Below are 62,748 nucleotides of genomic sequence, written 5' to 3' on the forward strand. Positions count from 1 at the left end.
TAATAAAAAAACACTATATTCGTTATTTTATCAATAAAAAAACCTTGTACTAAAGGCAGGGACATTTTCAAAGAGCCAAAATTTTAATTTTTGTGGACATGATTTACATGCACGCCAATATTAAAGAGTTTATCCCCTGAAAAATAAAATAAAAAAACAGTGCCCAAAAATATCATTCCGTTGGTTGTAACAGATCTCTCTCTCTCTCTGCGTTTTTTTTTTTTTTTTTTTTATTACAACAGATCTTTTGTTTTATCAATGATTGATATTTCTAAAATTATAATTGTAATATTTCTTCTAATCGAATGAAATTGTTGTCTTTATTAAAGAAAGACCTAAAAAAACTCATTTGTAATTGTTTTTTTTGTTGCTTGAAACACATTAACAGCAGTAATTATTAGTGATGTTTTATGTTTTTCTTCACAATGCCTTAGAAAAGGACGACGCCTTCTAATTTCTAATAGTAAATCCCATACATATAATTAAAAGATTTTATTTACTAATGGTCGCATTAGTGGTATATCCATATCTCTACCTATAATGTTGAGGTCATGAATTGAAATCCTCCCTTATCCAAAATTGTTTACTAATGGTCGCATTATTAGTGATGTTATATATATATATTTTCCTTCTTTTCCATCTTCCTAAATATGCACGTGAAGACTTCAATCGGGTAAATTATGTTTGGTAAGAAAAGTTGTGAGGTTATTGCAGTTAGATTTTTTTGACATTTAATGCAATGAATTAAGACTGTTAAAGTCCTCGGCATTTCTTTTTCTTTAGAAGTTCTTTTGATTTAAATATTTTCACTGCCTTCTAAAATAAGTTGGGCTCATCTTACTTTGTAGTTTATTGTAAATGGGGAATTTTATTAAGAGGTAAACAATTTTCTCTCTTTCTTTTTCACTCTGCTTGTGTCTCCCATCATGTTTGTAAATGGCGTGGTGTATGTTTTTTAGTTAGAGTTCTCTCTATGTCGTGATGTGATTTTCCCTGTTGCGCGGAGTTTGGTCTTGGTCGATTAGGCTACTTTTTGGTGATGTTTAAAGAGTAATGATCAAGCTCGAATTTATGTGTCTAGCGGGTGGTCTTTCCCCATTTAAGTCTTGGTGCTTGTATTCACCTTTGTGTTATTTTTGTCTTTATTGACGGATCTAGTCATTCGTTCGGGTTTGAATTCCTTTGTATTTGGGGCCATTCGTGTCTTGTATAATTTGTTTCTTGTGAAATGAAATTTCTCATTTAAGAAAAAAAGGAAGAATTTTATTTACACCCTAAGTTGACACCCCTAAAATGTTTAAAATTTAAAATTATTTTCCTTTTAATATTAAAATCTAATATAATTACAAAATTACCCTTATATAAATCCATGCTTAAACCAATTTGTTGAAAATATTTTATTTTTCTTTTTATTGTTAGAGCTAAAATGTCACTATACTTAAAACATTTTTATTGTTAGAACTAAAACAGTTTGAAATTTAAGTATAGTGACATTTTATTTTATTTTATTATCATTATTATTTTTTTGAGAAAGTGGTTTATGAGCTTTAACTTTTGGCATTTTTTTTCATATTTTAATTCTAACAATAAAATTGATGACTAATTTATGAAATTTAACAAAGATGATTTTGTGCCCTTCGCATAGCAACTTAAAACTTTAAATGTCATGTGCAACATTTTCTCTTCGTTACTATTAATTAAAAGTTGTTGAAAACTATAACATTTTACAGTTATTATAATTATTTATGTGAAGTTTTTCTTTACTATGTGATAAAGATGTGATTATTTACATTAAATTTTAGAAATCATTCATCAATTTTAGTGTCAGAGACCGAAGCTCTCAAAACCTGAAAGTTTAAGGATTAATATTCTAAATTAAAAGTTTAGAAACCAAAATATCATTATGCTCAAAGTTTAAGTGCTAATAAGCCTAAAAGTTATTTTACCATGTTGATATAATAGCTGTTTTTTTTTTTTTTTTTAATAAAAACTCTTAAATTAAAAACTGTAGTGGATCAAATGATGGTTTAGTTTAGAATTAAAAAAATTTAAATTCGATTTTGTTTGATCTAAAGTGATCATATTATGGCGTTCAAAGTTCTATTAATTTGGATAAGTTTTTCTTTGGTAAAGATAATTTGGATAAGATCACACTTCAAGAAAGTGCGAATTAGATTTTACTACACATAATACACCGGTTGTGATAGTAACTTGGTATTAGCATTATGGAAAATATTATTAGGTCATGGGTCAAAAAGTGAGTGCTGCTTCCTATCTATATCAAATAAGTTTGAATAATCATATTTAAGAAAAATGTTTTCCCACCTATGCAAAATAACGGATGGGGGAAGACACTATTGTGCGATGTTTCCAAAAAAATCACATACAAACAGTGGCGGAACCAGGACTTATTAGTAAAAGGGGTCAATTTTTTATTATCATGATTATACTAATACTTATTCAATTAATAAAATTGAATATTTTATTTTTTAAAATCTAAATGGTTAGCCTAATAAAATGTACATAATTATTAATTTATAAGGAGACGAGTTTAATTTATACACATATCTATTATATTAAAATTAAAATAATTATATTAAAAAAAAGAAAAAAAAAGCTATGGGGGCATGGCCCCCCGCCCCCTAACTCCGTCATTACATGCAAACGATACTTAACTAACCCATTTTGTTTTAAAATAACGTACGAGCGAAGACGACACCTAAATTTATAAACGCCGTTTATCTATCTATATCTATAAGTTTTAATTATTATCTATTGCTTATATCTATATATATATATATTTATATCTATAATCTATAATCTATAATTATATAGAAGTGAGCCGCAATCTCCTTTTTTTTTCCCTTCCCTTTTTTCTTTTTCCATGTTTCTTCTTTTAATTTTCCCCTTCCCTTTTTGTTTTTTTTTTCTCTATTACTTTTGTTTTCTTTTTCCTCCAAAAATCCTATATATATATATGTGTGTTTTTAAAGTTGATTACAAATATATATATATATATATATATATATATATATATTTCCTCTTACTTGTCCTTGTTGAGATAATTTTTCCCTAAACTATGCTCCACTTATTTTTAATCCTAAACTAAACTCTTAAGAGGCTTTTCATATATTATTTTTTCACATGTACTTCCTAATTTAATTTTTATCTGATTTATTTCTTCACACATATTTTTGTTCGTCTAAACGTGAAAAATATTCAACGAAAACGCACGTCTCGATTGTAACGTGCATTTTCATTTGATTGTGTCTTTTTTTATAATCTCTTTTCTAATTCTTTTAGGAAGAAATGGATTAATCTTATAGAATCTCTTTTCTATAAGATTCGTGATATCACAAATGATATTACCTTTCAGAGACTGTGGAGAGCAATCTTGAATGGCGCATACTACATTGATCGCATCCGTTTTCAGGGACCAGTCTGAAAATCCACACAACCTTGCAAGCTCACAGCAAAACATTCAGCCAAATGAACATCTAACAGTCCCGGGATTTTCTTAGGCCTCGTTCACTTCGCGGATTTGAGTTTTCAATTCGAACTGAGATGTGATATTTTATGAGAACTTTTTATTATAACAAAAAAAGTTAAATGTGATATTTTCTGAGAGCTTTTTACTGTAAAAACTTAAAACTAAAAACTCGAATACGCGAAGTGGCTATTTAGCAATGCCGCTTTTAACAATGACAAGTTGACATTTTTCGTCACCAAATGTTGTCGTCTGAATTATTGAAGAGGCCTTTGAGATTGAACAGTGGGCCCCACTAGTCGTCGCTAATAGAGGAATGACATAAGCAAATTTTTATGCTGTACTTGTTTGCCCAAAAAAGATGCTAAAAGTTTTTGTCGCTAAATCTAGTGAAATTGGAATTTTCACTGAAAGATAGGTGCTGAAATTTTGCTCGTGGAAGATATTTTTGGGACTTTTAGCGAAGACATTTAGGGGTTGTTCTTTTATATTTTTGAGTTAAAGTGACACGAGTGATGATTTTGAATTGAGTTTGAATTATAACTTAAGTTAAAGTTGTAATTTGAGTTTGTGTTTAGATATGCACATTTGAGTTATGATTTGAATTGAGAATCTATTTGAGTTTGTGTTTGGGTGGATCAAAACTTAAATTGTATTTAGATAGTATTTTAATAAAAACTCAATGGTGATAAAAAGTTGTAATAGGGTATATGGGTGAGGTTTTATTCGTCTTTTCGTTGTGAATGCATAGAAAAAAAATCATCTCAATCAGAATTAAAATGAAAAAATTATGACGTTTTTAATAATAGAAAAAATATTATTTATTAATTTGAGTTTGAGTTTGAGTTTATACCTCCGAATTGAAGAAGAACCTTGAACTTGAGTTTAGTCTTAAACTCGAGTTCAAACTCAAATTTTATAAAAGAACATAAACTTAAAAAAAATTATAACTCGAGCTCAAATTTTTTCTAAGTTTTGTTACAAAACATACCCTTTAAAGTTTTGTAGTCGCTAAATAATTAGGTTTTAATATTTTTATTAAACGTCGTCGTGTTGTCATCATATAGCGATGACTATTTATTTTTATCTCGACAGTTGTTGTCGCTAAAAATCATATTAAAACAACCCAGCCCCGATTCTTTCCTCATTTTTCCTCATTTTTCCTCATCCTCTCTCTTCTGCTCTGTTCTCTCTCTCCCTCCCTCTGGCGAACTCTTCTCCGGCCAACCCATCCACCATCGCCAGTCGTATCTCCAGCCGGCCACCGTTCTCCCCAACTCTCCCTCTATTTTTGGCTCTCACTCTCTATCACGACTCTCTCTCTCTAAAAAAACCCAAAAATCACCTCTCCCTTTGTTGATCTGGCCGCCGCTCCACCGCCGCCGGTTCCGCCCACCACCGTCATAAATGTCATCCGTTAAGATCACCCCGGTTTTGTGATGATTTAATGCGAGTAATTTTTGAGTTTTAATTTTTTTTGTTAATTTTGTTTGGTTTAATTGAAAATGTTGTTGAATATGTTGTTTGATTTGGTTGATGATGTTGTTGAATATGTTGTTTGGTTTTAGAAAAATATTGATAATTGGTTTGATTAAATATGTTGTCGGTAGAAATTTGAATATGAATATGGTTTTTTTTTTTGTTTGAATAAGTTTGGGATTGTTGAATATGTGGGTGTGATTTTGAAGTTGATTTGAGTTTATGGAGCTTATGTTAGTTTAGTTGATTATTATTAGTTATGTTGTTAGTTTGTGTAACATGGTTATTAAGTTAGTACATGGTTTAGGAAAAATTAAGTAGTTAGTAAGTGAATTTTCCAGGTAGAAATTTTGAAGAAACGATAAAATTTGTAATAAGAGTGTATAATTGAGTTTATGGAAAAATTAAAGAAGTAAAAAATTAAATAAGTTGTAGTAATATCAATAAATTAATAATTATATGTTTAAATTCTACCAAGAAAGAATTAAATGTTTAAATATAAAGTAAAAATGTTGATTTTAATAATTTCATAATTAATTAATTTAAATATTTAAAATAATTTGTTAATGTAATTAATAACCAAATTAATATGATGTAAGTAGAGATATGTAATAAATTATAATAATTGTAAAATAATAAATAATCAATAAGAATAGGAGTATAATGTTAATAATGTCATCATTTTATTAAGTAAGTAAAGCAATTAATATTTAAAGTAAATTAAGAATTATTTTATGAAATTAAGAATTGTAATAATAATATCAAGTTACAAAAGTGAGAAATTCTAATTTTGATAATGTCATTAATTTAAGAATTAATAAAATATGTTAATAATTACCAACAAATAAGAATGAATAAAACTTCCTTTAAACAAATGAAGTGGATCCATAATGGGGAACCAGAGGAGATTTTGCCAAACACAATTAATGATGTTCCTGAACCGATTGATGAGAAGCATGGAATATCAGATGATGTAGTCGGTCATGTGCAAAACGATAACCAGAGAAGTACATGAAACACTGGAATCTCCGGATAGACAATATACAGATCTTTATTTAGAACTTGAGTTGGAGTTGTTACCTGGCGTTTCTAAGTCATCAGTGTTGAACTTCTTAGTTAAACTAATGCATTTGAAGGTGGATAACAAGTGGACGAACAAGTCTTTCGATTAGATGTTGAAGTTATGGAAAGACAATCTTTCAGGAATTTAACTGCCCAATTCGCATTATGAGGCAAAGAAGAAACCTAAGAAACTTGGTTTATGGTACGAAACGATTCATGTGTCCAAGTACGACTGTGTTGTTTTGGAAAGAGAATGCTAATCTCGAAGCATGCCCTGTACGTTACGAAAGTCGATGGGTGAATAAAACCGCAAAGGGGAAGAAAATTCCCCACAAAGTTTTGAGATACTTCCCTCTCGAGGACCGTTTGGAGCGATTGTATGCTTCGTGTCATACCCTGAAGGACATGACATGGCACCATCGAGGTCAATCAACTGAGGAAGGGTTGATGCGACATCCTGTTGACGGTAAAGCTTGGAAGGACTTTGATACAAAGTACCCAGAATTTGCAAGTGACCCACGGAATGTGAGATTGGGCGTAGCTGCTGACGGATTTAAACCGTTTGGTAATTTGAGCACCCCGTATAGCATGTGGTCCGTTGTTTTGACCGCGTACAATCTACCTCTCTGGTTGTGTATGAAGCCTTTGTATTTAATGTTGAGTCCCCTAATTCCTTATCCAAAATCCCCTGGAAAGGATATGAATGTATTCTTGAGACCTTTAGTTGATGAGTTACAAGACCTATGGGCAAATCTAATTCTTCCTTCAAAATGTAGGCTGCTTTAATGTGGACTGTCAATGACTTCCCTGCTCGTAGTAGTTTATCTGGTTGGGTGGGTCAGGATTATCAAGCTTGTCTGAAATGTAATGCGGAAATACCGTTAAGGTGTTACATCACTAAGGTTTGCTATGTTGGTCATCGAAAGTAGCTTTCACTTGATCATAAAATGAGAAGCTGCAAACAGTTTGACGGTAAGATTGAAAATGTTCAACCCCCCGCCCAAAGACCAGTATAAAAATATTGAACCATCTTAGATATGTTCACGTCAGGTTATCGGGTAAACACACAAAATTCCGAGGTATGAGAAGGAAGCGCAACCCAAATGAGTTAATTTGGTCGAAGGTGAGTATCTTCTGGGAGTTGCCGTATTAGTCATCAATGTTATTGCAACACAATCTCAATGTTATGCACATTGAGAAGAATGTATGTGACAGTTTAGTCAGAACTCTGTTGAACATAGAGGGAAAGGCCAAGGATACAGACAATGCACGAAGGGATTTGAAGGAGATGGGCGTCAGAAAGGAGTTGCATTTATTCAAGCATGGTGATCGATGGTTGAAACCGCATGCTAAATATACCTTAACGCCCGGGAGTGTGACCTAAAATGACTCAGCGACGTTCATCTCTTGCTTCTTCCTCCTCTGGAACACAGTCCGGGATGCCTACCGCAGGTTTAGCTCTAGATATGCAACAGTGGCTTTCGGTTTTACACACCAGTCATATGGAGTTGGTCAAGAAAATGATGGAGCTACGATGTGGAGTTGAGTGAACTGTCATTTCACCCCACCAGGAATTGTGCTTCTTAGGATCGATGAGGAAGATGATGAGGAAAATGTTAACTTAGGAGATTAGGATCTTATTACAGTATCTTATCAAACTTGTACTGTTTTTATTTATTGTTAAACATTTAGATGTGTGTTTTATCTATTTGTTCTCTTATCTCACTATATGTTATTATTAGTACTATTATTATCCATCTAATTAAATTTCAATCTATTATTTAACGATTACATTTTATTTCATAATACCTATTATTATCCACTTAATAAGTAAGCTAAAAACAAAAAAAAACAAAAGCAAAAACAAAACAAAATACAAAAAATTAAAACTTCACAAAAAAAGTAAAAAAAAAAAAAAAACAAAATAGCGACGACAATTTTGTCAATATTTTTCAGTGCGGATAACTTTTAGCTAGCGACGAAATGTTGTCGCTAAAAGTGTTCCCCAATTTTTAAAATCGGACAAATTATAAACTTTATGTGACGACTTTTTGAAAAAGTCAAAAAGTCGTTGATAGTTGTTCTGTCACTTCCGATCAGAAACTTTGATTTGGAAATAATGACGACTTGTCGTTGTTAAAAAAGTATTAGCGACGACTGGTTAGCAACGACAAGTAGAGAGAATGTTTGGTTAGGGTTTGAGATTTTGGAATCGATTGGAGAAAAGATAAAATTAGAAATAAAGGTCTCATTTAGTTGTCCAATTCGAGTTCGAATCGGAGAACTGAACGAAGGGTAAAGTTAGCCTTGACAATCAAATTGAAAAATATTTATTTAAAAGTAAAATGAGAATATGGTGTAATTTACTATCATTTAAAAAAAATGCTATTTACTCTAATATAGCTATGAAATATACTATATAGTTTATTTTATCTATCTCTTTTTTTTTTTTTTCATTTTCTCTCTCTGTTTCTTTTTTTCCTCTAACTTTAGTGAATGAAATTGGATCTCAAATCTTCTATGTCTGGGACCTTAATATATTTGATTAAACTTATTACTAAGGCACAATTACTTATATTACTAAGGCACAATTAGTTCTTCTAGATAAAGACAACCAAAAACAACTAATATTATAAAATATCCAATATTGCATTTTTTAAAAGAATATTCAATATTAAAATTTTTTTATTATAAAGAATATCAAATATTACTTGTAACGCATTTGTGGCCTCCATTCATTGTTGAGATTTATAAATATGTTGACAAAAATACTTATAAACATGTTGGCTACAAGTTGGCCGCCAAAGTAACTTTCATGTAAGCACCGATAAGTTGTAACAAAAGTTGCTGCGCAACGTCACTTGATTTTCTAGCAAGTTGCACATGCATTTTCATATTTCATATTTCGTATTTCTTGACATGGGACTTGAATCCTTGATGATGTGATCTTAGTGGGACATTACGCGCGGGAATTTTGACTTTCCTATTAGATGTAAATTTTTGAAAAACTTTGAGAGAGTTTCTCAAATAAGTCGTAAAAGATAAATTAACAGTAATTCTCAATTTTCAATTGTCAGAATTAGTCAAAATTACATCAATTTAAAAAAATATGCAAGATAAATAATTTTTATTATAGATCTGACGTGACGTCTTGGAACAGAAAATCATCAGTAGTTCATTATTTTTAGACCTACTAGAGAAACTATTAAATTTTTATTATGTCTCACTTAAGCACAAGAGTTTTTTTTTTTTTTTTTTTTTTTTTTTGGTAGATTTAGAAAAAATGAATTACCGAAAAGTTTATATTTTCAGCTATCAGGTCTATATAAAAAATTATTTATTCTGCATGTTTTTTTTTTTTTTTTTTAGAATTTTAATCATATTTCACTCGTACATTTGCGTTTTATATTGTGTCTCCACTGAAAACTTTCTACATGAATGTCTTTCTCTCTTGTTCATGTGTTGGTACTCGTTATGGTATTCTCAGAAAGTGAAACTTCCATGTTTTTAATTGCGATTAGTACCTAAAGCTCCTATGTATTTTTAATTAAGAGCTCGTTTGGTTCATGGATTAGAATCATGAGATTAGAACGATTTTTGATTTATGTGTATTTTTTGTGAGAGAAAATACTGTAGCGAACTATGAATCATGATTTGAATCAGAAAACGAATCCTCCAACCAAACGGGCTCTAAATGTCATGTTTTACCTGGTATTTTTATAAATGATATGACCACCTCCTGTGTTTTTTTTTTTTTTTTAATTTCATGTTAGAAACCTCAACTTTGAGCAAAAATCAATCGTACTTAAATGTGAAAAAGGCGATTTTAACAGACTTCAACACCTTAAATTTAACTAATTCAACCCAATCTTGTGATTAAAATGATCTTTCCGTACCTTACCTTCGATCAAAAGTGGAGTTTTTAATATGAAACTAAAAACACAAGATTTGGTCACGAAGCAGTAAATGACGTGGCATTTCGATAAAAAAAATAGAGAGTTTATAGACTCATCCCTTTTTAATTAATATTGACAGTCCAAGTGTCCAACACATAATTTGAAGTTTTATGAAGATTATTGCATATTTTTAAGAACATTGCATATTTGTATTTGCAATATTGCTCTTAATGAGAACATTAATTTATAATTGGGACTTTTCAGTATTGGCAGTCTGCGTAAAATTTTTATTTTAATCAAACTTGCCATTATATAAAAAAATTCTTTTAATTGCACTTATTTTATTACCGAATCAGTACGTAATGCCATGCATCAAACGTAATAAAGCAATTACAGCACTAATAAGTAGTAATTGGATTAAAGTAACTTTCTAATGACCAGCATGAAATGTACTTGTCTGTGGCAAAGAGAATTATACATGCAAGTTTGAATAAGAAATCAATTTTTTTACATTTTTGAGTTAGGGTGACTTGAGTGATGATCTTGAGTTGAGTTGGAGTTATTACTTGAGTTGAAGTTGTAACTTGAGAGTTTGTGTTTAGATGTGCACATTTACGTTATGATTTGAATTGAGAATCTATTTGAGTTTTTGTTTAGTGGGTCAAAATTTAAATTTAAATTTAGATAGTATTTTAATAAAAACTCAATGGTGATGAAAAATTTTAGTAGGGTATATGGGTGGGGTGTTATTCGTCTTTTCGTTATGAATGCATAGAAAAAAAATCATCTCAATCAGAATTAAAACGAAAAAGTTATAGTATTTTTAATAATAAAAAAAAATAATGTTCATTAATTTGAGTTCGAGTTTATGAACTCGAGTTGAAGGGAAAACTTGAATTCGAGTTGAAGGGAAAACTTGAACTCGAGTTTAAATTTGAGTTCAAACTCGAATTTAAACTCATTTTACAAAAGAACGTGAACTGAAATAAAATTATAACTTGAGTTTAATTTTTTTTTAAATTTTATTGTAAAAGAACAACCCAAAAAGATGTTGCCCTTTGCCTTTGTTCTACTAATAATACTTCTTTATACTACCTTTAGTTCACAACGATTTCTTTGAAAACCGCCGTCAAAAGCCTCACCAAAAAACTATGCTATTGAATTTTTTTTTTTTGTTTTTTGTTTTTTTAGAAAACATAATAAAAGTGGCAGATTCTATGCTAGCTTTCCGAACACTGCCGTAAAAATGTCAAGATTTTCCCCAGAGAGAGAGTATTTTTTCCTTCCACCAGTTGTATTTTGAATTTTCTCTTAAGTCTGATTAAATCTTTCTCTTCCTCATTGCACAGCCCGATCACCATCAACGTCATCCAACATCCCTAAACGTTATCGTTGTCCCTCCTGGGCATATTACATAAAAATTTATAAAATGTTTAGCTCATGAGTTCAGAATCATAATTCATAATTTTAATTTTTAAAATTTAAATTATTTATGAGAAAAAAATACCGTAGAGAATCAAGAATTATAATTCAGAACCCAAAACGAACTCTTAAAACAAACATGCCATTAAATTTTTATTCAAATCTAAGAAGTAAATGGATTATAAATCTCCACCGTTCTTGACAAAAAAAAAAAAAAAAAAAAAAAAAAAAAAAAAAACCCTTGCCTTCATTGTGAGCCCGCCATCTAGGATTCGAGGTTAGCGTTTTCCATACAAGAAATTAAAGAAAAGGAACCTTTTGCACAACCAGAACAAAGAATTGGACCCTTCTTGCAAAAAATAAATTTCATCCCTCGAGTACTTGACGAGTAAAAATCAAGTTTCAAATGCGTTAAACTCCATCAAGTATATCAGATAGCATTATCCTTGGTTGCTTGGAAGGCTATAAAAAGAGTTGCTTATTTTCAACAAACTAGTTGGTAAAATCACACTCTAAACTATCACAATTTACAGTATACATTTTGTGGAAACCCTTGAAGTACTTTAAGAGTAGTGCATAAACGAAAAAGAAACTGAAGTCGGAACATAAAAGATACATTGATGATTAAACTACTCGAAGACATATAGACGGTTTGGCGATCAATACAATTCGCAATATATAATCTCTAGTTCCTACTCTGCCAATAGTCGGAATCTGGATTGAGCGGGTAGAGATCATGAGCCGATGAAGAAGAACCAGTCCACGGTCCTTCAATTGACATACTGTGTGTCTGACTGTCAGCATGATTTCCTTCTTGAATGATTTGATTATGTTTCCTCATCACGGAAATATCATGAATTGAGACACTCGTATCCTGGATCAGCTCCTGAATGGCCGTTTTGCCTTCGAGTATGCTCACCACAGACGACATGGTAGGCCTAGCGGCTGCAGAGACATTAGCGCAGAGGAGGGCCACATTGATGGTCAACAATACTTCTTCTTTGTCATAGTCCGAGCCTAACCTCGGATCAACTAGCTTGATTAAATTCCCTTCCTCTTTTAGAAGAAGTGCCTAGAAAGCAGAAATGACAAACAATTTAGTTGTAATAAAAATCCAGCCTCACCACACAATGAATCTTTCAATTTAATTAGGACTGCCAAAGACTCAAAATGCAGTTTTAAAGTTTAAACATTGTCAGAGGAAGAGCAAAATACATGTCTAAGGTAGTTATATGAACAGAATTAAATCAAATTCTATCAATCAAGAAGAATTGAATAGCACTAGGAAGCAAATTTACCCAATCAAGAAGATAAAAGCAGTCGTCCTTTAAACGGTAAGTAGTGTTGCCTTTTCCACTAATAATTTCCAAGACAACAATTCCGTAACTGTATACATCTGCCTTATCGGTTAAGTAGCCGCGCATTGCATATTCAGGTGCCATATATCCACTGCAAAACCATGGGTAACCATTAGATATGCTGATAGAATTAGCAAGAATTTCATTAGTACTGTGATTATTTTCAGACTCATGCTTCAACTGAAAAACAGAACAGCTCCCACATTTGAAGAGAGAATCAGATCTCTTTTGCACAAGACTAAATTACTTAACTCTTTTCAAAAAGTTGTTTTCTAAAACACTCATATGGTTGAGTAAAATTGGTCAAGATTTCCCATGGGATGGAGATTAAGTGTGGAAAACAAGAAACAAAATTAACAAACAGGGACTTACTAAGTTCCAGCAATTCGGGTGCTTATGTGGGAATTCTCCTCTTCATCAAGCTTGGCCAAACCAAAGTCAGATATCTTAGGATTAAGATCTTTATCAAGAAGGACATTAGTAGACTTGATATCTCTATGAACAATCTTCAATCTTGATTCTTCATGGAGATAAGCCAAACCTCTTGCAATACCAACACATATCTTTCGCCTTGCTGGCCAATCTAGTTGTAACTGACTCTCCTCAGGACCTATAACGTTTCAAACCAATGCAAGTAGAAAAATATGAACATTTATTGGGTGCGAAACAAGTTATCCTAATAGGGAAAACCAAAAACCACTGAATATACACAGGCCATTTTACCGAATAAAGCACGTGCAACGTTGTTATTTTTCATGTACTCGTACACAAGCAGCAATTGGTCGCCTTCGATACAGCACCCATAGAGCTTAACAAGATGAGGGTGTTGCACAGCTGAGATCATGCCTATCTCATTCAAAAATTCACGATTCCCTTGCTTTGATTTGGAAGAAAGCTGCTTAACTGCAATTATGGCGCCATCATATAGAACACCCTGCATTTGAGAACACATCCAAAGTTCCTTCATTTGAAGAAAAAACAAAATCTTAAGGAAGAGACACAAATTGTAATTAGCTCCAATCGATAATGAGCTCCAATTGATAAATGTAATTAGGATCCTAAATGCCAAAATAAAAAAAGTTCAAGGTCCAAATTGTCAACCAACAAAAAGTTTACAATGCATTTTGTGCAAAAATTGTTGGACATTATGTCCACCAATTGATGTCCGTTTTCTATCGGACGTTCATTAATAAAAGATGTCAATTAATTAATGAAAATTTGTAACGACCCACACCCCCACTTAGTATGATACTGTCTGCTTTGGGCCTGAGCCCGCACGGTTTTACTTTTACGCCTCACCCTAAAATGTCTCATACTATTAGTAGGTGGTGTCATTCCTTATAAACTAGGACCTATCTTCATCCCCAGACGATGTGAGACTATACAACTTACCCTTTCTTGGCCTTGTGCCTCAAGGGATTGATGACTGTCACAATCACCCCTCCTTATGGGGGCCCAACATCCTCGTTGGCCACATTTTCGGCTGGATAGAGTCTCTGATACTATATGTAATGACCCACACCCCCACCTGGTATGATATTGTCCGCTTTGGGCTTGAGTCCGCACGGTTTTACTTTTGGGCCTCACCCCAAAAGGCCTCATACCATTGGTAGGTGGTGTCATTTCTTATAAACCAGAACCTATCTTCATCCCCAGGTGATGTGAGACTGCACAACTTACCCTTTCTTGGCCTTGTGCCTCAAGGGATTGATGGTTGTCACAATCACCCCTCCTTATGGGGGCCCAACGTCCTCGTTGGCCACATTTCCGGCTGGGTAGAGTCTCTGATACCATATGTTACGACCCACACCCCCACTTGGTAAGATATTGTCCGCTTTGGGCCTGAGCCCGCACGGTTTTGCTTTTGGGTCTCACCCCAAAAGGACTCAAACCATTGGTAGGTGGTGTCATTCCTTATAAACCAAGACCTATCTTCATCCCCAGGCGATGTGAGACGGACAATATTATACCAAGTGGGGGTGCAGGTAATTACATATGGTATCAGAGATTCTACCCTACCGGAAATGTGGCCAACGAGGACGTTGGGCCCCCGTGAGGGGTGATTGTGACAACCATCAATCTCTTGAGGCACAAGACCAAGAAAGGGCAAGTCGTTCAGTCTCACATCGCCTGGGGATGAAGATATGTCCTGGTTTATAAGGAATGACACCACCTACCAATAGTATGAGGCCTTTTGGGGTGAGGCCGAAAAGCAAAACCGTGAGGGCTCAGGCCCAAAGCGGACAATATCATGCCAAGTGGGGGTGCGGGTCGTTACAAAATTAGAGCCCCAAATGCAAAAATCGTAAAGTTCAAGGTTCAACTTGTTAGCCAACAATATGTTTGAGATGTATTTTGTGCAAAAATTGTGGGGGCGTTATGTCTACCAATTGACGTTTGTTTGCTATTGGACCATAATTGCAATGGATTCTTAAATTTAGGATACCATTTGTCAAAATTGAGAGTTTGGGGTCTAAGGTACAAAACACTAATAAGTTCAGGGTGCATGGATGCAAAAATCTCACGAAATAAAACATCCAATGCTTGTGAGGAATACCTTGTAAACAGGACCAAAACCACCTTCTCCAATCTTATTGGCTACATCAAAATTGTTTGTAGCAGCTTTGATTTGCCTCAGGGTAAATTTACCAGTTTTCAAGTCCACACCCTTTAGATCTGTACAAGAAGTAAACTGCTTATAAATAAAATATTTACTAAAAGCCTTGGCATTCTTGACCTTTTGTTGCAAATCTAAAGACCGGCGATGCAGAAAATACTACTATATCCATCTTGATTAGATAAGATACTAGCATGTATATGATTATCCATACTAATGTTGATGTATGCAAGATGACAGCCACAGTTACTTGACAATACTTGACAAAATTCTATTACTGTCGTCAAAATTACCTTGCTCCAAAGTAGTTTTCCGCCTTTGGCAGCATTTCCTCCAAAGGACACCGATTATGAGCAATACAACAAGCAATGATCCAACGACGATTCCGACTATTGCACCTACAGATATGCTACTTCCAGTTTCTGTTGATGTGGATGGAGGTTGAAAGTCTGCCAAAGGAAGATAATAGTCATATTTAACATTGGAAGCTGCAGCATTATGTGAGGAAAATGTATTTCAAAATTTAACAACATTCCCATATTTTTTTTTCGTTCCAAAAAAAATTGACTTTAATTATCTCTAAAACAAAATGGTCACTTCTGGATGTTATTGCATTGAACTTGAGATATAATCACTCTACAAAGTAAGACATTAGGAAAATACATGACAGTGAAAATTGAGGAATAGTAGCAAAAACAAGAAGCTAAATATGGCAATGCAACATACCAGAATTCACAGAAATTGCTGATATGAGAGGACCGTAGACTCCTCTATTGGGGATAGCAGTCGTCCCTTTCCCGGCCCAATAGAAGCGGATATCCAGGGTGCTACTAGTGACAACGGCAGTGAAGTTTTTTATGACTGCTTTACCAGCTTGACCAGCTTCATCTGCGATATTGAAATCCTTGAGCACTAGCTTTCCCTGCAATATACTTAGCTGTTACTTGGCATTTCATTATGTCTATAAGGTTCAAATCTTAAGCATTTCAGAGCAGTTGACAGTATGACAAGAATCTGTCAAATGTTTTCCTCCATAAAAACATCTACGAAAGTAATATCAACCCTTAGGTTTATAGGTCTGTTTGGCAGCGCTTCCTGGAAGATGTTTTTGTCGTCGGTACTCCAAAAGAGCTTCCAATAAAAGTCATAAAGTGTGGCGTCTCAAAAAAAAAAAAAAAAAAAAAAAAAAAAAATCTAAGACTTTTAAATTCATCCCAGAGTTTTAACAAGATTTTAGAAACTTCGCTCTAGCATTTTTTATATTCTCTATAGAAAATTTAAATATCATTTTTATACCAGTATGCACTTTCAAAATTGTTCCAATTTTCCAAACACTAATTTCTCTTCCTCTAGTGCCTAAAAGCATAAGTAAAACAATGCCAAACAAGCTCTATATCAGTTTGAATAAGTTTGATAAGCTACCTGAATGTAGACATCAAACAGACGCCTTCCAAGGCTACTGTATGTTGTGTCATTTGTGAACATTATCTCAGCAAAATGGAGTTTTACTGTGTAGTTTCCGTTTCCCAAACAGAAAGCATAATAAGTTAGGGAAATGGGAGAAAGACGTGCATTCATGTACAGTTCCGGATTTGCCACAGTTAGGCTAGATAAATTTCCTGTAGTATAGGAGTCTTTAGGACTGTCATTATCTGCAAAGTAACCGGTTGTGCTGACTGCCCAATTTGTTTTACTTACGAACAAATTTGAAGGTCCAGCTGAATCGGTATCGGATTCAAATGTGGTGCCATTGACAGTAACTTCTTTTCCACCACAATTAATATGAAGAGAGTACCAATCTGAGACAGACGCAACAATAATTAGCAAATAGATTCTCTGGTAATATCAAAATTTTCCATCGCTATCTAAATTTTAATATCTAATGTAGCATAACTGCTGATTTAATATTTCTCCATAGTCTAGGGGGAAAATTGTTAAAATCTAAAGTTTATGTGGAGACTCCACTCATGCCTAAAAGTTTAGGCGGGTATTTATAGCTATTCTAAAAAGGAACTACGAAATAAGTAAAAATTTTACTTGTTTTTTGGCATCGAATAGAGAAAAATTTTGACTTACTTCCATAACATGTCAAACATGAAACAATTTTGCTGCAAGAGAAAAAAAAATTCCATAACATGTCAGAAACTACTATTGAGTACTCTATTTGGTACTTCATAATAAGGAGAAAAACAAGGCAAGCTTAGTATCAACAACTTTAGGGTGGTAGTTTTAAGAAGATAAGTATGAAACTTACGAGTTATTGCCCTGCGAAGAGCTTGCAAACAAGTTCCTGAAGAAAACAACAGAAAGTGAAAAATCAAAATTTGTTTTCATAAATATCAAGCACTAAGGGAAAATGTACACTTACACATTCCTCTGCTGACAGCTCGAGTTGTTAACCGTGAAGTTGTTGTATGAAAGATCACTGCTCAAAAGAAGTTGTCACATAATCTATCAAACCAAAAGTGCAGTGGATAAAAATAAACTCGATAGAGCAGAACATCACATATACTATTGTTTGAAATATCTGAGGAAGAAATGGTAATCCTTTAAAAAAATAATAAAAAAAAAAAAAAAAAAAACAATTCTTAGGATCCAATTCTCTGTAATCCAGGAAATAAGACTAGCAGACAGACTTGAGACTTAATATCGATAATTCACTTCAAGCTTCCTGTTGGACGTTCCTATTATTTGGACTTTCCTTTATTTGTCCAATTTTAACCGCCTATGATGGTGCATGGTTAAACTAGTTAAGGAAATATTTTATTTAGAATAAAATCACAAGGAAGAGGAAAGTATCACAAGGAAAGGGAAAGTATCTTGACTGATAGAGCAATTGTGTTAATTACTCTCTCTCAATTAATGAGTAACTTTCCCATTTTTAATCAAGAGACGAGCCCATAAATATGTGCATAGGAATGCACATAAGAGATACAAGTCATTCGTTCTCTCTCTTTCTCTCTCTCTAGAATTCCATAGTGTTCTTGAGTTGTGAAAATATTGTGAGGGTTCTAGGCCTCGTTCACTTCGCGGATTCAAGTTTTCAATTCGAGCTGAGATGTGACATTTTCTGAGAGCTTTTCACTGTAGCAGAAAAAGTTAGATGTGATATTTTTTGAGAGTTTTTTTACTGCAGAAATTTAAAACTGAAAACTCGAATCGGTGAAATAAACGAGGCCTAGTAATTCTCACACACCGTCGGCGTTCAGAGTTTTGCTTCCTGGAGTATCGTAAGGCTTCTCGTCGCGATCCTTGATCTGTGCCCATTTGGAGATTCGACCCAGCACTACCGCACACGCTACCGTCACTTCCTTTTATCAATTTCAGGTGCTTATAAAATCATATTCCAGAATAACAAGTGCCTTTCAAGATACAAAGCCTTTCTCATCCACGTTGAGCAATAAAAACAAGCAGTATTATTTGAGTTTATCTGGGAAGGATGCAGAAATGTAATGGATACACACCAACAACTTTTAAGAAAAACTTCCTGAAAACCTTGAGGCTATAAAATAATCTGAAAAAAGTATTTGGTGCATGTTTGATGTTGCATTGGTAAGTCTAAAATGCAGATAACAATCCGCAAAATTAGAGAGAGAGAGAGAGAGAGAGAGAATGCACGACAAAACTTGATAGTAATGCTTTATCAACTAATGGATAATAGAGATTGAAACTAGTTTTCATAGTTGAAGATCATATAGGTGTCATATGGAATAGAAGCTTACATGCTCTCCCCCTTTGTAAGCAACCACTCAGCCACTTCTCCAGAAAGCAAGTTTCCAGTCAAGAATCTAAACAGAATCAATAAGAAATATTTCAGCACAAGTATACAGTTTTCTCAGAGCGGATACTAAAGTCTAAAGATACCGATTGTCGAAAATCAAACGAAAAAGATATTGACATCTTAAACTACTGAGAACAAAGAACTAAAAACTGGGATAAATGCATGTTTCTAATGAGAGAAGTAGCCAACTTCTGTTATCACAAGGAAATCAAGTTCTTTAGAAGCATTTAAGGCCTTCGACCTCCTACGGTTCAACAGTCAAGTTCTCAATCTAATGCGTTTATGCACATGACTTAAGTGCTTGACATCTTCCAAGTTCTCCATGGAAGAACACCCAGTCAGTAACATTCAAACTCTTTTCCTCGGCCGGGACAACGTGACTGTAGCCATTTTTGAATAAGAAACTTCATACCTAGAATCCAAATTGCTTACATGTAATCCACATTCGATAGACTGGCAAGGCTGTTAGGAACATTTCCACTTAGCTTGTTGAAGCTGAGATCCCTGCAAGAATATTTTTAAGCATTCGAACTTAGAAAATGTTGTCAGTGGAGATAAATCTTAAAACAACTTTATTTTCTCTGAAATGCATAATTATAAGATAATAATTCACATACGCACGCATAATTCTCGCTCAGTACTTAAACTCGACCAATCTAAGAGTCACTGCTAGGACAACTTCCGGAATAGAAATTATAATGTTAATTTCTTACAAGATGTGTACTGCTAAGAAAAAAAATGAGTACGCATTTCTTTAATCAAGCTTAAATTGTGAAACTATCAACAGAGAACTGGTTGTTTTGCTACATTCCATTATTCACAGACTTCCTCTGAGACATGTTCTTGCTTGAACTATTATTTGATTCTTAAATCAACGTTCAAAATCTCAATCTATAAGTACAAATATATAAAAGAGAGTGAAAGATATCTATACTAACAAAGTTTTCAAACTTGACATTTCACCGAGGTAATCAGGTATGGTTCCATTAAGATTGCAATTTCTCAGGATCCTGCCATAGAAAAATAAATAGATATAAATTGAGTGATAACCTTTCAAGTATAGTAGACTTTTTCCAACACATAAAAAGAAAACTCACAAGGTCTTCATTTTTGTCATATTATTAAGTGGTGGAAACGTTGCTTCTGATCCGCTCAAGTCGCTAATTCTCCTACATTCAGAAAATTAACAATTTTAAATAAAGATAAAATATGAATTCTGGTATATCTGAAAAGACTAGCAGATGCTTTATGAATGCTACTACTAACAAGTCGGATAATTTTTCCAAGAGAGCAATGCTGGAAGGAATCGGCCCACTCAAACCGCTCGCTTGAATCGCTCTGTTGTTGCCAATAATGATTAAACCATTGATAAACACAAAAGTTGTTTAATTTGAGAGTTAAAAACATTATATACAATATCTCCCACAGTTTCTGAAGTTTGGTCCATTTCTGTATAAAACTTGGTATTTTCCCAGAAAAGCTATTGTCTCCAATCCGACTGCATTACAATAGAAGGAAAAAAAAAAAAAAAAACATTGCACTGATAAGCATTATTATACAATAAGCAGCATCTATTTTGTTCAATGAAAAGCTTATATGACTAAAAGAATTAAAAGCTTACAAATCCTTCAATGTTGTCAGCTTTCCAAGTGTTTCAGGCAATTCTCCAGTAAAATTGTTTGATGTAACAAGACTACATAAACACAAACAATGTTATAAAACAGTTGATCTATCATCACCAATATTCTTAATTAATGTTTACAGATTCAAGAAGTTCTCACAATCTCTCTATGTTGGACAGATTCCCAAGCTCCGGAGGTAGATTTCCTGAAAGACGGTTAATCTCGAGGACCCTAAGAATTTCGAACAATTTCATTAAAAAATTGTCACAAAAGAGCTTTCATAGTTCAAAATGAGGAGTGATCAACAAATAGGTAGTGATCTACTCACAAACTTTTCAGAGTGGTGATGTTTGCAAGTTCTTTGGGGATAGAACCCGTTAACCTGTTTCCTAGAAGGGAACTGCAAACACAAACCATATCTTAGTTTCATACAAAAATAACAATGATAACAATTAGTAACAGACTAATTAAAAAGAAAAAAAGCAAATGCTAAGTACCCATTTTGTGAAATAAATAGCTGGGAGTACTAGAGTGAATTACATAGAATCAATTAAAAAAAAAAAAAAAGAACAATAGAATTCAAAGAGGCAAAACAAAGAGAAGTGAGAGATAAGTACATATTGACAAGCTGGGATGAGCCCCATTCTGGAGGAATGGTACCGTTAAGGTAGTTGCGTGAGAGGTCACTGAGTGAAACAAAAAAAAAAAAGTATTAGAATTCAGAATCGGCCTCGTTCACTTTGCAGATTCGAGTTTTCAATTCGAGTTGAGATGTGACATTTTCTGAGAGCTTTTCACTGTAGTAGAAAAAATTAGATGTGACATTTTCTGAGAGTTTTTTACTGTAAAAACCTAAAACTGAAAACTCGAATCGGTGAAATGAACGAGAACTTACACTCGTTCACTTCATCGTGATTCGAATTTTTAATTTTTAATTTTTATATTTAAAATTTTTAAAAAAATATTATCACATATATTTTTTTATTACAATTAAATATTTTAAAAAAATATCATATATTAACTCAAATTAAAAATTTAAATCTACAAAATGAATGAGGCAACGAGAAGAGAATGAAAAGCAAAAGAAGAGAATGATAAAGAATGAGACTTACAATTCTTGAAGATAGGGAAGCTTCAGAAGATCCTTAGGGAGAGTACCCGGGAGACTCTGAGCCTTCAGAACTCTGTGTTTCAGCGCAAATTAATTGTCATCTTTTTATTTGGTAATAAAAAGCAAGAACAAATTTTAAATTTTAAGACTTGTAATGATGTGTCCGGAATTTTAAAATGCAATATCTTTTCTCCTTCAAATTGTCATAAATTTGATCATTCGATAAATTTTATGGATGAAATTGCTATACGTCAATACGTGAAATAAGAAAATAAATAAATGACATGAAATGACAATATATCTTATAAAAGAATTAAATTTGAGTTTGGATTAATTGTTACAGAAAATTTACAAATAAGTTAACAAGTGAAAATATTAAGATATTTCTAACACTTTTTTTTTTCTTTCTTCGAAGGGTTTACTCGTTGTGTAGAACTTTACGCCTTTAAAATCAGAGGAGATTAATATTACATTTTATGATTTTATAATTGAGGGGGTATTATCAACATGTATTATGAATTTTCAATGTTTTCCCTAAAAGCTATGATGTGAAAGACCAAACAATTCTCAAATTTGAAACTCAAGCACTTTCATAGGGTTTATGGCAATTTGGATCATATTCGACTTAAATTTTCTTGTTGTCGTGTTCGAGTCGACTCATGTGTCATCTGTTTAGTAGAAACGTCAATTAAATTTGTACTGTCATAATTAATATAAACAATTTCAGTACTAATTTATTTAGTCTATTTATCTGCATTTTACATTGTTAATATAGGTCACAAATGTTACACTTTTCATATTATTCAAATGAAATCTATTTTAAAAAAATTTTGCTAAAAAATATTTTCTTTCTATATTTGTATATATTTTTTAAAAAAATTATAAATCGAGTCAAATTTCGTATCAATCGTGTCTTTATGTTTGTATCATATCGCGTGCCGCAACCCATATTACTATTCTGTTTACCTGTTGTTATATGCGTAGGCTTGACAATTTGGGTTAGGAGGATTTGTGCCCAATAATAATAAATGGGCTTCTCCCACAGCTAGGGTGTAAATTGGTGAATAAAAGTGTAATAATAAAAGTGTTGCAGGTGAATAATTAAATTTTAATATAGTGCCAAACCTAAGTTACACGGCAAATTACACCTACAACTACCACTTATAAATATGATTGAAAAATATGATTCCCATATAACAACAGGACTATTTGTCTAACAAAATGACGATTTTGCCCTTCGGTTATAGCACCATAGAATTAGCAAGTTTATTAAAAAAGAAAAAAATGTCTTTCCTTTTCCATTTCCTAAAATTATTATTTTTTCAATCCTTCTAGAAAAGTGGCGTATTCGGATTTTAAATACTTCTTCTAACATACTATTTCTGTATAAAGTTTACATTTTTAATTTAAACACAAAAATAGTATAGGCAAATAATTCTATTTAAAAAGTGGTGACTGAAAATGGCCCATTCCTATAAATAAACGAAGTCCAAAGTGATGACTGAAAAAGTGGTAATTGTGTTATATTCCTATAAATAGACTAAGGAAGGAAGGAAGAAATTTGTCAGATTTTATGAGAATTCTTTTTTTTTTTATTTTTATTTTTTATTTTTTAGCAAGTTGTTAGTGGTCCATTCACTTCGCTGATTCGAGTTTGTAATTCGAGTTGAAATGTGATTTTATGTTAAAGCTTTTTATTGTAACAAAAAAGTTAAATATGACTGTTTCTGAATACTTTTTACTGTAACAAAACTTAAATTTTAAATTCGAATTGGTGAAGTGAACGGGCTAACTCTCCAAACTATTACACTAGTAGATTTTTATTTTTTTTTCCCCTAGGAAAGAGGAACATCAATCTTTAGAATCTGCATATACAGTTTAAGAATAATACTAAGGACGTCAAATTTTCATTCTAATTCTTCTACCAATTAATTTTGAGTTAAAAATTGTCCCGTCAATTAGTAGTTATAACAAAAATGGCAATTCAGAATTGGTGAATGAAACCAAAATCCATGAGTTTTTTTTTTTTTTTTTTTGCTAGAAAATCCATGAGTTTGAGGTGCTGAAAAATATCTCAAATGGCGATCACAAACGTGTCGGTGGGAATACAGCCTGTAAAGAATCCGCGGCTACTTAGTCAAATTGCCGCGTTACATATGTATACATGGGCCCACGTCTCGTGGGCATTAAAAAAAGAAAAATAATACAAAATAAATCCATATGAAAAGTTTAAAAAAATATATAAATTAATTTTTAGTTATAAAAATTAATAAGTCATAATTTATTAAGTTAAAGTTAATAATTAGATAAATTATGAATAATTATGGATAATAATTTATTAAATTATGATTAATAATTAAATAAATTATAGACGAAAATAATAATTTAATATATTTATTAACTTATATAAATTATTAACCTATTAATTTTAATTCATCTCAAATCTTAACCTATTTTTCTCTACTTTCCTTAAAAAAACATGAAAAAAAAAGCCCGTAATAAAGATGAAAGATGAGTTTTTGCAATTATTTGCAACTTGGCCCGACATGATATTACTCTCCTTTTATCTTTTCGGCTTTTTGATATTTTCTCATATTCCTCCTACACTCCTTTCCATTTTATTGGACGAAATTATGGACCCTGGAATTAATATTCCGGGACCAAATTATTTCCATTTGTCCCATTATATTTGTACGCATTGGAGCAAGAACGATATCTGGTCAAAAGTATGTTGACGAAAAAATCTTATTGTTCTAAAAAAAAAAAAAAAAAAAATCTTATTTATCGTCAAGGGTGAAAAAGTAACCACGTCATGAGTTTTTTTTAGTGCTGTGTTAAATGATAACAAAATATATGCAAGTAAAATGGAAACCACATATTTCATATTATATCTTAATAGTACTTAATTATTTGGGATAAAGTGATCAGGATATGTCCATAGTTTTTATTTTCAATATACCGATGTTTGGGGTAATTTAAGTCCCGTTCATTTTATCGATTCGAGTTTTATTACAGTAAAAAATTCTCAAAAACAGTCATATTTAACTTTTTTACTATAATAAAAAATTTTCACATAAAGTCACATCTAAACTCAAATTAAAAATTCAAATCATCAAATTAAATGAGCCCTTAGTATGTGTCTGTTCTAATTCCCACCAACTTATTGGTATTCTAGACTGTACAGTACACATGCATATTTAGTCAAAGTCAACATTTTGGAATATATATATAATTACGCGGATATCAACTTTTGTATGCAATTGGACATATTATATATGAAAAAAGATCCAATTAATTAGCAAAAAAACAAAATAGAAAAGTAGATTAAAAAAGGACAAGTAATTAATTGGACCACATAGACCTCCATTTTATTAACATCAAGAATGTTGAGGATTACCCATTAATAAAAAGTGAATTCTGTAAATAGTAGATAGAACCACATATAATTCATCTTCTATTGATAGTGGCCCAAAGCTTTTTTTTTATTTTTTTAATTTTTTGTACTTTTGAGTTTGGATAGTTGGTTAGATCCTACGTGATATAGTTGGATATTGATGCCTCACATTAGTTCTATATTTTAAACCATGTTAAAAAGTCAAAACCAATACTTTATAATACTATCAACTTCATCATACGTAAGATGAATATTAAGAAGAAACGGGTATTTCTTCTTTCTCTTTTTGGATTTTTTTTTTTTGTTTTTTTTTGTTTTTGGAGAAAACAGATGCATTTGGTCTTTTTTCTAATTTGTTGCCTTTTGTCCGGTTGTTGGATTTTCAGTCTCCTTATGGCTTTTTCCTATAACTTAACAATTCTTTTCTTATGCTTTTAACAAATAATTTTGCGACGTTGAAAACTTGTTGTGGGTAAGCTGCGAATTAACAAGTGCTAACCAAATTAGAATGTGCTTTCAGCCGCCAAAAGAAACCCCTAATTAGAATTGCACATGGTTAATGAGTGTTTTTAATATAAGTTGTCTTCTCTCATTCATTTCTATTATATGTTTGTAGTTTTTCAAAAAGTACCACAAAAACTCTAATTTTTCGAGTGCTTAAGATTAATCATATATGCGCGAAATGATATACATACATATATATATATATATATATGTATCTATAGTATATGTACATGCTGGTGACGTGGCAGGCAGTAGCACTGCAGAAGGAACGATTGCAGGAGACGGCATTCTCAAAGCCTTGAACAGGGTTTTTTGTAACCCAACCATAATCCCCACTGCATGGATCTACGCTGAAATTCCAGTTTGTTTTCCCAAGCGTTTTTGCTATCTCACGTAAAGCTTCCACTGCAGAATAAAAAAACTCAATCAAATTCGTATGATTATTAACCACATAATTGTTAATCAATGATAACAAAACGTTCTCTGAAATATAAATCTCTCTCTCTCTCTCTCTCTCTCACCTTCACTTTTGGGCAACTGAGCAGAAGCGTTGGAGGATAAGATCACGTAGAAGAACGTCACAAGGAAGAGAAAAGGTGATTGAGAGAAGAACATTTTGATCATCATATGAATCACATGTGGATTGAAGAGCAATTAGCTGGCTATATATATATATATATAAATGATACTAACAATAAGTTAAGAAGAGCTTCTTGTTGTATACTGATGGGGTTTTGGGAATTGTGAGGGGAAACTTGAGAAAGAGTACTAAAGAGGATGCGAGGAGATGAAGGAAAAAGAATATGACCTCTCTCTCTAAAGAGAATGCGAGGAGATGAAGGACAAAGAATATTACCTCTCTCTCTCTCTCTCTCTCTCTCTCTCTCTCTCTCTCTCTCTCTCTCTCTCTCTCTCTCTCTCTCTCTCTCTCTCTCTCTCTCTCTCTCTCTCTCTCTCTCTCTCTCTCTCTCTCTCTCTCTCTCTCTCTCTCTCTCTCTCTCTCTCTCTCTCTCTCTCTCTCTCTCTCTCTCTCTCTCTCTCTCTCTCTCTCTCTCTCTCTCTCTCTCTCTCTCTCTGGTGGGAACTGAGGAGTAGACCTCGAGAACTCACAAAAGTCCAAGTCTACTCTTATCAGAATATTCAGCCTACCAAAAAAAGAAATACACACACACACGCTTATATATACACGTATAATAGTTTTAAAAAGTTGTCGTCATTATTGCTAGATAAAATTATTATTATTATTTTTGCTAAATAAAACTTGGAATGAGGTTTCTAATGGGTATCAATTTAGTTAGGAATGTGTTAGTTTCCTCTAATTCTTGATGCTAGCTCTAATGCTAATTTTCGAAGCTTAAAAGTATTATAATGCAACTTAGTAGGGCTTATAAAACTACGAAATGAAGCCGCAAAAGTCTTTCTTGGCTGCGGACACTGCATGCCCTCAGATCAATGGACCCGTGAAGTTACTTTTATTGGTCATTTAGAGACGTTTGGTTCATGGATTAAAATCATGTGATTAGAATCATTTTTAATTTACGTGTATTTTTTATGAGAGAAAATATTATAACGAACCATGAACTATTATTCAAATCATGGTTTAAATCTTCCAACCAAACATCCCCTTAATCATAATACCCGACACTGTACTGCACTGTACCAACTTTAAATATGATGAGTTATAACGTCTCACGTTGCTTGTCGATTGATTCTGTCCAATTCTATATACACACAGATTTATATACAAGTGTGTGTATTTTTTTTTTTAAAATCTGAATATACATATATATATATATATATATGTGTGTGTGTGTATTTATATGTGTGTGTGGGTGGCTTTCGGTACTTTGATCATGTCTAGAACGTTGGTATTAGAGTAACTTCAATTCTTGACAAGTATTAGATCCTTCTGCTAATATCAAAGCCTTAAAAGTGGGTATTCCATTAATGATCAACAATCATACAGTTAAACATAACAGGATGAAAACTATAGTATCGGATTCTTTATAATATTTAAAAAGAATTGAAAAGAGATCCTAAAGAATATCTTAAATTAAAAACACTCGTCATGTATTTCTCAAAACTAACCTCATTTATAGGCTTTTTTTTTTTTTTCATTAATGTTCTTTTGCTTAGTTTCATTAGGTTTTTTAGGCATGCATTATATCACTTATAAAAGAAAATTTTCCCTTTTTTCTGTAATTTTTGCTTATTTTATTTTATGTTTTTTTTTTTAAAAAAAAATCTATGCGAATTAACTCTGTTATGAACTCCTTAGACTCTTGACTATCAGTCGGAGAAAAAAGTTCCTTAAAGTAATAAAATTAGATCCCATGATTACAAATTAAAGAGTTAATTTTTCATATTGCATCATAATAAAGTCCAACTACTGAACAAATTAAGTTAATGATCTGACAGCTCTTGTTGCTGCTTGATTATATCATCATGTATTTCACACTTTGATTTTGACAACAAGTATGATTACAATTTTTTTTAATAATTATTAGTAGCAATAAAGTATAAGATAGTAGAGTGATAAACAATTAGAACTCCCACTAGAAAATTTCTTATTATTCTCCAGAGAAATATTCTTAATAATTTCTTTAAAGTTATAGCTACGTATGATTGAACCAATTAATTATTAACTCTAATTATCCGCTGTAATTAAGGCAAGCACACTGCTAATTGCTAAAGCCTACACCAAACCATTTGAAAATACCTATTTCATTCGTGAGAATCATGAAAACAAAACGAGATTTCAGTGCAATACCCAATTGCTTGGGTTTATTTTCATGACAATTACGAAACTAATTAACAAATCATGAGCTTTTTCCACGAATCATGGCTTCTTCATGGTCAATTCATTGTCATGGGAGGGTCGGTATGTGTCAAATTTATTTTATTGACTTGAGTTGTTATTTTATAAGTTTGGGTTATGGTTAATATTGTTGCAGCCATCTATAAATTTGTGTGTGGCTTTTATTTATTTATTTATTCATTTATTTTTATTTTAAGAGGATGGTAAGAGAAAGAGAGAAAATTGAGAAGAGAGATCGATAAAGGGTACTGTTGGGGGTAGAGAGGTTGCTATGTAATTTTAGGGGGCGTTTGGTATTGTAAGTACCGGTTTAAGTCTTTTAACACTTTATAAGACAATATGAATAATGCAGAAACGTAAAATAAAAGAACACGAGAGAAATGATATCGCAGTTCGGTAACAACCTACTCCGCGGGGCCATGCCCAGATGATGAACAATCCACTAAGAACTCTTTTACTATTTAATTGAACTTAATCTACCTGAGACTCATTCTCTAAGAAGACGCCTATGAACTTGTAATTTTCCAATGGACTTGAACATTGGATCCCCTCGACTCTTAAACATTGGAATCCCTCCAACTAAGTTTTTCTCTAAAAAATACTCAAATAATCTCTCTTGAATATAAGTGCTCACCTCTTACACAACCTAGCAAAAACTAATCAAAAGGTGTGAAATGAACCGAGAGACTCTTCGAATAAATAAGCAGAAAGTTAATAGCTTGACAACCTCTTCAATTAATTCGCTGAACCAAATATGTTGCACATCCTTGTTGCAACAATAACTGCAACATAGCTGTCAAGGTCAATTTCTGAAAACCAGTTCGAATCAATCTGCTATAATTCTGAAACCTTTTCGAAACTGATATATGAATCTGGACACATTCTTAGAAAACAGAGGAAGATCATCTAGCTACGAAATATCAATCAAATATCAATCAAATTAATTTACCATCTTTGGATCATTAGTTGACTTTCAAAAATAGAAACTAAAATAAGTTTCCAGATCTTTCAGAAACCTTCCATAAGGAACTTGCCAACTGCACATCTAATCTCAAACACAATCAACCAGCCAATCATTCCTAAAATAATATCAATCATAAAACGATGAGAATCAATACAGAATTTGGAAAACAAATCCCAACAGGTATGTAGTAATCACTGTGAATCATATTATTGGGAAAGTGATAGAGGGTAATATGATTCCCTGGAAAGATGTATTATCATGTTTGGTTACATAAAAAAAATTTTCTTAGATTCTTAGGAATATCATTTTACCCTTTTAGTTGTATACATTAATTTAATATAATTATTTTTATAAAATTAAATATATGAAAACTAAATCAATAATTTTACAATTTTAAAACTAAACTAAATTTAAATTGAGTGACTTTAATTTTGACACCTGTGTTTATTTTCAAATATTATGAAAAAACTATTAAAAGAATATTTGAAAAAGTATTTTAAAAGAAGCTACTATTTATAAAGGCACTCTTTTTCTCTCTAAAACCTTTTCTCCTCCTTCTCTCTAAGTTTCTCTGTCGGTAATTTTCTCTTTGGCAGGAGGTCCGGCCTGTCGCTGGACCTCTGGCTATAAAAATCTCATCTCTGACCTTGCAGGGAGACGATCTATAAGGTGATGGGCTCCAAGTAAACAGAGGAGGTGACGTTTCATCAGATCTGACTCGTGAAGGTATGAGTTTCTCATTGGTTTTACATGATCTTCAGAAGGTGTTCGCCGGTCGTGGACTCTGGAAACTCATGCACAGACTGGGGGAGTTGCTTGCTTATGGCGTTCACACCATCTCCAACCAGATCTCTTTTGTGTAGGTTGTGGATTTGTGTATAGTTTTTTATATTTTGAATGGTAGTTTCTAGCCACTTTCTTTGGGAGTTCAAAGACTTGGGGACTATCCTTGAACGACTTTACAAACGTCGTGAATAGGTTGGACCTACGCACATGTAAGCTCATGTTTCATTGCGGTCTCCAGAACCGTGAAAGTTTAAACTAAATCATGCCTAATTCGATTTATGTTATCTTTATTTTCTTTTTTTCTTCAATCTTCTATTGTTATTGACACGTGTTCACGAGCCAAAACACCCACATAACTTTGTAGCTCATTCCCCATTTTTTGATCATGTTCAGAACGTGGATGCTTATAGAAGAACCATTCTTCATTTTCTCATGGGTGAAGGCTCTGACAGCATCCAAACGAGCCATGTTAGATAGAGCTTCGAACATAGCGTCTAGCCACTGCATTATCTCATAAGCAGTTCCATCTTCTCACGCTTCTTGCGAAGCACATCGCTCATGCTAGCCAACAGGTAACACTTAGCGTTATTGTTAACCTTAATCCAGCGATCATAGGCTTTCCTTGGTGCATTTTCCACATGTTCTGGATGACACTCCTCTATCAAGAAAAATTTGTAATCATCACAAATTAGCAAGATGTTCATATTACTTTTCTACTTATTATAATTGTCTTCATTCAGTTTTTCAGTAGCAAGTAACGAGATGATTAGATTAGACATGTTGTTGAATAAATAGTAAATTCAATTTTAATACTATATGCATGAATATCATAAAATCAAAGATTTGGCACAATTAAACGTGATGCATGATGCACATGATAAATACATAAAATCATGGTTTAACATTAGTTCCAACGATAATCTAATTTAGCACAAATATAGTACCACCGTAAGGTAGGTCAAAATATTCACAAATTGAACCGAGATTCTATCAATTAATGAGATTATCAAAATATCTCATATTTTTAACTTTTATTAATTATCGTTATTTTGGTCAAAATATAATTAACTATTTAATTATATTTTATGAGTATAACCCACCATTTTGGATTATACAGACTTAACTCTGAAGTGCCGTCAAACTGGAAATACATCTTTGAAACCTATCGCTAGAAAGTCAACCTTGATATCGATCTAGAATGGACACTCTCCGTAGGGAGGACAAAATCAATGCCGTCGTGAAGTGCCTTCCAGATCTCACGGTGCTGACTTAATGGTGGAGACTAGTAGGTCATATTGTTATGCAACCCTCTCCCACTCAATATTTTATAAATATGTATTTTCTTTGAAAAACATCTCATGCTTTTCAAACTTCAATAAAATAAATAAATTATTTTATTAGATATGTGAAATTCTAAAAAATTTAACTCTTAAATTCAATTTCACATAATTACATTATTTTACAAATCAAAATTGCAACTGAAATCAATTTAATCATATTAAATTAATTTAGCGCATAATCCTTATTTTATTTTTCAAAACTCTTTTAACAAAATAAAATAAATAAATAATATGCGCATGTATGCATGTCATGTAATTAAACATATGAGTAGGCACACTAAATCTATATGGCATGTTATATGTATGGACATATAATATATAATCATTATCATAAAAATATAAAATACACAATCAGCTATTGAGACAATATTGACCGGGTTTCATGGAAAAAATAAATTACAACTATATCAAACGAATAATTATTACAACTAAAATGAAAATATAAAATAATTATAATAATTATTTTATCCATTACATCAACGGGTCTTCGTCTTGAATTCTCTGTTCTTCGGCTTCGTTCATCTTCAGGTTTGATATCATCTCCAAGGTCCAAACCATTTTTGGAATTTTTTCGCACTAAAAACTGGATTTCAAAAACCCAAGTGGGCCCACTGCTTGCAGGTGGGGCGGCCCAGTCTTATAAATAATAGAGATTGTTGACAATTAACTGAGTTGGACAAATGGATACTCTTGATCTTGATCTTCGCATAATAAGGATACAAATATGGATAAGGATAGCGACCCAAAATTTTGGTTAATCTACCAGATAAATTCGAGATAAGAAGGCACAAGATCCACCATAAGATAAGAATTGTAATCAGTAGAGATAATCACACTAGGAAATGAATTCAAACTTAGATGTGTTGGTATTAACCGGCCAAAACTTGTATAAAAAGAGGGTTGACCTGCGTGGAAATCTTAAGTCCAATCTTTGGCAAAAAAGTTCTCATGCACTCTGTATTCTCTCAAAATGATAGTGAAATCATCATATTTTGAGGATTTCACAGTGAACATAGCCTCACCCTGAGGTGAACCATTATAAATTCTGGTGTTCGTTGTTTTTTGCTTTTTTTTTTTTTTTTTAATTTCATTCATCTGTCTCACTCACCGAACTAATCGGTTTTGTAATCGTCTCATCAATTATCTTTTTGGACGAGTTTTCACCGTCAACAGAAATGGTACTTGTTTTTTTTTAATTCAAACTTGATTAACTACAAATACTTTCTTCTCTGATTCTCTTTTCTCTCTCTACAAAACAAATTTTTTGTCTCTATTTCTTCCCTCAATTCTCTCTTCTTCCCTCTCTATTTCTTTAATCATCTTGGTCCGACCTCATGGCCGTGGGATCCGAGTGTTGAATATGCCGGGGAGGAGAATTGGGTTGTGCACACTTTTGAATTTGAATCCTAGTAGTTTTACTTTATCAAAGCTATTGGATAAATCCAATGTGTAAAAATTATCATCAGGTGTCTACAATTACTTGGAGACAATAACAAGGGTACACTGATATTGATATTATTATTATTATTATTATTATTATTATTATTATTGATAAAAACACCAAAAGTGGTCCACAAGCCAGAGTTTTTATCACCAAAAGTGGTCCACAAGCCAGAGTTCGTGCTGGGTACCATTCGTACGTCTTGTTCATATCTTCATTAAAGAAAACTAGCTAACATGGTTTTGGTTGTTGGGCGATCTCATTCTCTTATAATGAAATATAATAATATCTCACAGAGTATCCGACTTCCAAGCCTTACCGCATATCGCTCACCACAAATCTCTCTGCACGCTCTCCTGTAGAAAATTATTTGCCCCATATTTATTAGGTTATTCTCTATTTGTTCCTTTTGAATTTTTAGGTTATTTTCAATTTTTTTTGTTAAATTTTAAATTAATCACATTTTATCCACTCTATTAGAATTTTTATTTTTATTAAATTTTTATTTTTATTAAAAGTACATGGAAAAAAGATTAGTTTAATATTTGTTCTTTTGAAGTGTAACTTGAGTGTAACTTGAGTGTAGTTTTTATGTTGAATTTGAGTTATAACTTGAGTTGAAGTTATCACTTGAATAAAGTTGACTAAAGTTGAATAAAGTTGAAACTTAAAAGAACGTGAACTTGAATAAAGTTTTAACTTGAATTTAAACTTTTTTTTGAGTTTTGTTGCAAAAGAACAACCCCGAAGTCTTTATGTAATTAAAACACGCAAGAAAAGATCATACATAACCATATTTATTCTTATTTCTCAGTTTGTTTGTTTTTTTTTTAATGGAACAAAATATATAGGGCTAAATGAGATTGTATTTAAATTGAAAGGGACTTCGGGAGAAAACCTTAAAGTCCATATTAACCCTATTTATTATTTGTCTCTGCTCTCTACGGTAAGTTCCATACACACACACACACACACACATATATATATATAGACACGTAGAGAGATCATTAAAACATGCACTTGTTATGTGGATGTAGTTTTAGGCACTATCAAAGATGATCAATCTTAACATCAGGAAGAGGACAATGGTGAAACCCGCGGAGAAGACGCCTCGGCGGTCGCTGCGGCTGTCGGTGTTGGACCGGATAAACAACCACCCAGTGCACAACTCGGTCGTACAGTTCTACAGGCAAATCATTTCCGGAGCCCCCAACTTTTTCGATGCCGACATGCTGAAGAAAACCCTAAGCAAGGTTCTCGTCCCATTTTATCCGGTGGCGGGTCGGTACGGGGTGGGTGACGACGGCCGAATTGAGATTAACTGCAATGAAGAGGGTTTCCACTTCGTCGAGGTCGAGAGCGGATCCACCATTGACGACTTTGGAGATTTCGCTCCCTCGCCGGATCTCGAGAAGCTTGTTCCTGCAGTTGACTATTCCGGTGGCCTTTCCTCATATCCGCTCATGGTGGTACAGGTATATATGAATACGTACTTTTTCATTGGTACGTATTATCAAAATAGTCTAAAATGAATCTAAAATATCGGCTTTTAGCATTATTGGAAATTCATATAAATATATATGTCTATATACTGGATATACGCATATATGTGGGAAGCTTTAGTCTAATTGTTTTCTTTTGGTGCCCCTGTTGGCCTTGCTGTTTGGTGTTATATGAATCCATCTTTAGGGAGGAAACCAGGGGGAAAAAAAAAACCAAAGAGAGTAATTAACTAGCATTATGGCTAACTAGCATTTCTTGAGTGTTATATATATATATATATATTTATTTTTTTTTTTCCTGAGTTCCTTAGCTAAGTTAGTCCCCACTAGAAATTAGGCTAAGCAAAGAAAAAAAATGCATGGAACTCGTGAAAAAAAATAGATGATCGACTTCAAAAATAAATACCAGGGAAAGGGAATAAAAAAATTAAATAAAAGAAGAAGAAGAAGAAAAAGAAAGATGTAAGAGCTAAACAGCCTTATAAGATCCGCCGAAAGAAGAAAAAAAGGATGAGAGGGGGCTATTGAAACCTTTATCCAAAATAATTATCGGAAGAAAAATTGAAACAGGAGAAGAAAAATACATGACCCCTGACAAGGATCAAGAGTAACTATATATATTAAGAGGCCGGAAAACGATATAACTTAATTATGGTTTGTTAGATTATATATATGACATAAATTCTTTCATAGAATGGAGCTTTCTTTTAAAAAAAGAAAAATTAGTGTGGAATATTTTTAAACCATCGGTTAAATTTAACACTGTTTAAATTCATCTTTTTGATAAGACAACATAGATCGTGGTGTGATAACTTTGATGTTTATACACAGATATTTTTTACAATATATAAAAGCTGCAAACATTCATGGCTCCAACATTTCATTCTAAAGAGGCCAAATACCACTTAAAAACGCATGTGTCGGATTTGTAGTCTTTATTCTTAATTAATAACATTTTTAGTTAAATAATGGTATTAGAAAAAGCGTATTAATTAAGAATGAGCGGTAAAAATCTAGACTCATGCACTCTTAAAGAAAAATTCTGTAATTTTATCATCGTTTTTTTTTCCTCTAACCTCTAGTGTTTCATTAAGGAAAGGTTTCTCCCTTTCGAAATGTCAGTGTTGGTGTTTTTTTTTGGGGGCTTTTCTTCTTTTTTTTCCTTCCTCCTTTTTTCTTTTCTCTTTTGGTCCATTTTTGTTTCTTCTCACATCTGTGTGCCTTTCTTTTCTATTGTTTTCCATATCTTATATATTTTCAAATTTACTAAGTTAAATAAGTTTTTAATATATATCTTTTTCTTCTAATTTATCCATACTGAGTTTTTTCATATTTTCTGAAAAATATTATTTTATCAAGTACGACCTGTAAACTTCACTCATGTTTCTTTTTGTTTTGGCTTTTCTAGCCTTTATCATTTCGGTTGTAAAACATTCCTTGTTGACAAATCCAAATTTCCTTGTGAGGCTTTCGTCTACCACTCCTTGAAACGGTATAATTAATGGCAGTTTTTGACCATTATTAAAGATATAAGATAGCGGTCAAAAAGCGCCATCAATCAAAGCGCCATAAATATTGTATGAAATATAATATATGATGGTGAAAATATACACTTTAGATGACGGTTGAACAAAAATCTCCATATAATCTTTTAATTTTTATTTTGTTGTATGACTTTATATGACAGTCATTTGACAGCCGCTGTTAAAGCTTTCTCCTATAGGATTTAAGAGCAGTCTACGTTTAATTGCTATTGATTTTAATACCTTCAAAATTAATCACAATTTTCACTGCAGCGGTTTATCCAACCGCCATTAAATATTGAAAAAACAAAATTTCCCGCTCCTTCCAAATAACAAAGATGGCGTTTTTTGTTTTTCGATTTTTTCTTTGTTCAAGCGCCATCAATTGAGCACATGCTATTTACCATGCATACTATTTGTCTCAAAAATGTCACTTTACCCGATTGAAATCTTTAGTTTGACATATGTCCCTACTCTTTTTTATTTTTTATTTTTTTTTTGATGTGGACTTCTTGATTGTTAGTTTATTATAGTACCTCCCAAATCATTTTCTACATGATTTCCTTACTTTTGTTTATTATGAAAAATATCTTTTAGTTGTCCACATACTCATACTTTTTCCGCATGTATCCATTTAATTTGATATACATCGACGTTGGTTTACATATGATTTACAATACACCACTCTTACTTTTCACTACAATACAAAAAACTTGATCACATTGATTCAAAACCGATGGAGGAGGCCAGGCCATCAAGCCTAGATGTGAGCATGATGGTGGTAAGTCATCGTTTTCAGATAACGGAGGAGGGTTGTCGCCTATATCTCCGTAGCGTGTCGTTGCCATCGAGCTGGTGTCTAATTTCCTCATCACTTACATTTTGCAAGAGAAGGAAGAAGGAATAATATTAATCTTAAACTAAAGAGTAGTAGAATTGTCAATAAATTATGATTTCATTACTGCCGAGTGATGAGCTTAATTGAGCTTAAATACATGAATTAGGAAAACTGACTTCTAACAAACTATTCTATGAACTAATAGAGTAAGGATTTGTGTCATGGTTCGGATCATGGTTTGTGGCTCGTTACAATATTTTTTCTCATAAAAAACACACGTAAATCGAGAATAATTCTAAATCATGGTTCTGAACCCATGAACCAAACATTAACTAGCCTTTATCATTTCGGTTCTAAAACTTTCCTTGTTCACAAATCCAAGTTTCCTTGTGAGGCTTTCGACTAACACTCCTTGAAAAGGTATAATTAATGGCGGTTTTTTTTACTATTATTAAAGGTATAAGATAGCGGTTAAAAAGCACCATTAAATATTGTATGAAATATAATATATGACGGTGAAAATATACACTTTAGATGGCGGTTGAAGAAATAATACCATATAATTTTTTAACTTTTATTTTATTGTGTGTATTTAGATGACAGTCATTTGACAACCGCCGTTAAAACTCTTCTCCTATTAGATTTAAGAGCAGTCTACGTTCAACCGCTATTAATTTTAATTGCCATATAATCTTTAACTTTTATTTTATTGTGTGGATTTAGATGGCAGTCATTTGACAACCGCCGTTAAAGCTCTTCTCCTATTAGATTTAAGAGCAGTCTACGTTCAACCGCTATTAATTTTAATTGCCATATAATCTTTTAACTTTTAATGTATTGTGTGGATTTAGATGGCTGTCGTCTTTTTCAGATAACGGAGGAGGGTTGTCGCCTATATATCTCCGTAGCGTGTCGTTGCCATCGAGCTGGTGTCTAGTTTCCTCATCACTTACATTTTGCAAGAGAAGGAAGACGGAAAAATATTAATCTTAAACTAAAGAGTAGAAGAATTGTCAAGAAATTATGATTTCCTTACTTCCGAGTGATGAGGTTAATTGAGCTTAAACACATGAATTAGGAAATTGACTTCTAACAAACTATTCCATGAACTAATCAGACAGTGCCACCTGTACAATCGGCAACTAACTAATTATTTACCAGAGTTTTTTTTTTTTTTTTTTTTTTTTTGAATTGACACACTAATCATTAACTAACTTGACTTAACAGAATCTCTAACAAAGAAGAAGAAAAAAGAAACAGAGGGAGAGGGAGTTTAGATACGTTAGGATGGTAGATGTTTCAATTTTTTTTAGTAGTTGTATAAAAGTATTCTTAAAAAGGTGATTTTTAACGTCTTGAATGAGTCTTTAGGAAAAAAAAAAAAAACGAAAAAAAAAAACAAAGAAAGTCTTGAATGAGTATTCAATTTCCAAAATAAATACAGCACTGACATCGTATAAGACAAGAATAGTAATAAGTATGCAATAATTGTAATAATGATGAGCAAATTTTAGAGAAATATACACTTTTTTTTTCTATATCTGTGAACATATTTTTGTATCCCAGTGGGGCACCATTGAACATGTTTTCTAGGACTGAAGTATCCGACTATACATTTTTTAAGCAAACATGCTTGATATACTTTTAAGCAAAACGTGATCAGGTAACAAATTTACACACAACCAGAAAACCAGAGTTAAGCTTTAGTCTTACAATTTCACAAACTCCCAACCAAACCAACAAGTAAAAATTTTGTGAACCGTCCATGTAAAAAAAGCAATAATAAAAAAAATAAAAGCATTGTACTCGAAAACCTTTTTATGCTAATTTAAACTTTTACAACTTACTGCATTCTTAATTGACTACTTCAATTTCCTTTCTAATCCAACTAGAAATATTCTATTATGACTTTTGTATAAGAATGATGGTTATTGACCACTAATCGAGCGGAACATCACTCATTACTTATAGAAGGTGGGTCTCTCAGCATAGAGCTAAAGATAATGCCTATCTTTTATTAATAGTTGTCTTTAATAACGGTGGTGATTCTAAGTATTTTACTTTATATAGTTCGAGCACCTTAACCGCTTTATTTATAATTGATTCATGCTTTTTTTTTTTTTTTTTTTTTTTCAGATTACTTACTTCAAATGCGGTGGCGTGTCGCTTGGTTCTGCAATGGAACACCATACAGTAGATGGAACCTCAGCTATGCACCTTATGAATTCCTGGTCTCAGATTGCTCGTGGCCTTGACATTACAATTCCACCATTTCTAGACAGATCATTACTTGATCCTCGCAACCCTCCTCAACCTAAGTTCAATCACATAGAATACCAGCCCACTAATTCAAACAAGATAATCTCTCTGCAAAATCATAGCACGATCACTTCCATTTTCAAGTTGACCAAGGACCAACTTAGCACAATGAAATCCCTAGCCAACAAAAATGGTCAAGGTGGGGTCCACTATAGCACATTTGAGGTTTTGGCAGGTCACACTTGGAAATGTGTTTGCAAAGCACGTGACGTGCCACGTGATGAAGAGACGAGATTGTACTTTCCTGTGAATGGAAGGCCAAGTACAAGATTTCAACCCCAACTCCCACTTGGCTTCTTTGGGAATGCCATTTTTGCAGGCACGGCAATTGCTCTAGCGGGTGATCTCCAAACCAAACCATTGTCGTATGCGGTGAGTCTTATTCATGAAACTTTGGTCAAAATGAACAATGACTACTTAAGGTCAGCAATTGACCATATTGAGCTTCAACCTGATATATCACCCATTAGACTTGGAGCCCGCCTTTATCAGAGTCCAAATTTTGGGATCACTAGTTGGTCTAGGATGGGAACACATGATGCTGATTTTGGGTGGGGCCGACCATGCTACATGGGAATCGCTGCAATAAGCTTTGAGGGAAAATCTTATATTGTGCCTTCTGCAGCTGACGATGGGGGTTTTTCTTTGATTATAGCCTTGCACGATGAACATATGAAGGTCTTTGAGAAGTCGTTTTATGAGTATATGTAATCATGCGTGAGAAAGTTGCGTATAATTTCAAGCTAGTTAATTATTTGAGAGGGATTTAATCTAGAACATCCTAATCAAGTTGATTTTATCTCCCACACAAAATTTACACCTCTATTTAATTGAATAAAATAATAATAAATGCTAGGGACACTAACTCCAATCTCATTTATTGTGTAGCGATTAATATGACATGTAACATTAAATGACGTGATAATATTTTAAAACACCAATCAATATAATAATGACAACTCACATATACTATACAATTGGTAAGCAAGAACTGGATTGGAGTTGGTGTCTCTAACATTATTTATAAAAAAACACCAAAGAATTAAGAAAATTAATTAAAATGAAAATAAAACTAAATTGTAGAATGAAAATAATTTGAGGAGAATCACCAAACATACATCTTTCATAGTGAAAAAGGGCTTTTTTTTTTTTAATTTGAACTGAGAGCAAGAATAACTAATATTAAAGACGAAAGAATATCTCAATTAGGTTGTCACCATCAATTCTAATCAATCTGGTCCTTTATGAACCTCCTAACTCAAATTTTATTAGTAAATGATGAAAAGAAACAGAAAATTACAAATAATTCATGGTAACATCTCTCATATGAGAGTAGATAACAGGAAAATATAAAAACATCCATAATCTAAAAAACTATCCTCTCTTCCAAACACCTCCTAGGGCAATAGATTATATAACACTAGAGAAAACAAAAACACGATCTACTCAAAATATTGGAGGCCTCCTTGTAAACCCTTCCGATAAAACCCATGGAGAAACCCGAAAAAATAAAAAAAGAGTGCATGATCCATATGTTTCAGCTGTCATTGGAAGCTTTACGAACAAAATCGATACGTTGCTAGACCTTCTACATCACATGAACCAAGATCTGTATAAAAAGCTGCTAAAAAAAATTGAACAAAATTTGCATTTCCTTTCAAATTTCATGTCCAAACCTACAACAAAATAGGCTTCTTTCTTGATGAAATAGAGTTAAATAAAGAATCTCAAACCTGCTCTTTTGAAATGGGCCTATACTTATTTTGATGAGAAGAAAACTAGAAATACCATTCAAGGTGGTAAAAAATATTATTTATGTCACTCTATTAAAAAATAAACAATTATTATTTAATTAATAAAGAGAAAATAAAAGGCCATAATGACACTAACTTATTTAGAATGATATAAATAACAGACTTGTACAAAATCATGGCAAACCATGTACTAATTTTCTCTATTTTGATGGAAAAAGTTGGAAGCCCTCAAATAAAAAATGATGTTGAGCTATTTTCTCTCCCTTGCCATTAAAACACTCGAAAACAAGGGCAAATATAATTTACATGTCCTGTGTTTTTATCGCAATCTACTTTTAGTATTGTGTATTTTTATAATTATAAATGGGTATCTCGGCATTTTAAAAAATCATTTTTTGATACTTTGAGGCTGTTTTGGGACCCAAAAAAATCCAAACTGCCCTTCTCATTAATTAAATAGAAACTAATATATAATAACTTAAAACATAAAGAATTTGTGTTCAGAAAATTGAGAGAGTGAGAAAGAGGGGGGCTAATTGATGGTTGAGAAATTTAGCTTATTCTAACTAGGTTTAGATTGCTAAAAAACTTATCTTACATCAAAACTCTCCACTCTAATTTATTAAGAAAAGAGAACAGCAAATATAAAAAGTAAGAAACTGAGAATTCCATTATCACTGCTTGTAAAATGAGAAAATAAGAAATACAACAAGAACAACCTAATAAAATTTGTACAGAGTTCGTTACTTTATACCTATATCCACTAGTAGAAATATGGGATTTAACGACCGTTAATAACCATCGTTAAAAGATTAGACAAGGGTTAAGAGAACCGTCTTCTAATCGAAATCGTTAAATTGTTGTACGACTTAGCGACAGTTTTTATCCATTGTTAAATAAAACATTAGACGATGGTTTATATACAAAACAATCGTCTACGATCTTCCCAAAATGATAGTTTTGGCAGTTAGGCATCACATTTAACGACAATTTCTGAAGAAATCGTTGTTACAAAAATATATATAACAGCAGTCTTAACAAACAATGTCGATATATTTCCCTTATGCACAAAAAAAATAGTGTTATTTTATTATTTTTTCCAAGGGTTGGCCTATTAATCATGTGATTTATCAGCATTTTGACCACACAATTAACACAGGTTACAAGTTACAGAACATAAATAAATTAATATTACGTATATTCAAATCAAAATGAATACATAATTTACATTATATATCACTTTACAATATGTTATATGTACCTTTGCAATAAATGTCCCTTTACAAAATGTGCCCATTCATTAATAACTTCTACAAAATGCTCTTTAGTATATGCCTCTATGTTTTGTAGATTATTGACACCGACTCTTATGATATCGCGCATATACCGTAAGACAAAGAACACACATTATTTGTTCCCCTCTTATGTCTGAATTTTCTGATAATGAGTAAAAAATATTAGTACATGAAAATGGTATTCCTTAAGTTTGAGTAATTCAGTGAACGATCTTATGAACACTTACCTTTAGTATGAGAAATTTTATGAACCCATCTGCATGACGTTCAAACTCAAGCATTGTTTACGCCTTCCAACCACGTAATGTACTAATAAATGATAACAAATCAATTAATTAGTAAATGAAATAATATAAATTAGTAGTTCAAAAGTTATAAAGAATGCTAAACTTAAGTGGCAATTATTCTTCTGAAGTCTACGCGTACTTTCACCACGAGGGGATCCAATGAAACGACCGACCAACATCCAATGTCCTCCTCCAATGTATGGCATGAAAAAAGTGCCATGGGCATCCGATTGTAACAAAAATGTACAGATGGCATTTGCTCGCCGCTCTATATCCAGCTCCACTTGGCTTGGAACGTAGGACTTGAGTATCGGGGACATGAAACCTAAACGACATAGGACATTCTCCAAATTACACACATGCCACAAGTGACTACTTGAAAAATGAAGCAGTTAATTATAAATTTAATAATAAATAATAATTTATTGTGAAAAAGTAATAAGGATAGTTACTTGCTAACTTTACTTAATGACCTTAGTTCAACCAAATTCTTGGGCAAGCAACAAATCCTCCGAAAGCGCCAGCCATAGTCGTGCTATCAAAATATAGGGATAGGCAGAGATGTATCTCTCACATAAGTTGATTGAATAGAGACGTATACATTTTCCTCCCCAAGTGCAACACCATAGACAACATCAGTAGAGCGACTATACAACCAAGCTATCCCTATCGCAACAACGATGAAATTATTCTTCCCCTTTGTTGGAGCCAGAAGAATGCACTTACTACCATCACCAAGGCCTGAATAGGGGGGCTTTACCAGTGGCGTAGCATTATGGACAATATAACTCTTCTTAACACTAAGCCATTGATCCACCATAGGAGATTCCATTCCTTCTCCTATAGGTGCTGGGGTATGGCCTTGGGATGATTGAATTGCTTCCCATTTGGCCTCCATTGTCTTTTACACAGCATTGTCAACTCCTCATCCCTTCTTGATCTGCCGGTGGATTGAAAATAAGTTGATTATTTGATAAATTGGTATTGCCCACGAACACGGCCAAAATATTTTGAGTTTCCCATGAGATTGAAACTTTTCCTGGGACCCTTCTTAGGCATAATGGTCCTACAAAATTTGGAAAAAAAAATATTAAAAACTTCTTGGTATATTTTCCAATGATCGAACAAATATTAAAAATAAAATGATGGAGTTTTTGTTGCTTTTTTTTTTGTTCACTGTTCACGAATCCAGAATCACGTAACGAGAACCTACGAACCTTCGCCGGAAAAATCAACGCCTAACCCAGAAGCACGAACTGAGGAAACCTCACCCTCCTAACATTCTTTGCTGGAGAAATCAACCACGAAACAGACGAGGTTAATGGCGGATTGCAAGACAAAGGTGAAAACTTTGTTGGCTTTTCTTGTTTATTTGTTTTTTTTCTTTTACCATTTTTTCTCATCTTTGATGAAAAGAAAGACTTTGAAGGAGGAGATGAAAGCATATAAGGTCAGTTATTTAAAATTTTTTATTATTATTGTGGTCCTTATTTGGTTTGTGTCTTTGCGTGATGGCCGGTCATATCATTATGACCGGTCAGTAGTTGTATTATGACTGGTCATAAGACAGGTACAGTGTGCGGTCATAATCCTATGACCATTGGTCATAATTCTATGACCGGCCAATAGGCAAGCATGCTCATAGTGTGATTGCCTGACTGATGAGCCCGCGGTCATAGCATTATAACCGTCGGTCATAGTACTGTGACCGCATTATGTGACTGCCTTATGACTAGCCATCATTCATAACACTATGAGCGAGCCTGCATGATGGGCGGTCATAGAATTATGACCGTCGGTCATAGTACTATGACCGCTCTATGGTCAGACTCTTAGTATGCCAGTCATAGTACTTTGGTTAACAACTTTGATTGCTTTTTTTTTTTGTATTTATTGTTTTTTACCATTTTTTGTCATCTTAGAAGAAAAGAAAGGCTTTGGAGGAAGAGATGTCGTTGATAAAATGTGACATCATAGTCAGACGATATCTTCACATGAGCTTCCCCGTCTTCAATAACATATCTTAAGGATAATCTTTTTCCTTGTGGCCGAATCCTAAGCAGATTTCTCACCAAATCATAAGACCAATATAAGCTGTGTTGGTGGGGACCAATATCCCTTCATTTCATAACCGATGTATCTCGAAGCACGGTCTCAATATCCATTGTACTTGTTGAAGATGTTCAATCCAACAGTCATTCCTAAATAATTTCAAAAATAATAACTGTTAATCAACATTCAATTACTCCTAGTCATCATCGAGTCATTAGAAATGACAAGTCATAACCGTGTAATGGCCGGTCGTAAGGAAGTCATAGTGTGCCAGCCATAACACTATGGTTCATTTCAGTCATAATATTATGATCGGACGGTCATATCACTATGACTCTCTTATGACTGGTCATAACACTATGACCGGCCATTTTGATTCATATTGTTATAATTTGACTCATAGACAATGACTCATACTGTTATGACTGATTGGTCATAGTATTATGACCGGACAAATAACACTATGAGTCATAATACTATGACTCCCATGGTCAACTCTATCTTTGACGTGTTGGTCATTACAATCAGTTTACATATCAGTTATAAACCATCCAAAATCTCAAATTGACGAAGGATATTTTTAATTCCTATCACATTAAGTTTAAGTCAGTCATTTTTTTCAAGTTCTATATGCTAAGTCTCCCGAAAAATAAATTTAAAAAGACAAAAATAAAAGAAAAACAAAAAAAAATATGTATTTTCGTTGAAAAACATCTCATGGTTTTCAAACTTCAATAAAATAAATAATTTGTTTTATTAGATATGTGAAATTCTAAAATTTACTCTTATATTCAATTTCACATAATTACATTATTTTGAAAATCAAAATTGCAACTAAAATCAATGTAACGCATAATCTTTATGTTATTTTCTAAAATTCTTTTAACAAATAAAATAAATAAATAATATGCGCATGTATGCATGACATATAATTAAACCTATGAGTATGCACACTAAATCTATATGGCATGTTATATGCATAGACGTATAATATGTAATCATTATCATAAAAATATAAAATACGCAATCGGCTATTGAGACGATATTGACCGGGTTCCATGGAAAAAAATAAATTACAACCATATCGAACAAATAATTATTACAACCAAAATGAAAATATAAAATAATTACAATAACTATTTCATCTGTTACATCAACGGGTCTTCGTCTTGAATTCTTTGTTCTTCGGCTTCGTTCATCTTTCGGTCCGATATCATCTCCAAGGTCCAAAACATTTATGGAAATTTTTTGCCTAAAAACTAGATTTTAAAAATCCTAATGGGCCCACAAGGGCCCACTGCTGCTTACAAGTAGGGCAGCCCAATCTTATAAATAATAAAAGGGAGAAAAAGGAAAATAGGTCAAGACTTGAGATGAATTAAAATTAATAGGCCAATAGTTTACATAAGTTAATAAATAGGCTAAATAATTGTTTTCGTCCATAACTTGTCTGGTTATGAACCATAACTTGACAAGTTATTGTCCATAATTCAAGATTTTTGTCCATAACTTGTCTGGCTATGAACCATAACTTGATAAGTTTGTCCATAACTTATCTAGTTATGAACCATAACTTAAAAAGTTATGGCCTATTAATTTCTATAACTAAAGATTTTCCTATATACTTTCTTAAGCTTTTCATATTAGCATATTTTCTACTATTTCCCATGATAAAAATTGTTGAAAAGTAACTGAGTTTGGGAAATGGCTACTCTTGATCTTCGTATAATAAGGATACAAATAAGGATAAGAATAGCGACCCAAAATTTAAGTTAATCTACCTGATAAATTCGAGATAAGAAGGCACAAGATCCGTCATAAGATAAGAATTGTTATAAGTAGAGATAATTACACTAGGAAATGAATTCAAACTTAGATGTGTTGGTATTAACCGATCTAAACTTGTATAAAAGGTGAGTTGACCCGCGTGGAAATCTTAAGTCTAATCATTGGCAAAAAAGTTCTCATGCATAATGCATTCTCTCAAAGTGATAGTGAAATCATCCTATTTTGAGGATTTTCCAGAGAATATAGCCTCACCTGAGGTGAGTCACTATAAATTCTGACAGAGATGGTATTTGTATTTTTTAATTCAAACTTGATTAGCTACAAATACTTTCTTCTCCTATTCTCTTTTCTCACTCTACAAAACAAATTTTTTGTCTCTATTTCTTCCCTCAATTCCTTCTCTTCTCTGTCTCTATAAATTTTTTGTCTCACTCTACCTCAGGTGGGATCCGGGTATTGAATATGCCGGCCGGGGAGGAGAATTGGGTTGTGCACACTTCTGAATTTGAATCCTAATAGTTTTACTTTATCAAAGCTAATGGATAAATTCAATGTGTAAAAATTATCATCAGGTGTCTACAATTACTTGGAGACAATAACAAGGGTACACTGATATTGATATTATTATTACTATCATCATCATCATCATCATTATTATTATTATTATTATGATTATTATTAATTACTTGGAGACAATAACAAGGGTACACTGATATTGATATTGATATTATTATTACTATCATCATCATCATCATCATCATTATTATTATTATGATTATTATCATCATCATTATTATTATTATTATTATTATTATTATCATCATTATTATTATTATTATTACTATTATTATTATTATTATGATTATTATGATTATTATGATTATTATTATTATTATGATGATTATTATTATTATTATTATTATCATTATTATTATTATTATTATTATTTTGCTGCAAAGATATTTGTATTGATTGATAAAAACACCGAAAGTGGTCGACAAGCCAGAGTTCGTGCTGGGTACTATTCGTAGGTCTTGTTCATGTCTTCATTAAAGAAAACCAGCTAACAAGGTTTTGGTTGTTGGGCGATGTCATACTCTTATAATGAAATATAATAATGTCTCACACAGTATCCGACTTCCAAGCCTTACCGCATATATATATATATATATATATATATATATATATATCGCTCACCACAAATCTCTGTGCACGCTTTCCTGTAGAAAATTATTTGCCCCATATTTATTAGGTTATTCTCTATTTGTTCCTTTTGAATTTTACTGTTATTCCCAATTTTTTTTGTTAAATTTTAAATTAATCACATTTTATCCACTCTATTAGAATTTTTATTTTTATTAAATTTTTATTTTTATTGCCAGTACATGGAAAAAAGAATAGCTTAATATGAATTTATGTAATTAAAACAAGCAGGAAAAGATCATGCATAACCATATTTATTCTTTTTTCTCGGTTTGTTTGTTTGTTTGTTTTTTTTAAATGGAACAAAATATATAAGGCTAAATAAGATTGTAGTAAAATTGAAAGAGCAAAGTAAGAGCTTTCAAATTACTTCCGGAGAAAACCTTAAAGTCCACAATAACCCTATATATTATTTGTCTCGGCTCTCTAGGGTAAGTTCCATATATATATATCATTAAAACATGCTTGTTATGTGGATGTAGTTTTAGGTACTATCAAAGATGATCAATCTTAACATAAGGAAGAAGACAATGGTGAAACCGGCGGAGAAGACGCCTCGGCGGTCGCTGCGGCTGTCGGTGTTGGACTGGATAAACAACCACCCAGTGCACAACTCGGTCGTACAGTTCTACAGGTCAATCATTGCCGGAGCCCCCGACTTTTTCGATGCCGACATGCTGAAGAAAACCCTAAGCAAAGTTCTCGTCCCATTTTATCCGGTGGCGGGTCGGTACGGGGTGGGTGACGACGGCCGAATTGAGATTAACTGCAATGAAGAGGGTGTCCTCTTCGTCGAGGCCGAGAGCGGATCCACCATTGACGACTTTGGAGATTTCGCTCCCTCGCCGGATCTCAAGAAGCTTGTTCCTGCAGTTGACTATTCCGGTGGCCTTTCCTCATATCCGCTCATGGTGGTGCAGGTAAATATGAATACGTACTTTTTCATTGGTACGTATTATCAATATAGTCTAAAATGAATCTAAAATATCGGCTTTGAGCATTATTGGATATTCATATAAATATATATGTGTATATACTGTATATACACATATGTGGGAAGCTTTAGTCTAATTGTTTTCTTTTGGTGCCCCCTGTTGGCCTTGCTGTTTGGTGTTATATGAATCCATCTTTAGGGAGGAAAACCTGGGGGAAAAAAAAAACCAAAGAGAGTAATTAACTAACATTATGGCTAACTAGCATTTCTTGAGTGTTATATATATATATATATATTCCTGAGTTCCTTTGCTAAGTTAGTCCCCACTAGAAATTAGGCTAAGCAAAGAAAAAAAATGCATGGTACTCGTGAAAAAAAATAGATGATCGACTTCAAAAATAAAAACCAGGGAAAGGGAATAACAAAATTAAATAAAAGAAGAAGAAGAAACAGAAAGATGTAAGAGCTAAACAGCCTTATAAGATCCGCCGAAAGAAGAAAAAAAGGATGAGAGGGGGCTATTGAAACCTTTATCCAAAATAATTATCGGAAGAAAAATTGAAACAGGAGAAGAAAAATACATGACCCCTGACAAGGATCAAGAGTAACTATATATATTAAGCGGCCGGAAAACGATATAACTTAATTATGGTTTGTTAGATTATATATATGACATAAATTCTTTCATAGAATGGTGCTTTCTTTTAAAAAAAGAAAAATTAGTGTGGAATATTTTTAAACCATCGGTTAAATTTAACACTGTTTAAATTCATCTTTTTGATAAGACAACATAGATCGTGGTGTGATAACTTTGATGTTTATACACAGATATTTTTTACAATATATAAAAGCTGCAAACATTCATGGCTCCAACATTTCATTCTAAAGAGGCCAAATACCACTTAAAAACGCATGTGTCGGATTTGTAGTCTTTATTCTTGATTAATAATATTTTTAGTTAAATAATTGTATTAGAAAAAGCGTATTAATTAAGAATGAGCGGTAAAAATCTAGACTTATGCACTCTTAAAGATAAATTGTGTAATTTTATCTTCTTTTTTTTTTTTCCTCTAACCTCTAGTGTTTCATTAAGGAAAGGTTTCTCCCTTTCGAAATGTCAGTGTTGGTGTTTTTTTTGGGGGCTTTTCTTCTTTTTTTTTTTCCTTCCTCCTATTTTCTTCTCTCTTTTGGTCCATTTTTGTTTCTTCTCACATCTGTGTGCCTTTCTTTTCTATTGTTTTCCATATCTTATATATTTTCAAATTTACTAAGTTAAATTAGTTTTTAATATATATCTTTTTCTTCTAATTTATCCATACTGAGTTTTTTCATATTTTCTGAAAAATATAATTTTATCAAGTACGACCTGTAAACTTCACTCATGTTTCTTTTTGTTTCGGCTTTTCTAGCCTTTATCATTTCGGTTCTAAAACTTTCCTTGTTGACAAATTCAAGTTTCCTTGTGAGGCTTTCGACTACCACTCCTTGAAAAGGTAAAATTAATGGCGGTTTCTGACCATTATTAAAGGTATAAGATAGTGGTCAAAAAGCGCCATCAATTAAAGCGCCATAAATATTGTATGAAATATAATATATGATGGTGAAAATATACACTTTAGATGACGGTTGAACAAAAATCGCCATATAATCTTTTAACTTTTATTTTGTTGTATGACTTTATATGACAGTCATTTGACAGCCGCTGTTAAAGTTTTCTCCTATAGGATTTAAAAGCAGTATATGTTCAACCGCTATTGATTTTAATACCTTCAAAATTAATCACAATTTTCACTGCAACCGTTTATCCAACCGCCATTAAATATTGAAAAAACAAAATTTCCCGCTCCTTCCAAATAACAAAGATGGCGTTTTTTGTTTTTCGATTTTTTCTTTGTTCAAGCGCCATCAATTGAGCACATGCTATTTACCATGCGTACTATTTGTCTCAAAAATGTCACTTTACCCGATTGAAATCTTTAGTTTGACATATGTCCCTACTCTTTTTTCTTTTTTCTTTTTTCTTTTTTTTTTTTGATGTGGACTTCTTGATTGTTAGTTTATTATAGTACCTCACAAATCATTTTCTACATGATTTCCTTACTTTTGTTTATTATGAAAAATATCTTTTAGTTGTCCACATACTCATACTTTTTCCGCATGTATACATCTTTTATTAATAGTAGTCTTTAATAACGGTGGTGATTCTAAGTATTTTACTTTTATACAGTTCGAGCATCTTAACCGCTTTATTTATAATTGATTCTTGCTTTTTTTTTTCTTTTTTTTTTTTTCAGATTACTTACTTCAAATGCGGTGGCGTGTCGCTTGGTTCTGCAATGGAACACCATACAGTAGATGGAACCTCAGCTATGCACCTTATGAATTCCTGGTCTCAGATTGCTCGTGGCCTTGACATTACAATTCCACCATTTCTAGACAGATCATTACTTGATCCTCGCAACCCTCCTCAACCTAAGTTCAATCACATAGAATACCAGCCCACTAATTCAAACAAGATAATCTCTCTGCAAAATCATAGCACGATCACTTCCATTTTCAAGTTGACCAAGGACCAACTTAGCACAATGAAATCCCTAGCCAACAAAAATGGTCAAGGTGGGGTCCACTATAGCACATTTGAGGTTTTGGCAGGTCACACTTGGAAATGTGTTTGCAAAGCACGTGACGTGCCACGTGATGAAGAGACGAGATTGTACTTTCCTGTGAATGGAAGGCCAAGTACAAGATTTCAACCCCAACTCCCACTTGGCTTCTTTGGGAATGCCATTTTTGCAGGCACGGCAATTGCTCTAGCGGGTGATCTCCAAACCAAACCATTGTCGTATGCGGTGAGTCTTATTCATGAAACTTTGGTCAAAATGAACAATGACTACTTAAGGTCAGCAATTGACCATATTGAGCTTCAACCTGATATATCACCCATTAGACTTGGAGCCCGCCTTTATCAGAGTCCAAATTTTGGGATCACTAGTTGGTCTAGGATGGGAACACATGATGCTGATTTTGGGTGGGGCCGACCATGCTACATGGGAATCGCTGCAATAAGCTTTGAGGGAAAATCTTATATTGTGCCTTCTGCAGCTGACGATGGGGGTTTTTCTTTGATTATAGCCTTGCACGATGAACATATGAAGGTCTTTGAGAAGTCGTTTTATGAGTATATGTAATCATGCGTGAGAAAGTTGCGTATAATTTCAAGCTAGTTAATTATGCATTTCGTACTACTTATGTTTTGAGTGTTTTGTATTGTTCTTTTAGTGTTATTAGACTTATGGAACAATATTAATTGCTATTGGGACATGATGTAGTGTTTCCTTGAAGTAAATAATGATATGTGAGTGCAAATTGAAGAACTATAGCTCTAGTACTTTTTTTCCCCGTTTAGAGAGGGAACCAATAAAATTCTTTAATCACAACATCATAATCAAGTTGATTTTATCTCACACACTAAATTTACACCTCCATTTAATTGAATAAAAAAAAAGTAAATGTTAGGGACACTAACTCCAATCTCAATTATTGTGTAGCAACTGATATGACATGTAACATTAAATGACGTGATAATATTTTAAAACACCAATCAATATAAAAATGACAATTCACATGTGTCAAACAATTAGTAAGCAATAATTGGATTGGCGTTGGTGTCCCAAGCATAATTTATAAAAAGTACCAAAAAATTAGGAAAAATAATTAAAATGAAAATAAAACTAAATTGTAGAATGAAAATAATTTAACAGGAGAATCACTAAACATACATCTTTCATAGGTGAAAAATGGCGTCTTTTTTTTTTTAATTTGAGCTGAGAAAAAGAATAACTAATACTAGAGACAATTAGAATATCTCAATTAGGTTGTCACCATTAATTCTAATCAATCTGGTCCTTTATGAACCTCCTAACGCAAATTTTATTAGTAAATGATGAAAAGAAATAGAAAATTACAAATAGTTCATGGTAACATTTCTCAGAAGAGAGTAGATAACAGGAAAATATAAAAACATCCATAATCTAAAAAACTATCCTCTCTTCCAAACGCCTCCTAGCGTAATAGATTATATAACACTAGAGAAAACAAAAACACGATCTACTCAAAATATTGGAGGCCTCCTTGTAAACCCTTCCGATAAAACCCATGGAGAAACCCGAAAAAATAAAAAAGAGTGCATGATCCATATGTTTCAGCTGTCATTGGAAGCTCTACAAACAAAATCGATACGTTGCCAGACCTTCTACATCACATGAACCAATATTCGTATAAAAAGCTGCTAAAAAAAATTTGAACGAAATTTGCATTTCCATTGAAATTTTATGTCCAAAGCTACAACAAAATAGGCTTCCTTTTTGATGAAATAGAGTTAAATAAATAATCTCAAACCCGCTCTTTTGAAATGGTCCTATACGTATTTTGATGGGAAGAAAACTAGAAATACTATTCAAGGCGGTAAAAAATATTATTTATGTCACTCTACTAAAAAATAAACAATTGTCATTCAATTAATAAAGAGAAAATAAAAGACCATAATGATACTAAATTATTTAGAATTATATAAATAATAGACTTGTACAAAATCATGGCAAACCATGTACTAATTTTCTCTATTTTGCTTGAAAAGTTGGAAGCCCTCAAATAAAAAATGATGTTGAGCTATTTTATCTTCCTTGCCATTAAAACACTCGAAAACAAGGTCAAATATAATTTACATGTCATGTGTTTTATCGCAATCTACTTTTAGTATTGTGTATTTTTATAATTATAAACGGGTACCTCGGCATGTTGAAAAATCATCTTTTGATACTTTGAGGCTATTTTTGGACCCAAAAAAATCCCAACTGCCCTTCTCATTAATTAAATAGAATCTAATGTATATGAACTTAAACATAAAGAATTTGTGTTGAGAAAATTGAGAGAGTGAGAAAGAGGGGGGCTAATTGATGGTTGAGAAATTTAGCATATTCTAACTAGGTTTAGATTGCTAAAAAACTTATCTTACATCAAAACTCCCCACTCTAATTTATTAAGAAAAGAGAACAACAAATATAAAAAGTAAGAAATTGAGAATTCCAGTATCACTGCTTGTAAAATGAGAAAATAAGAAATACAACAAGAACAACCTAATAAAATTTGTACAGAGTTTTTTACTTTATACCTATATCCATTTGTAAAAATATGGGATTTAACGACTGTTAATAACCCTCGTTAAAAGATTCAAACCATTGGGGCCAACATCGATGCTGAGTCTCAATTGACCATGATCTTTGAGACTTTGTCGAAGGAGTATATTCCGTTTAGGGCAACGTTCAATTTGAGCGCTAGACAGAATATAACCCTGACAGAGTTGATGCAAGAACTCCAAAAGTTTGAGCGGATGATCAAGGGGTCGACTATTGTGGAGGCCAACTTTGCTGAGGCATCTTCCTCCAAACCCTCTCCAGGGAATGGAAAGAAGAAGCAAGTAGCTAAGAAGGAGAGTTCTTTAGTTCTGCCAAACAAGGGCAAGAACAAGAAGAAGAAGAACCCGAACAAGCTTAAGTGCTTTCATTGCAGGAAGGTGGGGCACATGAAGAAGAATTGCAAAGACTCCTTAGCCGCTAAAGGCAAAGGAGGTGAGTGTGATCTTTTGATTGTGGAAGCATGTCTGGTTGAGGAATCCAGTGACAACTGGGTCATAGATTTTGGAGCAACTAATCATGTGTGTGTTTCTCTACAGGGGTTCAAGCAAACGAGAAGTCTTCTAAATGAGAGCTTCACTTTGAGGATGGGCGATGGAACACTAGTGTTGACTGAAGTAGTGGGAGACGTCCATCTTTATTTTGATAGTTATAGGAGTTTATTTTTGCGAGACAGTTTTTATGTTCCTCAATTTAAGAGGAATCTTATTTCTATTGCTTGTTTATTTAAGGATTCTTATTCAGTTTCTTTTAATAATAAAGTTGTGATTCGTCAAAACAAGTATTTTATCTATGATGGATGGATGCAAAATAATCTATATTTTATCAAACCTAAGATGGACTCACTGCTAAACACTGAAGTTGTTAATAACTCTAAAAGACTTAAAACTTCTCACTCTAATGAGACATATCTTTGGCATTTGCGACTTGGTCACATTAGCCTTAACAGGATACAGAGGTTGGTAAAGGATGGACCTTTAAGTTCTTTAAAGGTTGAGTCCTTACCCCAATGTGAATCTTGTTTGGAGGGCAAAATGACCAAAAGACCATTTAGGTCTAAGGGCAATAGGGCTGAAGATGTTCTTGAACTTGTGCATAGTGATGTTTGTGGTCCCATGAACATCAAGGCAAGAGGAGGGTATCATTATTACGTCACTTTTATCAACGATTACTCAAGATATGGTTATGTGTACCTATTGCACCACAAAAGCAAAACTTTTGATAAATTCAAAGAGTTTCGGGCTGAGGTGGAAAAGCAATTGGGTAAACCCATAAAGGCACTTTGATCCGATCGAGGTGGAGAATACCTCTCGATGAGTTCACCGGATACTTATTAGAGAGTGGGATTCTATCCCATTTAACTGCACCTGGCACTCCACAACAGAATGGTGTAGCTGAAAGAAGAAATAGGACTTTGTTGGACATGGTACGGTCCATGATGAGTTATTCGACATTGCCTATATCTTTCTGGGGATATGCTTTACAAACTGCATGTTATCTTCTGAACAACGTGTCAACAAAGTCGGTTCCTAAAACTCCTCACGAGTTGTGGACGGGTAGGAAGACATCCTTGAACCATATTCGCATATGGGGATGTCTTGCACATGTCCTGGACAAGGAAGCGAACAAGTTGGAAGCACGTTCAGAAGTGTGCATTTTTGTAGGTTATCCGAGAGGGACGGAAGGGGGTTATTTCTATAACCCCAAGGAAAATAAAGTCACGGTTTCAACGAATGCAACATTCCTTGAGGAAAGTTACATGAACAACTTTAAGCCTCGTAGCAAAATGGTGCTTGAGGAAATGTCGAGTGACTTGGTCATACCGACTGTTCCTTTGGAAACCAGTCCAATCAGAGTAGAAAAGGAAACCCAACAACAATCTAAGGGGCTTCGGCGTAGTGGGAGGATCAAACATGAACCTGAGAGATTCATGGCTAATGGGAAAACTTTTTTGGTAGAATCTCTAGAACATGACAGAGATCCTTATACTTACAAAGAAGCTATGGAGGATGTTGATGCAAACCTCTGGACAGAAGCCATGAAAGCTGAGATGAAATCTATGGATTTTAATCTAGTCTGGGAACTTGTAGATCTTCCTGATAGGATTAAGCCCATTGGGTGTAAATGGGTCTACAAGAGAAAGAGAAATGCAGAAGGAAAGGTCGAAGCCTATAAGGCTAGACTGGTAGCTAAGGGATATACGTAAAAGGAGGGAATCGATGATGAGGAAACTTTTTCACCTGTAGCCATGCTTAAGTCCATCCGCATTCTCTTATCCATTGCAGCTGCTCTCGACTACGAGATCTGGCAAATGGATGTTAAGACGGCGTTCTTGAACGGCCATCTTGAGGAAAGTATCTATATGGTACAACTAGAAGGTTTTGGGGCTAAGGGTCAAGAGGAAAAAGTTTACAAGTTGCTGAAATCCATTTATGGATTAAAGCAAGCTTCTCGTTCTTGGAACAAAAGATTTGACCAAGTGGTCAAGACTTTTGGATTCCAACAGAATATGGATGAACCTTCTATTTATAAGCATATTCAAGATGGGAAAGTAGTTTTTCTACTGTTATATGTTGATGATATTCTACTCATTGGCAATGATGTAGGGGCTTTGTCATCAGTCTAAGTTTGGCTTACCAAACAGTTTGACATGAAGGACTTAGGAGAAGCTAATTATGTTCTGGGCATTCGAATCTTGAGAGATCGAAAGAACAAAATGATAGCTCTCTCTTAGGCTTCATACATAGATAAAATTCTCAAGAAGTAATCAATACAGAATTCCAAGAAAGGTGGGCAACCATCTAGGTGTGAAATTACTCTTTCGAATAGTGATTGTCCCAAGACATCTGAGGAAAGAGAATACATGGCAAAGGTACCTTATGCTTCGGCGGTCGGGAGCCTTATGTATGCTATGCTTTGTACTCGACCAAACATTTGCCATGCGGTCGGGATTGTAAGTCGATATCAGTCGAATCCAAGACCTAACCACTGGGTTGCGGTCAAGCATATATTCAAGTATCTTCGGAGTACTAGAAATTATATGCTGGTATATTCCAGGGAGGATTTGACACCTCTAGGATTTACAGATTCAGATTTTCAATCATGTTTGGATTCTAGGAAATCGACTTCGGGTTCTGTCTTTACTCTGGGTGGTGGTTCCGTCGTTTGGAGGAGTGTCAAGCAAACTTGCACTTCTGACTCAACGATGGAAGCCGAGTATGTGGCAGCTAGTGATGCTTCAAAAGAAGCAGTGTGGCTCCACAAATTTCCGATGGATCTTGAAGTAGTTCCTAGTGTGGATAAGCCATTGAGACTATACTGTGATAACAGTGCGGCAATAGCTAACACCAAAGAACCAAGATATCAGAAAATGAGTAAGCACAAAGACATGAAGTATCACGTAATAAGAAGCTTTATTGAAGAAGGGCATGTGGAAATATGCAAGATCGCGTCGGAGGACAATATGGCTAACTTGTTCACGAAAGCCCTGCCGGCTAAGGTCTTCGAGAAGCATGTCGAGGCTATGGGGATGCGTCGCATGTCACATTTACTCACTTAAGTGCAAGTGGAAGATTGTTAGAGTTTATGCCCTTAGGAATAAATGTAATAATATTCTTTGAGACATTTTGACTATTAATAAAGATTTGTTTATTTCATATATCTATGTATTGTCCTCTTTATGTTCATAATAGTTGAATGTATGATAAGCAAATTGAAAGTCTGAGACTGTCATTCTAAATCTTTAGGTCATGCATGTAATGTGAAGAACATGCAGAAGGCGAGAATCTAAAGATGATAGTCTAAATCTTATGATCCACAATCGAGGGAATAAAGTTGTGTTATTTCCTACACATTGGTAACTTGTGTTATTTTCGTAAAAGAGGTTCAAAGTTAATTCATGGGTGATTTATCGGATGAATTAATTGATAAATTAATTCTAGATAAATTGGTTGAATTATTGTTTTAAGAGTTGTTTAATATGGGAAGACTATTATATGATTGTTTTGATCAGGCAATTTCTCTATTGGGTTACTTGAATCAAAACTGAGGCTCTATGCAAGTTTCCCGTGTTGAAAAACTAGGAAAATAACTTTCGTCAGTGCAGACAGGTCGACCGGTTGGGTAGACTGGTCACAGGTCGACCGGTCCGGTCGAACGGTTCGTGAAAGACAGGTCGACCGGTGAGTTATAACTTCTCTGTCACCGGTCGACCGGTTGTAACGTAAAATGCATGCTGACGTGGTAAAATCGACTCTGGATGTGATTACAACTTTGGAAAACCTAATTATTACGGAAGTATGACTTCCTAAACACTATAAATAGCCTATTAAGTCACGTTACTCGTTAGATCACTTGACAGACTTTTTGGAGGCTATTGATAATAGATTCCTGAGAGGAAAAATTGTTTAATTCTCAAGAACAATTTTTTCTTTGGCTCTCTTGTGATTGGAAGGAGATCAAGAATACCAAGAGGAGATTGAACGACGTGTGCCCACCCACACTCCGATCGTGGAAACAAGAATAGCAAAGAAGACCAGTTGGTTGAGGCTCTTCCGGTTGCTGTTTGGAACACTTTGATCTGTCAGACGTGCAGTTTCCTAAATCTCAAAAGGTATGATTTAGATCTTTAGTATTTATGTTATATAGCATCATGAACATGTTCTTGGTTGGCTTTGACGTTGATTAAATTTTTTAAATTCCGCTACGCACTCGATGCCATTATTTTCCAACACATGCCACAAGTGACTACATGAAAAATGAAGAAGTTAATTATACATTTAATAATAAATAATAATTTATTGTGAAAAACTAATATGGATAGTTACTTGCAAACTTTACTTAAGGACCTTAGTTCAATCAAATTCTTGGGCCAGGTAACAAATCCTCTGAGAGTGCCACCCATAGTCGTGCTATCAAAATATAGGGATAGGCAGAGATGCATCTCTCACATAAGCTGATTGAATAAAGACCCATACATTTTCCTCCCCAAGTGCGACACCGTAGACAACATCAGTGGGGCGACTATCCAACCACGCCATCCCTATCGCAACAACGATAAAATTATTATTCCCCTTTGTTGGAGTTAGAAGAATACACTTACTACCATCACCAAGGCCTGAATAGGGGGGACCGGTGGCGTAGCATTATGGACAGTATAACTCTTCTTAACACTAAGCCATTGATCCACCGTAGGAGTTCCCATTCCCTCTCCTATACGTGATGGGGTATGGCCTTGGGATGATAGAATTGCTTCTCATCTGGCCTCCATTGCCTTTTACACAGCATTGTCAACTCCCCATCCCTTCTTTTTCTGCTGGAGGATTGAAAATAAGTCGATTATTTGACAAATTGGGATTGCCCACGAACACTGCCAAAGTCGATTATTTGACAAATTGGGATTATAAGTCGATTTTTTTTTCACTGTTCACGAATCCAGAATCACGCAACGAGAACCCACGAACCTTGGCCGGAGAAATCAACGCCTAACCCAGAAGCACGAACCGAGGAAACCTCACCCTCCTAACATTCTTCGCCGGAGAAATCAACCACGTAACAGACGAGGTCAAAGGCAGATTCCGAGACAAAGGTGAAAACTTTGTTCACTTTTCTTGTTTCTTTTTTTTTTCTTTTACCATTTTTTCTCATCTTTGAAGAAAAGAAAGGCTTTGGAGGAGGAGATAAAAGTAGATAAGGTCAGTTATTTAAAATTTTGTATTATTATTGTGCTCCTTATTTGGTTTGTGACTCTGCGTGATGGCCGGTCATATCATTATGACCGGTCGGTAGTTGTATTATGACTGGTCATAAGACATGTACAGTGTGCGGTCATAATACTATGACCGATGGTCATAATACTATGACTGGCCATCAGGCAGGCATGCTCATAGTGTGACTGCCTGATTGATGAGCCCGCGATCATAGCATTATAACCGTCGGTCATAGTACAGTGGCCGCATTATGTGACTGCCTTATGACTGGCCATCAGTCATAACACTATGAGCGAGCCAGCATAATGGGCGGTCATAGAATTATGACCGTCGATCATAGTACTATGACCGCTCAATGGTCAAACTCTTAGTATGTCAGTCATAGTACTTTGGTTAACAACTTTGTTTGCTTTTATTGTTTTTTTTTTTTTTTGTATTTATTGTTTTTTACCATTTTTTGTCATCTTAGAAGAAAATAAAGGCTTTGGAGGAAGAGATGTCATTAATAAAATGTGACATCATAGTCGGACGATATCTTCACATGAGCTTCCCCGTCTTCAATAACATATCTTAAGGATAAACTTTTTTCTTGTGGCCGAATCCCAAGCACATTTCTCACCAAATCTATAAGTCCAATATAAGTTGTGTTGGTGGGGACCAATATCCCCTTAATTTCATAACCGACGTATCTCGAAGCAGGTCTCAATATCCATTGTACTTGATGAAAACGTTCAATCCAACAGTCATTCCTAAATAATTTTAAAAATAATAACTGTTAATAAACATGCAATTACTCCTAGTCATCATCGAGTCATTAGAAATGACCAGTCATAACTGTGTAATGGCCAGTCATAAGGCAGTCATAGTGTGCCAGTCATAACACTATGGTTCATTTCAGTCATAATATTATGATCGGACGGTCATATCACTATGACTGCCTTATGACCGATCATAATACTATGACTGGCCATTTTGATTCATATTGTTATAATTTGACTCATAGACAATGACTCATACTGTTATGACTGACTGGTCATAGTATTATGACCGGACAAATAACACTATGAGTCATAATACTATGACTCACATGGTAAACTATGTCTTTGACATGTTGGTCGTTACAATCAGTTTACATATCAGTTATAAACCATCAAAAATCTCAAATTGACGGAGGATATTTTCAATTCCTATCACATTAAGTTCAACTCAGTCATTTTTTTCAAGTTCTATATGCTAAGTCTCCCGAAAAATAAATTTAAAAAGACAAATAAAAAGAACAAAAAAAAATTATGTACCAACCTCGATCTGTGCACAACCGGAGTATTAGCGATGAGAGAATTGCTCGTTCCCGAATCAAATTCGGGTGCGGAAGCGTGGCGGGGAGGCAGATCGTGTATACAATTTTTTTTCATAAAACTCTTGAGATACTCTATAGATTATATTAATTTATGCATGAATAAATTAATCACATTAATTTATATATCAAGAACTTAATCCGGAAAAATACCTGGACGCTGACTCGGATGATAACTTGAGTTCTTTGACCACGAACAGTCCTTGCTCCAAGTTTTGTGTTTAGAATACCAAAGTCTTCCACGTCGATTCCTTGATTCCACGTAGACGTGTGTGTGGGCACACGTAAGACAAAACAGGTTTCTAAAACACTCAAATTTCTACAAACACCAACGCATGCACGTGTGGAATTTTTGGGAGAAAAATTTTCCTCTCTTTTTTTTCTATGAGAATTTCGGCCACTACTAACTCTTAGGGCTGAATAATTGTTTTAAAAATTGTGTCCATAATTTTCTATCATTCTCATATTTAAATAGTAGAAGTCAAACTTCAAAATAGAATGAAATCCCTATCTCCAATTTTGAATTTTGAACAACAAAATTTCCTCACATGATCCCTAATGTGGCTGGCCACCCTTAGGGTTTTCTAACCCTGTGTGTGGTGCCAATTCTGATAGGGAAGGAAGAGAAAAATCATCCTTTATCCTGTAGTCCAATTTTGACTTAAATTCAAATTCCAATTTAAGTCAAACTTAAATTAATTTGAATTCTAAATTGAACAACTTATCAAATAAGTTTAAATGGATAAATCTAGATGTGTTCAAATTCAAATTTAAATAATCACATTATTTAAATAATAATTAATTCTCAATTAATTATTTTTTGAGTATTTAATTTTAGAATTCCGTAATTTTAAAATTCCCATTTTTGCCCTTTGTGTCTGGTAGAATTACAAGGACGACGCGAGGACATATGAACCTATAATCCTGAGCTCCAATAAAATTAATAATTAATCAAACACTTTAATTAATTAATTAATTCTATTAATTCTAATAGTTACTCCACTATAAACTTGGAATTGAACTCTCGAAATTACAGACATTAATTACTTCTAAACTGCGAAGTGTCCATTTGATATAGTCGTTACATATAGATCAATCCTCCATAAATAATTCATAATTAGAGTCAGGTAGAATCCGTTAACCTTTCTAATTATATCTGCATCCTTGAGTACCATTGATTCTCTAATGGATAGTGATTCATAAAACACATTCATGAACCAGAGCGCTCTTACTAATCCAAGTACCGAATCAACACTCAAGAGAATTATTTATCTACTTCTTTCTCAAGAAGGAATGGACTCCATCTCGTCCAATAACATTCCCAGCTACCTATTTTATTATGTTTCCAAAATACAAGGAATAGGATTCAGGGTCTCAGAATCCGTACCGAGTAAATCAAAAGACATAAATCCATAAATAGGAGTTTGTTAAGAACTCAGGATTAAGATCATCCTATATATGACCATCGGTAGACTCAATTAGAATTTCTATGCTTAACGGAAATTATTAGAAATTCATATTGTGTCTGTGTCCTTGTTCCACATAATCTTATTATGCGAAATACACTCATTCAATATCTCGCCATATTAACAGTGCGGATAACACCGTTCCATTCTAAATGGGAATGACATGTATTAATAATGTTTTAATTAAAGATTCTGAACTTTAATTAAATTCATCATGAACAATGCTTTTGATTATTATCTTTAAACACTATCCTCTCATATATAACACTTATATACTATGTTTAAGGTTATATAAATAATCACATAATTTTCATTTGATATTCATAAAATATTCATAAATATATACACATAAAATAATGAATAAACTCTTTTATTAATTAAAAAATAAATATCCTTTTACATCTTATGCTTCTAGGACACTATTCCCAACAATCTCCCACTTGTCCTAAAG

General features: G+C 33.3%; 3 protein-coding genes across 5 annotated transcripts; 2 read left to right on the forward strand and 1 right to left on the reverse strand.

Annotated features, from left to right (window-relative positions):
- Positions 1-11,727: 11,727 nt before the first annotated feature.
- On the reverse strand, positions 11,728-26,606 carry LOC21400522 (probable leucine-rich repeat receptor-like serine/threonine-protein kinase At3g14840). Of its 2 annotated transcripts, none has more exons than XM_024163698.1 (24): positions 26,255-26,606; positions 25,964-26,138; positions 21,837-21,908; positions 21,342-21,410; positions 21,053-21,124; positions 20,884-20,955; positions 20,724-20,795; positions 20,529-20,600; positions 20,369-20,440; positions 20,200-20,271; positions 20,041-20,112; positions 19,535-19,606; positions 19,044-19,109; positions 17,690-17,746; positions 17,576-17,611; positions 17,398-17,429; positions 16,744-17,120; positions 16,048-16,243; positions 15,615-15,770; positions 15,262-15,380; positions 13,428-13,638; positions 13,077-13,314; positions 12,645-12,795; positions 11,728-12,418 (listed from the first exon to the last, which is right to left on the reverse strand). In XM_024163698.1, exons 1-24 carry the CDS (start codon positions 26,358-26,360, stop codon positions 12,032-12,034), a joined length of 3,024 nt encoding a protein of 1,007 aa, XP_024019466.1. In that variant the 5' UTR covers positions 26,361-26,606; the 3' UTR covers positions 11,728-12,031. The 2 variants fall into 2 exon arrangements, with proteins under 2 accessions (XP_024019466.1, XP_024019465.1); XM_024163697.1 differs by having other exon boundaries at positions 20,517-20,600.
- Positions 26,607-34,094: 7,488 nt separating this feature from the next.
- On the forward strand, positions 34,095-40,002 carry LOC21400523 (shikimate O-hydroxycinnamoyltransferase). The gene is made up of 2 exons (XM_010095166.2): positions 34,095-34,557; positions 39,082-40,002. The coding sequence occupies exons 1-2, from the start codon at positions 34,138-34,140 to the stop codon at positions 39,973-39,975; spliced, it is 1,314 nt and encodes a 437-aa protein (XP_010093468.2). The 5' UTR covers positions 34,095-34,137; the 3' UTR covers positions 39,976-40,002.
- Positions 40,003-47,639: 7,637 nt separating this feature from the next.
- On the forward strand, positions 47,640-51,971 carry LOC21400524 (shikimate O-hydroxycinnamoyltransferase). Of its 2 annotated transcripts, none has more exons than XM_010095167.2 (3): positions 47,640-47,692; positions 48,126-48,563; positions 50,872-51,971. In XM_010095167.2, the coding sequence occupies exons 2-3, from the start codon at positions 48,144-48,146 to the stop codon at positions 51,763-51,765; spliced, it is 1,314 nt and encodes a 437-aa protein (XP_010093469.2). In that variant the 5' UTR covers positions 47,640-47,692; positions 48,126-48,143; the 3' UTR covers positions 51,766-51,971. The 2 variants fall into 2 exon arrangements, with proteins under 2 accessions (XP_010093469.2, XP_024019490.1); XM_024163722.1 differs by lacking the exon at positions 47,640-47,692 and adding an exon at positions 48,051-48,074.
- Positions 51,972-62,748: the final 10,777 nt, after the last annotated feature.

This window comes from Morus notabilis, unplaced genomic scaffold (assembly GCF_000414095.1).
Source record: "Morus notabilis unplaced genomic scaffold, ASM41409v2 Scaffold243, whole genome shotgun sequence".
Lineage (NCBI taxonomy): Eukaryota > Viridiplantae > Streptophyta > Magnoliopsida > Rosales > Moraceae > Morus > Morus notabilis.

Coding starts and splice junctions, on each gene's coding strand:
- LOC21400522 (XM_024163697.1), bottom strand. CDS start 26,360: ATGATGATCAAAATGTTCTTCTCTCAATCACCTTTTCTCTTCCTTGTG. Junction 20,796..20,883: donor CTGTCCAACATAGAGAGATT/GTGAGAACTTCT, acceptor GTGTTTATGTAG/TCTTGTTACATCAAACAATT. Junction 17,121..17,397: donor ATGTTTGACATGTTATGGAA/GTAAGTCAAAAT, acceptor CGTCTGTCTCAG/ATTGGTACTCTCTTCATATT.
- LOC21400523 (XM_010095166.2), top strand. CDS start 34,138: ATGATCAATCTTAACATCAGGAAGAGGACAATGGTGAAACCCGCGGAG. Junction 34,558..39,081: donor ATCCGCTCATGGTGGTACAG/GTATATATGAAT, acceptor TTTTTTTTTCAG/ATTACTTACTTCAAATGCGG.
- LOC21400524 (XM_010095167.2), top strand. CDS start 48,144: ATGATCAATCTTAACATAAGGAAGAAGACAATGGTGAAACCGGCGGAG. Junction 48,564..50,871: donor ATCCGCTCATGGTGGTGCAG/GTAAATATGAAT, acceptor TTTTTTTTTCAG/ATTACTTACTTCAAATGCGG.